Raw genomic sequence first — 55,088 nt, 5'->3', positions numbered from 1 at the left:
GTTTAACTGTGTCTGGAGTAACCCGCTAGATCATTCATAGTGGTGATAGCCAAGAAGTGGAAAAGTCAATTGCCTCTACTGGACAAGGTTGGCTCATGCTCTTGGCAGAAAAGCCCAAATGGGGGCTGCAGCCCATGCTCTCAAACCGGAGGAAGCGATATATGGCTTGACTTGAAGAAAACTGCCTGGCATTCTATGTGGTGCAGGAAAGTGAAGTTACTTCAGATGCCTGTTTTGGGACACTGCCATCTGAGCAGCTCAGAGCTGTTCAGTGACTCACTGTAAATCAGCTCTTTCCATCGTTCTGACAAGCAGAGCTCAGACACCCTAAAGTCTTGGAAACCTGAGGATTAATGAAGGGTTGCCAGTGCTGGTGCCAGCCTGGCGTAACATATTCCACACATTCATGAGATGTGGGGTGCCTGGGGATGGGGATGTTCATGCACTTTTTTGTCCGGGCTAAAGACTCGACATGGACAGAGCAGGAGGCAATCATTGCTGCATCTGTGACTCATCCCTGGGTGCCTTCTTGTCTGCACACTGCCGCTCACCCCCTCCTTATAACACTGACCCACCGTCACATCAGCTGGAATGGCTACAAAATGCTTTGTTACTTGGAAGTTGCTTTTGAGCAAGTTAGGTGCATTGCCAAAGTTCAGACCCTGGGTGGGAGAATACCTCAACTGCATCACACCTGCATCCCATAAAAATCAGAGCTAGCCATGTGAATTCCTGGGGGCTCAGCATAAAAGAACTTTGCATAGTTCTTTGCAATACATAAAAAATTAGATCTTCTATTTTAATGTCATTTTTAAAAATACAGACCTTCATAGATAGCTAGATAATATATCAAAAATACAACATTTTTCTATAATGTATGTATTTTCTCATATTTTTTCTGCTTGCACAGATCATTCAATCCTGTTTCCATTAATGGGCAGAAGCACATTTTCTCAGTAAAGAGATTAGTCTCATCTTTTAGGGTGGGAGGCCAGAACAGAGCTACAGGTACTGTGTGAAAAGGATGACAAAAGCCTCAGGAAACACTGACAGTGCTTGATCCGCTCCGCCAGAATACCGAAGGCTGCATGAAGTGCAGAAACTTTTAACTATTCTTGCAGTTTCCAAAATTATGTTGAGTTCAGTAACTCTTGTCCCTGGGAGTGTTACCTAGACAATCACCCATCACACATCTCTATTAATGTTGTCGCCATTTCTAAAAAAACACAGGTCACGACCAAAGACACTCAAAAGATTGCATGAGAAATCATTAGTGTCTACTTTCAAATAACACATTTTTGCTTTTTTTTTAACTTGTCTCCTACCTTCTGAACCTGACTGTTCATCCAGGTCATGTACATGAGCTTTGCTCTACAACTTTGAAAGCAAGAAACTTTCACCAAGGAACAAAATTGAACAGAGATTTTCATTCAATAATAAGACTCCATTTCCTGAGGAAAACAGTAAACATTATAAATTAATGGTATGGTCAGGAGAAAAGGCAGCACTGAAGATGAAATGGAAGTAGCTTATAGGAGGAGGGAGTGCCTCCCACAAAAAGGGAATTATTTTTATTTCTGGTAAATATTTTTCACTACCCTTTCTCCATCTTCCACTGGATTTTGCCCTGCACAGTCCGTTTTCACCATGGTGCTGGGTCTCAGCCCATACTTCCCCTCCCTCCCCTCCTGCATCCTCCCTTTCTTAGAAGTGGCCCCAGGCAAACCTGAGACCAGTAACATTGGGTTTGAGATGTGAACATTCAAGTCCAAGATATTGTACGAGGCAAAGAAAACAAGCTCAAGCCTCCCTTCCTAGATCCTGCACAGGGAAAGACACACCACCACCATGTTGGTGCTAGCTCTACAGCATGTATTTAGGCCTCAAAATTGAGGAGAGCAGCTCAGGGACCATCAGCAGGGACAACCCTCGCAGCCATCCCCGAGGGCTCTTGGCATGACAGCTTTTAGTGGGAAGCTTCTTCCAGAGGGTCTTTCCTCTCCTGCCACACTCCAACACAGCTGAAGCCATGTCTCCTTCTTGGTTTTTCATCCTCCTCTTTCACCTTTCTTCCTTCTTTGAATAGATTTTACTGGATTCATGTGGATTTTTTCTTTTTTAAAAAATCCTTATCCTCCCCCCTTCAGCTGCTTCCACACAACCTGGCCACTTAGTGTGAAGGTTTTCTCCTCCTTGGATCTCTCTCTCTCCCCAGGTGTTTGATGAAAATGCACTGATGAGTCTTAGCCACTGTCTAACAATTTCCTGTAGGCAGCAAACAAATTTTTGGACAGGAAACTGAGAAGATCAAGAACATATAAAGTAAACACACAGAAATAAAATAAAAACCCAGCAGCTCTCCATTAAAAAGGGCACAGTGTTGTGCCCAGCTCTCCTCTCCAATCCCACACCTTTTCCCTGCACTTTTTTCTCTGTTGTTTCTTTTGTTGGTCTTCCATCATCATCTCCTCTGACCAGTGCTCTGCTCCCCACTACCTGCCCCAAGGTCTTCACCCACCACAGCTGGCCTATTTCATCTGAGGGGCTCAGTCTTCCCCATTTCCATCTGGCTCTCCTACCAGCAGTGCAACCAGATCCACGTCATCCCTCTGCCCAAGAAAACGGTGCCCACAAGTAAACTGAAAATCCACAGAGCCAGAATCACTTGCTGACAAAGCAAGATTCCTGCAGAGACACCAAGCCCTGATGGCTTTGGAGTCTGTGAGTGCTCAACCCTCACGCTTGCTAGGGAGAAGGCCAAAAGGCAACACATCACTTTGTTTCTTTTAATAAAATGGTGCTTTTGGTACATTTGTCTTCTACACATCCCTCTCCCCTCCTCCAACCCAATCACACCATGTTCCCTGAGTGAGTGATGAAGACCAGAGTTTTATTTGAAGAACCTAAACCTGTTGCTGAAGAGCTGCTGTTGAGAGGCGTGCCTGGTTCGTGTGCACGTCTGTGTGCACATACGTGTCTGTGTGAGTCTGAGTACAGCATGCATTATGAACATGCTCCCCCAACCACACACATAGCCCCGACACATGTGGTGGTTACCAAGAATTAAACATTGGTATCATTCTATAGCATCATATTGCAATATGCAGAACATCACCGGTACTAGTTGTTTCTGCACTGCTGAATATTATTTCTAGGAATTTCCATGGAGTCCTCTACAAGGATATTCAAACCTTCTACAAGATTAAGACATTCTACCACTACCTGAGAGCAGCTGCATGCTTTTCTCATGCCTTTGGAGTCTCATTTCTCCCCAGTACTGCTGCTCCCTGGGTGCATCTGCTCCATGTTTCTTTTGACACGATTGTTTGAGAGCCTGCCAGCTTCAACAACTGGCTCTGCTTCATATTCTAAAGGTGAGGAGGTTTAAGCTAAGCAGAATCCTCCCGAGACATGAAATCCATCACCACAGATCACTTTGTGAAAGCATCCTGCCCTTGGCCCAGCCTCTGCCAGCCAACACATCCCCCCAGTGAGCACTAGCTGCCACAGACAGCCCAGATACCTGTATGGGCAGAGCCTGGCAAAGGCTGCACGCTCCAAAACGATCCAGGATTTGATTCTGGGTGAATCAAACTGTAATTCACAAAGTAATTGCTTGGACAAACTTGCTTGAAAATAGACTCATGCCACAGAATACTAAACTTACTGGAAAGTCACATAGCACCCAAGTGCTCACTAGATCCATTTTTTGGCCTAAAAAATAAGACGAGCAAGACAGTTTATCACAGCGTGGTTTATTGTTGTTGTTCTTGGCTGAACCCATTTATGTGGGCAATTTCAACTGTGCTTGAAAAACAGACAGTAAAAACAACATAGAAGGCAGTTCCTAATGTTTACAGGGAGGCATAATGTGAACGTACGGGAGCTGCTAATCATCCATTTTGACTGCATTTATGGGTCTGGGAAGGCTGAGAAATAACATTTCTTTTCTGATGACACACAGAGAACTGACATTTAGATTCTCCTTCAATGGATGCATTATTTTATTAGAGGATTTCAAGCAGGCAAATACAGGAGCTTTGTTTTCCCTGTTACTGTATGACTTACATCATCTGTAACCTTTTTACCAAGAGGTCTAATTTGAGATGATGGTGAAAGTTGTTCTCAGAACTAAATATGTTAGTTCTACTTCAGATGCTCAGGGGATTCCATGCATTCACCATTTGAAGGTAATTTGCTGGAGAATGATTTCATCCTTCTCAAAAAATTACTTGCCAAAATCTGGGGTAAGTTTAGAGTCTCGTGATTTGCCTGACAACAAAGCATATGAGAATTTAGTCTGTCTAATGCAGCTCTAATACAGATATCAGTCCTAAAATGCACATTCTCAGGCTTCTCTGTCTGCACCCCAGATTTGTCAGTAAGTCCAGTCCTACCTTTCTGGACTGGTGACCCCTATGCTGAGAATTGCAGCGGTAAAAATCAGAGCAAGGAAAACCAGATTTCTCTCTATTTCCCTTCACTTTTAGCAACTGCACCATTTTGCAAGCAGAGACGCAGACCAGTTGTGGTAGTGGATTCCCCTCATTGCCAAGCAAGCAAACAAGCTTTCTTACTTCCAAACCCCTGACACAGCCAAGAGGAAAGTGAGGAGCTGGTGCCAAGCTGAACACGTGCACACTTGGGTGGGGTGATGGTCACCCCAGCATGGGTGACCCTGCATGCCATTTCAGACCCTTTGTCTACTTGGAAGAGAGAATATGCTTTGATGCATTTTTGTGACCTCTTCTGTTCTTCGCTAACATGCTTTCTTCCTTTCATGTAACCGGAAAGCTGCAGCCAGAGGAAAAGGGGGAGGAAGTTTTATAAAGACTTCTAACAGGGATGACTAAAACAATTCCCATTACACCTATTGGTATAAAACCAAACCTGTGGATTCTGCCACAGAACAATGCAACGTTCAGCTGTTTCTTGCCAGATGATCAGAGCGAATTAAGAATAGATTCAGAACCTGCTGTACTTATTAAGCTGAAGTCTCACATGGCCTGTGGTGAAATTGGGTGACTCAGACTCAAATATAATACTCTGTCCTCTGCAGCAGAAATAACATCACCTACTCCTTCCAAAAGTTTTGCCTGGACATCACTTGGTTATGATTGGCTGCCTATACCAATTACCCTTTGCATCATGAAAAAGAGAAGGTGAGAACCCAGAAGTTAATTATCATTTTGTCACTTTGCTTTTCAGCTAGACTACCTGTACTTATTGAGCAGTGAAATCCATCCCTTTCAGCTTGATCCTAATTTGTGCTGCAACTCATGTGTGTTTATGTATATGTAAACACACACACATATACAGTCACATCTGTATCCCTCAATTTAGCATATGAACTTAGGTCACTGCTTTGAGTTCTGGCCTCAATGCAAGAAGCTGCTGCTAGTTTCTGAATAACCTAAGAAATTCAGGCCACCTGTTAGGTACTAGATAAACTAAAAAGGACTTCAGTGACCAAGATGGCAAGGACTTAAATTCTGGATTCTCCAAAGGCTTGCTGCTGAGCCACACAAGTGAAAGGGGAATTGGTTCCTAGGCATAAAGGCTGGAAAGGATTACACCTTCACTGCAGTCTATGAGTACAACTGTAAAAGTACTCAAAGTTGGGAGAGGTTAAGCAACTCACCCCACTCTGTCACAGTTCATCTTGCCAAGGTTTTGCCTTCTGTGAATCTTTATGTGAAACAAATAAGAAAAAAAAAGAAAAACCCCTCAGTCGTAGACAGCAGGCCACAAAAAGCCGATTTTCTAACAAATACAAAATCTGCATTCTGTGATTTGGGAGAAACCTTACACTCAGGGCCAGGTTAATGCAAGAAAGTGACCTCTAGGGGTGAGGAAAAATGAGAAGCAAGTTTTAGTTCAAATTTTTCTGTTGTACTTTTAAAAACACACAATGTCATTAAAGCAGAAGAAAAGATTAGCATGATGGCAAATAAATGCAAATACCAGAGTAACTGAGGTTCTAAGATATTTATTTTTGAAGCACCACCTCTAACCCTGAGCCCAGATTCAAGTGCAGTAACCTGAAGATGATGGAAGTAATTCAAAGTGGGCTCCACATGGACAGGCCTGCACCTTGCCTAGAAAGAACACCCAGAATTTCAGTCCTACTCAGGTTTCCTATTAGCTGCTGATCCAACCTGCCATCACACAAGCAAAGGAGCACGCTGATGCCAAAAAGTGAAAAATCAACTGAACACTACTGGATGCAAGTCCCATGACAGCTCCACAGGGACCTGCAGAAACCCTTGGTTGCTGGAGCGCTGAGACAAGACATCATCCCAACCCTCACAGGCGTTTTTTTACAAGCACAGCAACCAACTGACTCTTGGAGAGAAAAAAATAAAAATTACAGCCATGAGCACAAAAATGCCAAACTTCAGATGAAACCATGGGCAGTGGAAAAAACAGAAGGTTGCTCAGGCCAAAGCTTCTAGGTACCTTACAAATTACACATGCCCAGGTACTATGTGGGAAGTGATCCAGCAGCTGACCAGCTCCACATCCAGCCGCAGCAGCCCTCTCGTCTCTTGGGGCTCCCAGGCTCTCCCGAGGCCGAGCCTGGTGCTCGACAGAGGCATAGGGGGAGAGCAGCCCCCTCATTCCCACCTGCAAACGCTGCTCAGCACACAGTACCTCCGGGGTGAGGTGGCTCTTCCCCTCCCTTTTTATTGAATCCCAACACCAGATTTTCACCTCTCTTCGTAGTTTTCCAGTCAACTCAGTCTTTTGCCTTCTTTGCATTTTTACCATTACCCCATCCCACATTCCCCTTTCTATAGCACCTCAATTACACCCTGCATTTCAATTACGTGTCATCACTTGGTGTCCTATTTCTTTTCAAAACGGAACCATCTTTCTGACTTCACATTTCTCTTTTTTAATCTGTAGCCAATTTTTCATGCACAAAGGCCCTTGCTCTTTTGTAGATGAAATCTCTTCAAGCTCTTGAATGCAGCCTTCTGCTGGTTTATGCTAACAGGTACTTTTTAAAGTCTCACTGGCATGCAGATATAACTTCTCCAGGGGAAAAAAAAAAAGAAAAAAGATTCATTTGTATTTATTTACATCTGGAGAGTTATTTAACAGCCACAAGCAAGGATATTCTATGGATGTGTGTACATACCCTTACTGTACAGTACAGAATACATATATCAACTCTCAACCAGAAAGACAGTCCCTTACAATGTAAAGGTGCGGTATAAAACATTAATAAAGAGAGTTCTTAATTGTCTTCCATTTCTGAATGGCTGGAAAAGCCTGGAGTGAAGACTGTAATCAATCACCAGGAAGGAAATGTTTCTGCAATCCCACCTAAGTTTGACACGTTACCTGGTGCATCAGCCTTTTAACAGCATTCCAATGTTTAGACTTACATGGCAGTACAAAGGAAGTCAGTTTAGTGTCCTCCTCTGCCTGAAACAAATAACTGGACCAAAGGGAGTATTGTGAAAATGTGGCTAAGTATTTGTCAGCTGCTTTTATAAGAGAAGAAGGGAGACAAACCATAGCCCCAGTATCATCATGAGGTGAACAAGACATCCTTAAAATCCCCTAGGTTAAGTACATCATCAAAAGAGACTTTCAACACATTTTTGACAGCTAATCTTCTGATGCAGGAGATGAGAAGGTTCCCTGAAATATATCTAAAGAAAGTTTGGCTCTTGTATTCATAGCTTACAGAGCTGTGAAAGTTTCACTGCAGCAGAAGGGTAACTGGTATACTTCACCAAGAGAGAAATACAGGGAAAAAAAAAAAACAACCCAACAAAAAACAACAAAAAAACCCTCAAAGCATAAGCTGATGATGTTAATTAATTCTCTCCTCATTCCAAACTGGAACTAACCAAAAGAAGGGAACAACCAACATCTCATAGTAATTGAGTTTAATAAACTCTGAGGCAGCAAGACACGTAACACGACATTAAGGTCACTGGACATGAGGCTGAAGCGCACCAGCAGTTAAATCCTCTCCTCCATCCTCCTCAGCTTTAAGGATGACAGTCAGATTTTCAACTCAGCGTGGCAGAAAACTATAGTTCAAGGTTACCAAAGCCCCAGAGGATGCAGATGCAAACCTTCCAAGCCAACTCTCTACAGTCCGTCCGCAGGCATGGCAGGCTGCAAGAGGAGGGCAGGATGAAGAGCCTGTACCATTGTGTGGCTATTTTAGCAGAGAGCAAAACAAAACTAAAACAGACTTGCTGTAAAGGTTAGGACAAATCATGAAATAATGTAATCTAACCTCCTATATAATATGTAGGCCATAACATTTCATTCAGACCAGAGAACACCACTGTTATAGATTCTGGGCCTCATCATCTGATGGGATTGTAAACAGTCTTCCTCAAACAGTAGCCTCCAACAGCCCTAAACATCCTCTGATTCCATTTATACCATCTTACACCTACCTAATTTTGAATAGCACTTCTCATATAAACAACCTCACACATCAGTTACAGAAGAAACCTACCTGCAGCAGCCAAACATTCCCAAGTGTAATGAGGTCAGCCAAAATCTGAGGCAGTGTGGCACTGGCACAACCACACACGGTGGATTTGCACTGTTATTCTAAGGATATTATGCCAGAAACACATGCAATAACCATCCAAAATGGATGGTAGAATCCCTTCTGGAATTTCCTAACTGGCAAGACATACAGGAGTAGGTGCATCTTAGTGCATGGAGTAGGTTAGCAGTTCAACTTACAGGCAAAAGAAGTCTCAAAGCAACCTGTGAAAATGACACCACCTTCCCTGATACCCATTCATCTTTTTCCCACCCTATTAACCCTTCCTACACGCAATGGAGGTAAACCTCCACTGCAGTTTGTCTGGCAACAGCCAGGGCGCTCATGAGGTGCTGCTGGAGGCTCCGGCTCCAAACCAGGCACAACAGCAACTTGGATCTAAGCCTCCTGTCTTTTATAAGACACCCCAGCTATTATCTGCCTATTCCTGGGAGGCACTTTTTGATCAGAAATTCTGTCCAAGACCCTCAGACACTTTCTTCTACCAAGAAATTGTTTTCCTTTCCAAGCAGTTTTTCTCAGCACATCTGTTGTTTGGACACTGCATCTCTGGTAGAGGCACACAAACCCCAAACATCATAACAGAATCGAGACAATAAATGTTCGAGCTGATTAGGGCTAGAGAGAAAAGATGAAACTTTTCAATTTCAATTCCATATAAACTGAAGAGGAAGCAAAGCAGTCAACAAAAATGTCACCTTAAAACCATGCTGTAGGAGCTGGACTCAGCCCCTGACTCTGATGGGTGTCTTTGTTCCCTAGAAGACCAGAATAAGTAAGCAGAATATACCCACTTGATGCAGGTGATTGGAAATACTGATGTTGTACAACTTACTATCCCACAAAATGAAAAAACTTACATGCTCAATTTGAGAAGGGCACTTTTTTCAAAACAAAAGGTTCCGATTTGTTCTAATGAACCAATTTCATTGCCCTCACAAGAGATAGGAGTGCTGTCCCAGCAGGGACTTTTATCTTTCCAACAATAAATGGAGCATTTCTTCATGGAGATATAAAAGTTGAAATAATCCGCATTTCTAATTTTAAAGTAGAATCTATTTTTATTCAACACAGGACAGTAAATGGAAAAAATTCACAATAACCAGCATTAAAAACCAACACACAAACCCTGCAGTCATATTTAAATTTGGCTCTACCTACTGGTCACTTGCATTTGTACACACAAAATTTTGCATCAGTCTTGTTCATTTCCAGATTAACTGATATTGACACCGGATACTAACAAAACACAGTTTATTCACAACTTGGGGGCCCTTTAGGGCTGTTAAGAAACAAAAGCAAATCTTTTATCTTTTTGTCCTACAAATTTGTAGCTGGGAGGAACTGAAATGCTGTACATTAGCAAGGAAGGAGATGTTGGCACAATAAGAGTCTTAACTCCCCCCTACAACTGATGGAAGGATTCATCTCAATACCTCCAACACTGTCATCCCATATCCGAGTCACTGCAGTGCAAAAGCTATTCAAATAAATAAATAAATAACAGCAGCAGCCCCAACAAGTAAAACATGTAAAACCCAAAACACCATTACATATATCGTTACAATGTGTAACTGTTAAATACAATTGAAAGCATTTTAACCTAAGACTTCATCCCACAGGGAAAATCTGAGCGCAGTAGAGTTTAAATTGCTTCGATAAGCTAGTATGTAGATCTGCATACCTTTTTTGGGGGATTGGCATCTTCAGCTAAAGAAGTCCTCCATCCTTTCCTCCTCACACAGCCATTGAAGTTGTGCCAATACAGCTGGTTTGGGGTTGCAATGTTATTTTTCCCCCCTGAGAGGCTAGGATCTGGGTCTGGCTAGCAGTCCCTCAGAGTCGGCCTGGTCGAGTGAGGGGCAGCGTGCCATGCCATCAGCATGGAAGTCCTTTCAAGTAACATTGCTGCAGAGTTCTGTCACATTTAACTACAGCCTAAAGCCCATGCACAGCACAGATTTATGAATTCACATGTTGAGCATCGCCACTGGTCTCAACAGGTTTACTCAAAATCTGTGAAGTTAACCATTCAAGCTAGGTAACTGCAGGGTCAGGGCCTATGTAGAGCATTCACTTGCAAAGATGTGGTACCTTCCTTAAGTCTCTGTGGGACTGAAGTCTCCCCTGTATCTCTGTTAGGCAAAACAGTTAAAAACTAACACATTTTTATACTGTTCCAAGTCAAGCATAAAGCATGTGCTGAATCAAACTCGTGAAATAACTCATCAAAGACCAAACAGTTACAAAACAGCCGTGGAAATTAAGTGTTGTGTCAGTACATGGAACACAACACCAACAGCTGATGAGACATTTCTCAATGTTTTGCAGGACAATTTTTGAGCGTGTTTTTTTGTCAACCAAGCGTAAAGACTACTGCATTGTTTCACAAAACTTAGAGCATAGTTCAGAACAAGACATATGCCTAGAGCTTTAATAAATACAGTTAAGAATAATACAGTTTAAGTTATCTAGCCTTTGTAATCTAAGTATAAACACCTCATACAAAAAATTTCCTTTTCACTTTGTACATCTTTAAAAAAAAAAATCACAGAAACATCTGTTTAACAAAGGAGAGAGCTGTACAAAGAAATTATATGTTCTGAAGACATGAAACCATCTATTTGCTGGGTAACACTAGTTACAGAAATGTCTCTTACAACCTACCACCTAGGCCATTTTTCTTTACTGATATATTGGTTCCAAATCTAAAATTCAGAGCCACTTGAAATTAGCCACTTCATTTCTGGTTATTAAGGTCTCGATCAGACAGTGACTTCCACTTGTACACACCAGCACCAAAATCAGGGAGTACCCAGAGATCACTGTGGCAGCAGGCACTAAAGCAGCTCATCTGTTCAATCCTGTAGTGCTCAAGTATGAAAACTCACAGTTCTCTGCCACCGCAAAGGAACAACCTCTCATTTCAACCCAGTTTAGTGGAGCAGCACAATTACGTGACATTTGTACAACCAGCTTATAATGCCCTGAAAATCATCAGAGCCCCCCACTGGAAATCCTGACTCAACCTACTTTTTGTTGCTTAGGGACTCCTTTTTGCACTATCCTAACTGAGGACTAACATCCATCCAGAGAGTCTGTGAAAACTACTAACTGCAGTACACTGCAGCAGTGAATTTCATTTCATTTCATTACCTACCAAAAGGCTGGACGTTGTTGTTGGGATTAGAACTAGTACTGTAGTTAAAACCTAGTAATGTGGTGAGGTTATTATTGTCTGAGCAGCTTCAAAATACTAGTAGCAGTGCATCTTAATAACCAGCTGGTATTATCCTCTATGAGGTGATGCCCTCCATGTGTGCAAGATGATGTAAGGGATACATACTTTGCTCACCGACACTGGGACATTTCACTACTAGACTGTTATGATTTCAACCTTCTTCTACTCTAGCTTTGACTTGTTTTTGAAAAATACACAGTTTGGCATTTTAATTAAAAACATCCTATCAAAAGAAATAAAAAGGCACTTGGCATTTCTCTTTGGCTCAGTTGAGGCGCACTGCTAAAACCTTCCCACAATTCCTGTCTCTTTATGTGATGAATAGTTGCCATCCTGAGGTACTTATTTATGTGCAAAGATAAGAGCTTCAGGGATTTACCAGTTGCATTTCTCACACTGCTTCCAGTAAACGTGCAAAGTTCTTCATCAATCGGAATCTGTTACATATAGAATAATGCATTCCATGCAGTTTGTTTTCCAGGGAAGAGCTTTGATTGCTGATGCAGTCCTTATTCCAAATCTGGTCTCATAGCTCAGTGTTCCTTAAACCTGAGAAAAAACAGCAACCAGGCAGGAAAAGTTGAGGTCTGAGCCTTAACAGTCACTAACTTCAAAATGCAGGATCCATCCCTTGCCATGCATTTTTCTATTCTCTATCCATTTCATTTGTCCAAAATTACAACAAAGCGGCTTAATTTAGATTTTGCATATGCAAGTGTAACCCCACTGATTCAGTGGATTTTTTTTTTTCTCAATTCAAAACACTATAATTCAGAGCCACCTTTTCCTTTAAGACGACCTTCAGGAAAAAGTTACATTTGAAACTATTAATAAACACAGAGCAAGCAACCAAGTAGCTTCTTATTCCCCACCTGCATGCTCCATGATGAAACCCAGGAAGATTACAGGTTTCAGGGAAAAATAAAATAAAATAAAAATCAAACTGTAGCTAAGAGACTGTGACAGAGATGTGTTTTCAGCTACTTTTCAAAATAAGACATGGACATACAGAAACCATGGACAGAAATGGACATACAGAAACCTTAACACGTTCAGTCCACATCTAGGTATTACAGGGCAAAGTCTCAATAACATGTTTTTAAACGGTTATTAAAGAGCAACAGCTATGCGTAACACTTACAGGGTATGATCTGCATTACACCGAAGTTCCTTCTGAATAAGACGGAGTAAGAACTGTAAAAACAGTCACAGTAGCTGTGTTAGTATCTATACAGATACACAAATAAAGTAAGTGTCAGGATAAGATGTTCACTGCTATTCAAGGAGTTCCTCATTTGAAACATTACTCTGTTGAATTCAGTTGAACTCAGTTTAAAAAAGTAAAAATTGACAGATTTACAGATGCCCAGTCAATGTTTGGAAGAGGAGTTTTCATAATAAATAGATAAGAGGAGGAAAATAATTTCCTTTTTGCAACCAAGACATTCATTTCTTTGTACAAACCAGAATGGCTTTCTGGTTACTTTACCAGCAGAGGGAACCCAAGACTTCAAGAAAATATGGCAGATAGAAATTTTGGAGCATAAACGTATTTTAGCTGCTATTCTGAAAAACAGCTGTGTGTGTGAAAAAGCTTTAATCAAACAATTAGTCAAGATGAGTAAAGTCAGTCACGTTTACTTGGCTGTGCAGGATCAGGACTTTCAAGCGCACTTTAAAAAGGTGTACTAAGATAGTGTCCATGAAGATGATTTTACAAATAAAATTTGATGATTCCCATGTATATTAAAGACAATTAGAACTGCCAGAGTTCCCACTGTTACATGTTTCTTTATCACGAGAGTGTCACTGTTATAAATGGAAGTTGCTTCATTATTATAAGTACTGGTGTTTTAAGAAGTTAAACATAACATTTTAGAGGTATGAGACTGGCATAAGAATGACAGAACTGAATATCATGTAAGAGGCTAAAGGCCCTCCAGATATCTTTGAAGAAGTAACATTTGAACACGGGCATCTATACGCCATACTTCAAAGAACAGGAAAAGAAGAAAAAAATGTTACAAAAACTAGGGTTTATTACAACAGCACAAAGTTAATCCTCCCAAAACCAGAACTTTACGCAGGCATTTTAACTGATGCTGCAAAGAAATGTTGGGTTTTTTCATTTGGTTTTAATAAATAACTGTAAAAGATAAAAAGCAGAGCTTTAAGTCTACTTGGGAAAACTATGACAATCTCCCAAACCTCACTCTGCAGCATGGAATACCTTAATACTGAAAACATCACAGATCAGGATTTAAAGAGCTGCTGACTACCAGTGTGTAACATACTTCAACTATTAACTTACCCAATCAATTTACTTAATTTCCAGAGATTTCACATCTTAAATGTGGAAAAACTGACTTTAAAATTTTAGGTTTAACTTGAATTTAGGAAAAAAGCCTCAACAGTAACTCAAAGCAAGACTTTTTGCTCTTCCACCAGAGAAGAGTGGTCTGACACAGTCAGCATTAGCTCCTCTGCAGGAGCACGGAGGTCAGTGCAATACAGTGCAGGCACAGGACTCTGGGCACAGCTAGTACAGAGGAAGGAGAAGTGTTTCACAGTCACCCTGCCCTTTCATGAGCACTTCCACCAAGGCTTCAAAAGGAAACGATAAGCAGGTGACACTTCAGGACAACTCTGAAGTAGTCATAGTAGCATTCTGCTCTGCTGGAGAGCAAAGCTGGTACAGACGCCTGCCAGGAATATCTGTAGCAAATGCAAAACCATAACCTACAGGCTAACCTACAGGTGGGTGCAGCAAGACTGAGTTCAAAGGTGCAGCAAGACTTGCCTTGCCTCATCTTTAGCAAGGCCTTTGACACAGTTTCCTACAGCATTCTCCTAGCAAAACTGACTGCTCGTGGCTTGGATGGGCACACACTTTGCTTGGTAAAAACTGTCTGGATGGCCGGGCCCAAAGAGTTGTGGTGAACAGAGTTAAATCCAGTTGGCAGCTGGTCACGAATGGTGTCCCCTAGGGCTCAGTGTTGGGGCCATTTCTGTTTAACATCTTTATTGATGATCTAGACGAGGGGATCGAGTGCACCCTCAGTCAGTTTGCAGATGACACCAAGTTGGGCGGGAGTGTTGATCTGCTCGAGGGTAGGGAGGCTCTGCAGAGAGACCTGGACAGGCTGGAGCCATGGGCTGAGGCCAACTGGAGGAGTTTCCATAAGGCCAAATGCCGGGGGCTGCCCTTGGGCCACAACAACCCCCAGCAGCGCTACAGGCTTGGGGAGGAGTGGCTGGAGAGCTGCCAGTCAGAGAGGGACCTGGGGGTGCTGATTGACGGCCGGCTGAACAGGAGCCAGCAGTGTGCCCAGGTGGCCAAGAAGGCCAATGGCATCCTGGTTTGTGTCAGCAATAGCGTGGCCAGCAGGGACAGGGAAGGGATCTCACCCCTGTACTCGGCACTGGTGAGGCCGCACCTCGATTCCTGTGTTCAGTTTTGGGCCCCTCACTACAAAAAGGACATTGAATGACTCGAGCGTGTCCAGAGAAGGGCAACGAAGCTGGTGCAGGGTCTGGAGCACAGGTCGTACAGGGAACGGCTGAGGGAACTGGGGGTGTTTAGTCTGGAGAAGAGGAGGCTGAGGGGAGACCTCATCGCCCTCTACAGCTACCTGAAAGGAGGTTGCAGAGAGCTGGGGATGAGCCTCTTTAACCAAGTAATAAGCGATAGGACAAGAGGGAATGGCCTCAAGTTGCGCCAGGCAAGGTTTAGACTAAATGTCAGGAAGCATTTCTTTCCAGAAGGGGTTGTTAGGTGTTGGAATGGGCTGCCCAGGGAGGTGGTGGAGTCCCCATCCCTGGAGGTGTTTAAGAGTTGGGTCGACATAGTGCTGAGGGATCTGGTGTAGTTGGGAACTGTCGGTGTGAGGTTAATGGTTGGACTGGATGATCTTCAAGGTATTTTCCAACCTAGATGATTCTGTGATCTTGTGTCTTCTCTGGTCTTTAAAAGCAGAGCAGAGCAAGTCAGAAGTAAAAAAAACCCACCACCTTTTCAGATCTTCCTACCAATCGTACAGGGTCTCAGGCAGGAGAAAAAAGGAGAATGAGATGTGCTTTGTACCAAGCTACCACATGTGTGTTGCACTCCTGTTCCCTAAACATCTGCTCCTGGTTGCTGTCAAAAGGTAGGATGCCAGTTTTTCCAGCTAACCTAGTACAACAGTTTTAGTCCGTCTGGAGAATGTGATGTATTAACTTTCAACAGCTTCATTATCACGGCAGTTTTGGTGATACAGCAATGTAGCAGAACATTTGTTACTGCTTCACTAAATTGGTTTTAAAGAAAACAGAAGTAATTTTTCAGTGAGTGGAATCTGAGGCATCTTCTAGGTCTACATATGAAGGTTTACTTACAATTATGCCTGCTGCAATCTGCTCAGCCAGTAATTAACAGATGTGTATTTACTCAGGAATTGAAGTTCATCAGAACTAATCTGCACTTCTGATTAAAATTGAATGAGAATTTCAAAATGAGCAAATATGCTGTTTAATTGCAAATTTCCTACACAACTGGATGGAGTATTGAAATTGCAAAAGGAAAATTTGCATTTTAAGATAGTTTAGCACAAAAGAAATACACAGAAACCAAATAGTATTTTTAGACTTACTAGCAAGGCACATGCATCTGCCACCATGAGCATGTAAAACACATTGTTCCAACCAGATGGGGAAATAAGACCAGCTAAGAGAGGCCCCAAAGCCGCACCTAAAATGTAATATTGGTATTGTCAGAATGATGCAATGTAAGATTTATTATGCCAAAGGAGTTATTCTGAGTTAGAATATCAACTTCTCCACCTAGTTAAATCAGTATTACCTTATGTATTAAAAGGTCCCAGAAAGTGCAAAACCATACTGGTACAGTGCAAGCCAATGGGAAACCTAACACAGGGGAAGCTGGAAGACTAGACATTTCAGAAATGCCTGCCTCTGGCTCAACAAAACGCCCATCCATTAAGCTGAATCCTACTCAGTTTTCCCTTATGCATACCAGCGTGGATGGCATGAACAAAATATCCCTGATCTCAGAAGCAGCCCAATGTCATCTGCTTTTGCAGATGCTTGTGCCCAGTATCAGTCTACTACACTCTTTCTTCCTCCCTCAGGTGTGAGACCCGCTAGAGAGATTTAAAGCTAATTTTGCTCTACTTCCCATTCTCAAAGCTGTACTGAGTCCTGGCAAAATGCGAACTGGACGGAGCCTAGTTTCTCAAAGATCCTTTGTTTTAACCTACCACAGCTAAGGCACGCTACCTTACATCTCTGGCTTACCTACAGATCCTGTTCCATCGATGATTGCTGTCACTGTGGACAAGGCTCTTGCATTCCCTTTCAGGCTTTTATGGGTACCCTGAAGTGACAAAGACTGCTTAGAACCATCCTGAGATGAACTCTGAGAAAGTCCTTACAACATCATCTATCTCACATCCATCCACATTCGACATACATTGTGAAGATGCCTTAAATATCCTAGCTCAGACCCTTTTATCACTACTTAAAGAAGCCTTCTACCCCATCAACCTATTGTCTACAGTGTTCTCCTTTATTCAATCATTGTATTTAAACCAAAAAGCTTTCTGTTCTGTACATTATGGATTCAAGCAACAAGGACTGTACAGCTTTGAATTATGCTGCAAAGCTGTTTCCACGGCCATCTTTTCCCCTGCTAGTACAGCAAAGCTCTGTGGAACAAAAGAAAAAAAAAAAAAAAGATCACTGCTGTGACAGCAATACTAAAGTACCAGAATAATTATGGATATATACTGAAATGCTAATTCAGAGAATTCTTGAGTCAAAAGAAGCTGCTCAGTCCAATTCTAGAAGCCAGGTCTTCAAAACAAAACACTGATAAAGGGAGTGAGTTAGTAGAAAGAGAGAAACTGAATAGTTCAGAGAACTGTTTTTAAGATACAGACAGACAGTCCTTTATCTCCAGTACACTGAGAAGGATCCAGTTAGGTAATCAGCAGTTTAAATTTGCTTGTGTCAGATGTTTGATTGTTGACATCTGAGGAACTGGTTGGCAGTTTCAACCCTCTTCCCAAGGGCCAGGTGGGAATCTTGTGATGTCAGGCCCCACTTCCTAACTAGCAGCCCCTTTAACAAGGCTAAGGATAAAATGGGCAATGCATGGTGGTCACCTTTGTCTTGCCAAGACCTCCAGGCCAAGAATAGGGCTCCAGAGGATGTTTGGAGACTTCCATCCTGAACTTTTTCCTATATTTAGAACATTTGTTGTTAGGGGACTTTTGCTTCTTGCTCGGTAACCTAAGGAACCACTTTGAAATCAACCTTCTTTGAAAGCAACCTTCCAAAGCCTACCTAAAAGGTCAATGTTTTCACATGGCATTTATGACTTGTCTGACCTGATCCAGCTGGAAGCGCTGGCAACCAGAGTAACTGTAGAAAAAAGGACACAGGGTAGCATGGACAAAAGTAAAAGGTATGTGCCAGGTATAACTTTCCACACTGATGGGAATTAAGTCTCCAGCTCATCTCACCCAGATACAGCTCCTCCCTTCATTTAAAGACGCAAAGTATAAAAAGAAGAGAAAGCACCTGTACACTTTGCATTCAACCTTCACATTCACTTTGGGTTGTCATCTACATGATTTGGTCTGTTTTATTAGCAGGCAAGAGTAATTTAGAAGCTTCGCACAAGCACGACACTCATTCATACAAATACACGATCTCTAAAACAATCTCAATGGCTGAGTTCAGCACTGCCTATCCAGCTCCTTATCCTTTTGCTTTGGGACAATGCAGCCCCTTCACTGACAACCCTACACAAATCAAAGGGCTACGTTGGAAGCAGAGGGGAAGCCAAACTCACCAAGTCGGCAGAGACAGCAGTGGTGATCAGTGCATAAGGGCCATTCACCAGGGCACCACTGATAAGCAGCATCACTGTTGCAAGTTGACAAAAATGGACAATGTGAGTTGCCTGAAAGACTGTTAACTGTAACAACAGGAGACACCATAGCCTATGCTTCTCAAATGGTTTAATCCCAACTTGGGTCCCCTGACCCCATTACAAAGTTGAGAAAGGAGGAAAAGCAACATACATTCCTATCGCCCTTCAGTGGTTACTCCACAATGTGAACTCACAAATATAAGAGGAGATGGGACTGAGTCAAAAGGCACTTCCCGATCCTTTATTGATCCTGGTAGGTCAGAGAAAGGGGAAAATCTGACCAAACTGACCCTAAGAGCAGGAGATGCTCACAGGATCCACCCATAAGCCCTTTCTCTGCTGATACAGCAAAGGACCAGAGGGCCCTACAACTTAACAAGATCTTTAGGTAGGTGAGACACTACTGTCAGCACTTGTATTTCAACTTCTCTTTTGAGGTAACCAGTAGAAAGCCACAAATGAATTCAGCCTGTACAAGTAAAGTCAACGTTGCTGTCAAAAGTACTACAAGTATTCTTTAAACACCTCTGACATCTGGCACAGGGAATACAATAAAGCCTGTGCTGACACAAAAGCTTGAGAAAGAAGACTAATGGTATTAACTAAATCACTTTTTTTCATGCCACCCTTTACTGACTTCCTAGCCTCCCCTTCCTCACCCTGTAAAAAGCCTGCAAGACAAAGTCTAAGGAATTTGATTCCGTACTTAAAATACAAATTTTTAAAAATTTGAAAAAAGGAGAGAGAATCAAATGATCGTAAATGAAAATTTCACAGAAAGCCAGAGAGTAATTTAAAGATACTCACCTACAGTAGCCTCAAGGCCCATTTTACTGACTGCAGAGAACATGTACAACTGTAAAGACGAAAAAACCAAACATGCTGAATACCAACATATGGACTAATCCTAGGTTCCCCATTTTCCCCTTATTAACTACAAAGTATTTCAGTTAGTATTATGTGAAAGCTAGTTCTAGGTTTTACTAAACCGTTTTAGACCACAGCAGAATGATTTTCTGACTGGACACAGAAAGGAGATAAGGGGTATGCTCCTATTCCCCAGTATGTTCTTTCAGAAGAAAGGGCTGTGTTATGAGACCACTCAACTTTAAACTCTCAAACTGCCAGCTTCAACACAGGACAGAATACTGTTCACGAAAGAATCAAAGAAAAATGCATCTCATATGTTCAACTGACAGTTTTTCAACAGTTATAGCACAGAAATTTTAGCCTTTTAGCAGCTAAAATTCTGGCTAAGAACTGAACATCAAATTTTACAAGAGTGATTATCTCCCCGTATAATCCTATAACAAGCAATATATTAGAGTTATTTGCTTGTTTAGTAAAGGCAGCCCCATGCTCACATGCTCAACTTCTCACACCAGCTTTAACCTGGCCTGAACTCTTTATATCCAAGTTAGAAGATGCTGTCTGCAGAACTTCCCAAGGAATGCTGTCAAAGTCTCAGCCACAGCTGTAAGAGAAGGGCAAACTCTTACTGTGGGTGCTGCAAGCAATAACATCATTCCGCAGGTTGACGCCCTCTTCTCCAGCCTGTCTGAAATCAGGCCTGCCAAAATTCCACCTGAAAGAAGAGTGATGTGTAAGCAAAACACTGTGCATGTTTTACACAAAAGACATCAGTTATACTTAATGAAGCCCAACCCAGATTAAAATGATACAACTTTCAATGTAGTTATACACAGCAGCACAGAGCATGAGACTGACATCATCATTTACATTTAGCGATTTCCTTATTAACCCAGCTAGTGCTGACTGAGAAGATAACAGAAGCAGACAGTTGTTCTTCCTCATTGTTTGTTCCAACAAAATATCCAAAGTGACCGGGGTGGAGGTGCGATAGGGATGAAAGAAATATTTAGAAATCGTTACTCTATTGCTTTTGAATGTGAAGCCTTTTCACCAGGTGCCACATGGCCCCACTGCTGGCATTCTGGAATCCAGCTGTGCTCAGCTACTCACTGGTCTCAATTCCTCAGATGCAACAGTAAACTTGGCTCTTGAATGCTCTGTCCGTGTTGTACTGCAATCAGGAGAAACTGGCTGCTCTAGATCTTGGGGCAAATGAAATATTTGGTTTTCTCTCCAGGTAGTCACTCCAGACTCTTTAATTTTCCCTACTTCCTGTGTTTGCCAATGACTGTACACAGAAGTATTAATCCGAGTCTGTGGTGGAAGGGGTTGGAAGGCCCAAGGAAAGAAGCTGCCAAAATGATATAAAGTGAACTTGGTACAGGGGGAAGAACGGGAAGCTCTGTAGATTCTCCAGATTCCTAAGTATTGCTGGGCCTGCTACTCCCTTCCCAGCTACCCATCTTCAAAGTGCTCATATCCCACTTGAATTTAAACATAAATGCCAAAGGTCCAAGCAGCACCGGCACACTATTCCATAGTGGAGTAAGATATCGCTGAAAGCAGTCACCCATATCTCTAAGGTACTGCTGACTCTGGCTTCTAGATATCTGGGATGAAAATAAGCAGTAAGAAATAGCCGAAGCCACATCTAGCACAAGGATAGAACAATAACTGCAACACACCTTGACACCTGCACCTTGAACTACGAGGGTCTACATAGCTCTTGATCCAGTGAAACTTTTCCATCATGAGCATCATTGTCCAATAGACTGATAGAGGGCTTATTTCCATAAGGTAACTGGGGGAGGCGAAGAGGGGATGGGGTGTGTGTGTCAAATCAGCCGGGCATCAAGGCGATGATTGTTTTTTATTGTGAGCTATACTGTCTGCACTGGCTTAAGAATTTAATTATTCCACCGTCACCTCTCATCCTTATTGTTATTACAATTTTTCAATTTTGTCATATACAGTTATTCAAAAAGAAAATATCAAGAAAAAAATGCGACACACCTGTGGCCATTCGGCTCTGTGCCCACAAAAAATATACAACTATACAGGCTGAGATAGTTCTGTTATGCTAGAGCGACAAAAGGAAGACATTTTGCCAGGTGGCATGATCAAGACGCACAGGCTAGAGCTGATGGAGCTAAAAGATTCCATAATACTTGGCTCTTATAATCTGTGCTGGACAATATCGCTGGCTGTGAGTTGTTAAATTTTAAGATATTTTGCTAGGTTTTCAACAACCAACCCAGCTCTCAACTTAGTATCTTTACTGACACTCTCCTTCAGTGAACATAAGGCACAAGGATTAATAATATATATAAACTGTGCATACCGAAGCTTTTCCTAAACTGGTCCGATTAAGGATGAAATATTAATATATAAAACTTACCAAAGATTCCACCCACATCAAACAGTGTAGAAAGATCTCCAGCTCTTTTGGCATCAAGATGCTCTAGCCACAGAAGAAAAGCATTTGTCTCATTTTCAGACTACGAAACATAGAAATCTCAATAATCTTGTTATGCTAGGGTAAAGGCATCTTATGGCAGCATTGTTCACAGGAATAAGCTACCATAAGCTGTCATTGTATATGATAAAGAAGAATGTATCATAACTGGGTGTTCAGGGATACAGTCTTTTGAACGCAATTATATTCACGGCAGGACATTTTACCACTTTAACTATAGATGTAGTCCAAGCAACAGAACTGTTGACTGTTAAAAGTTTGGACTAATGATACTTCCTCTGTGAATAGCCACAGATTCATCAACAGTTAACAAATGCTTGTGAGGCTCTTTACTCTAAAAGCATGATTAGTGTACATTTGGATCACTCACAGAGCATCACCCTGGAGGCCTCCATCACATGACCATTAATATTCACCATTAAATTACATTGGCATAAAATGCACTGTGCAGTTCATGGGCACTATGGCGAGACAGTGATTTCCTTAACCCCACTGTTTGCACATACTTACATTTAGCTTAACATAGTGACTGAAATGCCACAGGGTCAGATCTCCAAAAGTACCTCAGGAAGTCAGGCAACCCAGTCCTATTGTGGTAAGTGTGAAGTTTCAAAAGCAGCAGAATTCCTAAACCCCTTTGGTATTTTTTTTAAAAAAAATCTCTGAAATACATCTGCAAGAGCAGTATGTGCTAAAACAGTGGGGTCAGTGGCATTACCATAACCTCACCAACATCTGCCACAGCACAGATGGCAGTACTGTCGTAAATATCATTAACCTTTCTATTAAAAGCCTGCTGGTTTCAAGTGACCCAGTCCCGCAGTAACACTCTTTTTTCGGAGTGCACACACAACAGCCTTTAGCTATAGGATTTGCAGCTCTACGTGTTTTCATAAGGTGTTCAGCCCATCTCTCTCTGCTGGTTGTCACTGCCATACTTGTCCAGCACAGCTTGTTAGCTGGGGGTTTAAAGATCACATCATGGCTCACAAGAACATGAATTTCTCTGGCTAGGGAGAACTCCTTTCTCTGCACTCTACAGCAGAAAACAAAAAAGTAGTACTGAAGAGATAAAAAAGCTCATTTAGATTTTTTTATATGTTTTAATAAGGCACTTCAATCATGTAAAAACATTATGAGAAATTAAACCTTTTTGATTGGTTTGCAAGAGACAAAGACACAGCACTGATGCTTGGAATTGCTGAAGAGAAGCCAGATTCTTTTTTTGTTTACTTGTTTTGAAAACACCCTCTCATAACACTAAATTCATAAAACTGGGAAATATGTTAATTGATGACTTACAACTCTCCTGCTACTGTAGCAAAGCTAGCTTATTTTAAAAGTTTATGTTTATTTTCTTATCTTCTTATTTATTTCAAGCTCTTATTTCCAGACACTCTGCAGTCGTAATTCTGTATCCCCCTTACTGTGATACTTACCTACATTTGTGATATAGAGGGGAAGCCAGAAGAGGAAAGTATAGCTCACCAGCTTTGCAAACAGAAGGCAGAGGGAGAACTCTATGACTCCCTGAGAGAATAAAGAAAATACGAAGTTAGTGTATTGATGGAGGCTGCTATTTGCTTTCAAAGACCATTATGAAAATGGTTTCTAAGAAGCATTTAAGCTGTTCTTTTTCTCTCAAGAATTCCCAAGAAGAATTCCCAATTCTTCCCCTGAAAGCACAAAGCTTGCAATCAGAGCAGACTGTGGTATTTTACTTACATGTTTTCTCTTCTCTTAATTGTACTGAATTGACAGAAGAGAGAACGCTAGAATGAACAGGAAGGATTTGATACTGTTTGGGACACCAGCATCATTTATTTTCCTCATGTAAAGAGGTTTTTAATAGCATTACAGCAGATTTGGAGTGTATTCCAGAGGGACTGGCATATTTTTGTGTTCTTCAAGATGGGCCTAAGATTTCTACCTTACTGTTTAACTCTTTACAAAAAGCTGGTTAACCAGTATGACACAGTTCAAGCCTGCAAGTTGAGGCCTGTAACAATTAGTGATAAGAGAAGCATTCCATTATACCTTATTTGGTCAAGTTGTGTATACCTGGAAGTCTCAAAGGAGGAAATATTAAGAAATTCTCTTACCAAACAATGTTTAACTTTGTATTTAACAAGGGTTGAGTGATTAAAATGTACAGAGAAGATATCCCGACCTTGATAATACATACATCCTGGCAGAAATGCTCAAACAAGGCAGGTAAGAAAGAAAAGCTAGGCTAGACAACAGAGTTGGGAAATATCCAAGGAGAAGAAATTGTCCTCAAAATACTCGTGACCATAAAAGGGAAAAAGAAGGAGGAGGCTAACTCCTCAAATGACCACTGATGACCAGCTGAGACCCCCATGCATGCGTAGTGTAGTTTTGCAACACCAGCATTATGTAAATGTAGTAGATAGGCAGAAAGGCAGAAACTTACTGGAAAAAGTATGAAGATTCATGTCTTTAAGGCACATAAAAGATTAACTTCTGTTTTAGTGCGTGCATGTTAGGTGGAATGATCCCCTGTGCATCCAGTGCTGCAGTAAAGAATGCCTGCTTTCTAAAACTCCAGAATGAGTCTTACAGTTCCTCTGCTGGCTTTTACGGTAACGAGAGGACAATCAAGGATGATAGTCCCTGATCTAAAGGAAACTTCCTTTCCCTTCACCAGCAGTCCAAATGTTTAGGCTGTCTGAAACTTCTCAATATAAACTACACAAGAGGTTTTAAAATTAAAGCTTTAAAAAAAAAACGTTGACAAGTCTAAAAGGAAGCCATGGAAGGAAGTTCTGATGCAGAGAAGTGCTTATAGACTCAGCCTGCTATTCCGTCTTTAATACACATGTGCCATTAACTAAGACCAGTAAACTTTTACATTATAGGCTACTCGAGTACTAGTTATAATGAGGTGAAAAAAAAAAAAAGCAGTTATATGAGCCTAGATGCTTGTAGTTTCTAAGATGCAACCAATGAGCTTATACCATCTGCTTACTGGGAAGAGTACTCTTGTATCGATTTTGACTTCTCTGAGAGGGGCACACATTATCTTCTGTACCTACATACACCAATGTTGCCCATCAAAACCTGTGATGCAAAGTTAGTCATCTACCACTCCATCTAGAACTTTATGTAACTGAATTCTGAGGCAAAACTTAATTTTTATAGGAACCGGAAAGAACAGTGCATGTACTCACAGGTATTCGCAAGGCCCCAAGGAAGCTGATAGCTGATGTCCCATGTCTACCTTCCCCAGTGACCACAACGCTGGAGTTCAGTGACACGCTGCAGTTTTCACTGTCAGTAAGCAAATGCTGCATCTCTGGATCCTGCAATTTTCCCCAGCAACACCATATGAAAAACAAAGGAAGAATGCATCAAAACACGTATGCAGGAATCAAATAATTCCAATTTTTTTTTTTTTTTTAAGTTATCTATTTTATCACAGAAAGTTACAGCTTTTAGTAATCTCTTGATTTGGATATACAGAGTATATGGAGTGAGTACAGAGTATATAATACAGAATATCAGGTGAAAGAAGCCTGGTTATTTATGTCTTAGTGCATACACTTTATTATGGAACCAAATTTCTGTTCCACTGTTACACAAATTCAAGTTACAAAAAAGGCATATATATATATACACACACACACACCCCCCATTTAATGGAATAAAATAATTCCCAGTCTTCCCTTACCCCACTATGCAAATGTGGTCTCATTAAAACTGACAATCTACTGAGTACAACACGTTTCTGTATAGAAACATGTATTATCTTCCTTCTGTACAAACATTAAACCCACTTTTCAGACTCTGTAACATCATCATACTCACTGATTTAAATACAAGCTAACATTCCATGAATTATGGATACTAAGTGCTTTATGTTAAGTAATCATTTTTTCATGTCTGTTTCATTTGAGCATTGCAATCCACAAATTATAAAAGCCTGGAATTTACCAGTATTACCCAAGTTGTGAATTCTGAGTTATTTTCTAGCACTAGGAAGGATTTTACTCTAATAATTCCACTGGCTGCTAAAAATACTTGCGAAGCAAATTATCACTCAACAAGAACAAGCCATCCCAGTCTAGCCATGAGGATATCTTGTTATTTTTATCTATCCACCACACTGAAGTGAACTCTCAGAATACAACTGGAAATTTACATCTTACAGCTGTACACAGAAAAACAAATTCCAGGCATAAATAACCCTTAGTACTTCTTTTCCAACTCAGAAAAAGGACGGGATGTAGCTATCCTCACCTTCACCTGCTCGCTGAGAAGCTTACCTAGCTGTGTACTTTTACTAACTATGGATGTATTCTACATACTGTCTTCTTCCTCCTAATTCTTGTGCATTTGAATAAAGCCTTAGCGAAGAATTAAGCCTCAAATGTATATTTGGCTGTAGGTTAGTAAGGATAACTACTGGAAATGAAATAGCCTGCTGTTTTATTACAAAGGTGAAAACTTTCTGATTAATATTTGGTAGCTGATGGAGGAAGACGGAACAAAAATAAAAATCACTCACTGATTCTAAATAAATTCTGGTTTTAAAGAACTTCATTTAGGAGAAGACACTAGGGAAACTTCTGGACATCTGAGGGCACAGCATAATTTTAGAAGCTACCATGCAGCATCCAAAAATGTTTGTACAGGACTGGGAGACAGGATGCAGGATTTACAGGAGACCCTGTACCCTGATGAAGCATTAACTAGAAGACAGGAAAAAAAAATCTAGGGACTTCTGACATGGTACTGTAAACCTATGTTATCATAACCATCAGAATCTATCTTCTGAATTAGTGGAGCAACTTCAAAATGAACTATTTTAACAGTAGCAATTCAAACTATCCACCATTAACACAGAAAAAGAGGAAGGGCAGGGAGGGAGAGAGAGAGAGAGAGAAGAGAGGTTTCCCACTGGATTCAATGGAAGACACTTCTGAGTGTATTGAGTACCTCTTGCACACTTTGCACAGCAAACTTAGCCAGGATTGTCTGAGATAAAGCTGGTCATTTCTAAGACAGGTAGCTCTAAGCCTATTTAAGAACAGTGGGTTAAATATTGAAGTGGAAGTTATCGGAGTCCAAACAACTTATTTTAGCATCTCACGCCGGAAACTTTTACTGACAATATGCGTTTTTTATGCTGCACGTAGCTAAATGATGAATAAAACCAGCAGTTTGTATGTGGCAGAGATAACATTGTTCAGCCTTGCCAGCTTGTCATAGAGTGTCATTGGGCATATGGCACACTCTTGATCTCTGGGAAGGATTCATTATCCCTCAATTTTGTGTAATTTTTAAGAGGCCAACCTGACATAAGCAGTAATGAACACACAGATGTATTCAGGCCATGCAGCCAAAAACACATTCCGCTTTCAATCACTGCATATCCCGAATATTTGCTTTCTTTTTACAGTAACTGAAGAGGTCAGTGAAAAAATCAGTAAAAGCTGCCATTCCAGTGTGCTTGGAGGAGACCAGCTCACAAATGCAAAACATCTGTTGTTTGTACAGGCACAAAAGCTGACTGCAATAATCAGCTCAGCACAACTGCAATAGAACCACTATAAAAAAAGAGAGATGTTCAACTTGGCTTTGACAGGAAAAAGATGATCTTCTGTCACTGGCAGAAAATCCCAAACAGTGACAAACAAGGATTTTTAATTTTTTATTATATATTTTTTAAAACCTTGTTAGAACTCCATATTATGAACATATAATCCAGCAAGGGGGGGGAGAAAAAAAAAAGATGGACAGGATTGCCAAGATTTGGCATCCATGTTGTCTCTATCCTGCTCACAAGGGAGCACCAGTCAATGTGAGTGGGTGTACATTTTCCTTCCTCACAGAATCAACTAGGTTGGAAAGGACCTTCAAGATCATTGAGACCAACCATTAACCTCACACTGACAGTTCCCAACTACACCATATCCCTCAGCACTATGTTGACTCTACTCTTAAACACCTCCAGGGATGGGGACTCCACCACCTCCCTGGGCAGAAAACTCACTTGCTATGCAGACTCTGCATAGTTTGACAGTAGAGGTACTAGCAGAGTTAGCAGACAAAGATTTCTAATTTGCTAACTATATTTTAGCTCTGTCTTCATAACTTGTCTGCAGACACCTGCTGATATTCTTACATCTTCTCATCTTACTTTCCATCTGGCTGTGAAATAATATTTCCAAATGGTTTCTGGGCTGGACACTGTTCTTGGGCAGCTCAAAATGAACATGATCAGAGGGGGTTTAAACTGGACTGATCAAAATGATGAGTGTTTCCTTAGCAAAAATTTCAAAACCTTTTCATCAATACTGATTACTATACCCGCTGAATACTGATTATTCTTCTATGGGCAAAGGATGAAAAGAACAGGAAGTTTCTATCTTCCTGTAAAAGTCTGAAAGGAGTTAAAAAAAGTTAACCTTCAGGATATGATGTGCCAAGTGTACCAAGTACAAATACGAAACTTCAAATGGAAATTTTCAGTTGATGTCCATCACAAGATAAAATGTCTTTCTGCTCACAAATGGGCAAATCCAGAATTCAGTTTCTAGCGAGAATTATCAGCACTTATGGTTACAAGTTTTAAGCAAGATTTCTGTGAACAACTGCTCACATTTAGAATTCTCTGTCTCCACATGTTATCTTGAAAGTACATACATCTATTACATTAAAAAGGGAGAGAAGTGAGACTGCAAGGATGGGACAAACATGATATAAGTAGTTTAAAGATTTCAAACGGGCTATCTTTAAAATATTTTGCAGTGCATTATTTCTGCTGGAATTGTATGAAGATCACAAGATAAGACCAACTGAGTAAGTATGCTATTGTATTCAGCTCAGTTTGCAGTATTTATGTTAGATAACACTTAGTTTCCTCATCTCAAGTTACATTTGTGTCTGAAAATGGAAGTAGATTTCAGCATCATAAAAGGAAGAACAATCTTTACCAACAGTAATCTACTGTGAATATTCCACGTGAGCCTTAGGAAGTCTTCTATACTATTTTACAACAACATGTTATATTTTACCTGAGGTTTGCTGGTTTCCTTAGCATTTAAGATTGGCATCTGGACTCTGAATCGAGATGCACCATTCAGGAAGGTTTTAGAAGTCTGAAAAAAATAAAACAAAACAAAAAAACCCCCCATACTTTTGTTGCTAGGTTTTTTAAGGATTACACTAGCGTTAATCATTTCTCTGCAACAAAGCCTTCGTGCTTTGTAACATAAACATAACCACAAAAGAAGCATCTTTAATTTAATAACAGTGCATTTTGTGTTTTTAAAGTTCTTATGCAGACCTATGGCAATGTACACAAAATGTAATAACAAATTTATATGAAGGCTGACTTCATACTGTTTTACTATAGAAGCAGCCTACTGAATTCTGAGCACAGTCATGCCATTCTTAACTCAAGATTTTTCCTCTACTGAACTTTCATTGACATTGCAAACATTTTTTTTCTCATAAGCAGATGATCATAGCAGCAACTATAGAAGTTGATTTGTTTCAGGAAAACCTTGATTCTTCACTTCCCTATCCCTTTAAGGTAAAAGTTTATCCCATCAGCTTATGCTTATTATATTCATCTAACCTGGAAATGGACTGTGCTGTTGTGGCCAGGAGGGTTAATGAAGAGTCTGAGCACCTCCAGCACACTCAGTACCAAAATCAAGGCAACAAACTATTTCAGGCCCCTGGATGGACGTTCTTTTTATACTTTTATTAACAAGTGCATTAGTGTACCAGTTCACACCAAAATTGCATTCATTGGAAAACACTGCTCTGAAACCCCTGGTCTAAGATTTACCAGGGACATTAAGGTCTGTCCACTGAATTAAATATATGGCTTCAAAAGCAGGCTTGCAGACAGGTATGGACAACCAATTGCTAAGACCACAAGAGGCACTGTGCATTCCTCAGGGATGAGATGTTTATTTCAGTGTCTAATCACACTCTAGATGCCACATTAAAAAAACAAAATAGAACAAAAATACCCAAACCCTGACACAATTATACCCCGCAACCAAAAAAAAAAGTCCATTCTCACTGAACATCTGAATTCAAAATGAATCACTAAACAAAAATACAAGGATATTATTGCAGTATTATTTAGACAAACTGCCATTCATCAACCTACTAAGAAGACAAAAAAACTTTTGATGATAACCTAAAGTATTTCTGCTGCTCAATGCAGAGCTGAAGCCAAGCAGTCTTGGGCATGCATTCCTCAAAATAAACAAATAACACTCAAACCCCCAGGGTTTGATAAAACAGATTTTTAAATTTTTTCTTACAGAAAATTAGGTTCTTATCAAAAAAGTGATTTACAATAATCTGTGGAGAAGAAAATCCATTATCTAGACAAGTCATCTACATCATTATTCAGCAGCTCAGCAGAGAAAAAGTGAAAGACTTTTTCATTTGACTGTCAAAAATAAGATTTACTGTGGTAAGGAGGAAATGTCTGGGGAAAAGGACTAGACTGAGAGGCTGCACATTTAATACTTAGACTTCTTTCTCCTCTTCGGAAGATAAAAATTGCAGCCTGCTATCTTTTAAATGCACAAGCACTCTGCCACAGGAGTTCAAGAGAGCTAAGTTTCCTGGAAATGCAAAGTCAGGTTAAAGAAAGTTCCTAGAACATAAAGACAGGTCTGTATGAACATGCTGCAACTAACATGTTTCTATAAAAAAAAAGCACAGGAAGAAAAGATGAGAAGCAGTAAATCAAATTCTAAATCATCACATTTCACAAATGCTAAATCTATGCTTTAACTTTCATTATGAAAGTGCACCAATGCTTAATAAAGCACACTGACTTTTTGTTTGCATTTGTTATAGCTATAAACTTTCAGGAAGTCATAGATTAAGCCTCCAACGCTAGCATTTAAAATCACTTTATTGTACGTAAATACTTGTTTTGAAACAAATTTCAGATTCATAAATCAGAGCCAAGGTGAATACAAACAAATGAAGCACAGCCCAAGAAATCGATGAAGAACTGTGCATTCAAGGCTCTGTGCCTGCCTCTCCATCTGTGCTTCTGGACAACTCAATGAAATCAGATTACTCACCACTACAAACTCTGTAGAAATATTGGGCTCACGATCATGCTGCAAATAAACAGTAGACCAAATTCATCCAAGATAGCAATAACACACAGAGATGAATCTGATCTAGAAATCTTAATATAAATCTACCTGAAGTCCTTCCCTCATGTTAGGCATTTATTTTAGTTGTGTTTAACTGGCCTCATTCTTCCACAATGAGATTCAGCTTTGGTGCCAGCTGGCAGAGCTGCCTGCACCTAACCAAGACATCTGTCCAAAGTGATCTACTACAGCCTTATGAACAAAGAAAGTGTGTATGTTTTTTTAATGTCTTATTAAAAACATTCCTAACTATGCAGAAGCACACAGGTTGTTCAGGTTGTCACTGAAATGACTGAGCAAAAAAGGCCAGCAAATCCTACCCCTTGTACAACACGACTGAAATTTTTTGTTCCCAGTAATAACAGTCTGGTTTACTACATGAACCTTCTTCAATTAGCGGTCTGTTTTCTTTACAGACAGCATTTGTCATTACATCTGTGTTTATAGAAGATCTTCTTGAACTTCTATTCTTACCTTATTAATTTCCTTAACTTAAAACCACCCTCCCCACAGCAAACAGAAGCTGTAAGCCCTACTCACTAAGGATTTAGAATCCATTGTACTTTGCAGACCATACAGGTCTGAAGAGAGGCATTTGAGCAATTTGAATGGCATACAGCTGCCCAAGACAATGGTGAATTTTAATCTGAAAAGGGTCCAAGACAGGTGGGGAAGCACTTTTATAAACCTCCTACAAAATTTGCAGATGTGAATATACAGAATAGGGAAGGAAGAAGTGATGCCTTTTGCTCTGGAGAGCAAGGTTTCCAGGGAAACAGAAAGTCAAATGCATCCCTACACAATAAGACTGCACCTGAAGCAGTGATCTTGCTGGTGCCCTAGAGAAGATTAGGTCAAATGCTAGTCCTTTTCTGGGTCTGGAGGAAAGGGTGGCAAACGGAAGGGGAAAAAGGCTCCTAATATACTAAGGTTTTGTTAAAAATATCACAGCAAGTAGATATTGAAGGCCAGATTTTTCCATAACAGCTCTTTGACACGTGTGAGCAACAAACTGTGCGGAAATCTTTAGCTATACTTTCCAGTACAAGTGTATTTGAAACAAATAAACATTTACTTCTATACAGCTTAACAGCAAATTCTATAAACATTATGCTCTAGTGTTACAAAAAAAGCTGGAATGTTCATGGGAGCATTTCTGAACTACATAAAAGCTAAGGAAAAAAATTACTCCTGTTAGAAGTCTCTAACAGCCCCGTAAATATTCTCATACTTGACAGAAGTTACTTTTAAGAAATAAAAGAGAATCAAATGAAAAATACAGAGCACATTTTGAGCACACCTTATCTCAAGTAACAAACTAAGAATAGGAGTTCCACAGACCCTTAAAAGTATTCAGAAGCTTTATCAGGAGTTCTTCATACGAGGAGAAAAAAACAATTAACTGGTAAAGAAGAGATAACAGACTAGAAAAGTTACCTTTAGTTACTATTCAAGAAGAGGAGAGTATTTAAAATGTAAAAAGCCGTCTATCTGAAACTATTGGGGCAGCGGTAAAAAAGCAGCAATCGTCCCTGTGAGACTTGCTACTAAAAGGTACAGTCCGCATATACCTGTCTGCACACGTAGGTAATCTCCATGTATAATCCCCTAGCACTGGAAAACATACGTGGGATTCCCCTGGGACCTTCCCTCTGACACTTTCCCCAACAGCCCCAATTTGCCCTCACACATGGGAAACCTTAAGACCAGTCTCCCCCTACCCTTCTTTCAAAGAACCACTTGAAAATGTGGCAGACCTGATTGCCCACAGGTCCCTGGGAGCCAAAGAAGAAAGAGCCTGGAGCAACACTCTGCTCTAGGTTTTGGTTACAGTAGAGACACTTACCAGAGTCTTATGGAACATGAAACAGAGATGAACCTGCAAACACACTACAGATGACATTCTGTAGGAGAAGTTACACACAGCTGGTCTTCCTAATGCTCTTTTTTTGTTTCCTTTTCTTGCTTTTTATTTTTCTCTTGTTCTATTTGGATTGCCCCCCTTCTCTTGGGTCACAACCACATGAGGCAAGAAAGGAATCATCTTCTCATGTACCTTTTTAAGGCACATCTTTTCACCACTGACATGGCTTTCTACATTACTTAATTTTGAGTACATAAAATGTCTTACAAACATTTGTTTCAAAAGCACTGGGGAAACATCTCAGTACCAGAGCTTAATCACTTCCAACCTACTTTTAAAATAATGTTTGAACAACCTTACACTAATACTTAAAGAGAAAGCTTTCCTTTTAGAAAATTTTTTTTTAAAGTTATGAGTTTTGTGGCTACAATGACAGAAGGAAGTATACATGCAATGTTCAGCAACCCAAAGAAAGCTTAGACATTTGCACACACACATACTTCAATCCTGGTTCAACAATGCCCTAAGTGGTCAATCTCTGATGCTGGATTTTCAAACTCTTGTGTCAAGAGAGTCACATCTTTGCTTGTGATCCAGGCAGTATGTGTTCCACAGTTTGTGTGTGTGATAGTATATTTACAGCTTAGTGAAGTTCATTACCTTGCCAAAATTTAAGCCCTTGAAGTATAAGCTGTCATACAATATCAAGAGCCAGTGCCTTGCTGCCAATAATACATGTGATCAATGCATTCTAAAAATTCCCTGTATATTTTAAAAAAATATAAATCACCTATGTATAAACAGCATCTCCATCCTTGAAGATTTCAAAATTTGACAGGCAAGCCCAAAGCAATTTGATCCTATGTCAAATTTAGATCTATTATGAGCAGAGGGTAGGACTACTCAATGTCCAGAGGTCCTGTCCCTTCCAACCTAAATTATTCTGTGATGCCACAAAAAATAACGCATTGATTTGTCACGTGACTGATGCCACGAAGCAGATTATTTCTCCTTTTCACAGCCCTTCATTAACATTAGTTTTGGTTAAATAAAGGCCATATTATATCATGACTAAAGTCACTGTCACAGACTGACTGTCTGCTCCAATCTCTTTATCTCAGCTTCATATCCATCCCTTGCTTTCTCTTTTCCTTGGCCATGTGCTCCTATGGCCCTTCCCTCTACCCAAAGGAACATCCTGCCTTCCATCTCCAAGCCCACAGATGGGTGGTTCACTGATGTTATGTCAGGAAAAGGGCTGTTTGCTCTTCCTGCAATGCCTAATACAGGGTTCTCAAACAGTGAGAGCCTTCACAGAATATGGTTGGCAGCTATCTCATTATGTCATACCTAAGCAAGGAAGGCAACAGGAGATAGCTCAAAATGCCCTGAAGATGTCCAGGAAGACTGGAAGAAAGTACAAAATCTCAAAAAAAACCCCAAACCCCAACACAGTTTTTACTTGGTTTACTGTAGTATGATCATCTATTCCAAAATTTCAGTTAAAACAATCTCATTCACCTCTTGATTCACATTGCTTTGACAGAAAGTAAGCTACTGGTTTATCAGTGAAGCACAGAAGACCAATAATTCCCTCAAGTACAGGGTCAGTTATAAGAGCCTCACACAAAAAGGCCACATAGGTTATCTGATTTCCAGAACTATCATAATAAACATGTGTATTAGGAAGCAAAAATCAAAATAGAAAAGGCATTCACTTACACTGGATGGTGTGCAGGAGCAACTAACATCTTTAGGATCTGAAATACAATACCACATAGTTAATAGTGAAAACAAGCATAATGAATATCTCTTCACACTTACCAGTAGTGTAATTTACTGACAATAAACCAACAACACAGATAACACAGAAGTAGTCCTGGTAAAAATGTGTAGCTGTAGCTTTAGAGAAAAATGAAAAGGGTATTCCATAGTATCCTTCCCATCCTACGACAACATTAAGTGCTATTTTGGCAGTCCAGCTCATTATAATGTTCTAGTTACACCTGCAGAACTTTTTACCTCCTGACACAGAACAGTTACAGCAAAATAAACATTCATATTACTACTAATATAGCTGAGTCTGTGTAGGGACAAAAGTGGTCGTGCCTTTTTAATTTTTAATTTAAAATGACAAAAACTTGCTTTATCATCTGATTTCTGTATTTCATAGCAAGAATATGGATAGCATGGGTTGAATGGTAGCATAGAATATACATGGCAGCCAGGCGGGACATTCTGCTAAGATAGACTTGAACAATTTATAAAGACAGGGAACTAACAACGGGGCAGTGGACTGAATTCTGAAGTGTTACTCTCTCAGGTATGCCAGAGTCTGAGTGTATAAACTCCTTAGGCATACACAGGGTCTTCTCCATCTACTGTTCTAGGAAGAAGTTCTTTAAGTATTGGCATAGCTTGAGGAATATACTTTGCACTGGGTCATTTAGCTTAAACAGCTGGTGTTCTTCACCCATAATGAGCCCCTCCATGGTTCAATCCCATTAAAGCACTTACGTTCAATAAGAAACAGGAAACAAACAATCCCCATCACAGCAATGATAACACCAGGCATCACGAAGGAGAGACCCCAGCACGTAGACACCCAGTAAGCAGCAATTAAGGATCCCAAGATATTTCCTACTGAAGTGTGTGAATTCCAGATTCCCATGATCAAACCTCTCCTGCATTTAAAAAAAAAAAACCACAAACCACAAATATTTCTTATTATTCACACAATAAGCTTTACTATCTTGAGAAAAGTGTATCAAAAGTGACCATTTTTCTGTGGTGTTAGTGAAATATTTGCTATCTTACTGTTCTTTAACTGATCGCTTCTTTATGCTACAGTCTTTCATCTGGCAATTTCAAGACACCTGAATATTAATAGAAGTGTTCTAAATACTTCTCTGTGCATGACAGAACTCATTCTGGTTTTAATGGCATTTAAAGGCACCACTAGGGCTTTCATATTCCTGAATAGAGTTTTTTGGATAAAAACAATTGTGCAGATGTTACATAGAGTGTACACTAAGTCCGATGCTTCTGGGAATGAAAGTCCTCCTGCAAACACCTTGCACCAGTGATCTGATGCTTTCAGGATACGTTAGACTTATCATGCAGAAGAAAACAATCTGTGCAGGATACATAGAGCAAATTTGGTATTTTCTGATCACATTCTGGACTTGCTAGGCACTAGTAGAAGGTAACACCTGCGCAAGCTTGGCTAACAGACACAAACTGCTGTCTGCCTGGAACTCACAGATTAAAACTGCTGTAGAATAGCTCCAGATGAGCTAATGTAAACCACAAAAATCTTACCGAAGTCATGAGAGGTAGTTAATTTTTCTTCCTTGTAAGTCATGAGAAAACTGCCTTGCCCTCAGCAGGAGTTTACCTGGAGCAACCTAATTTGAAGTAAACCAAATCTTTTCCTTTGGCTGATGACAAGATTAAAAAGGTCTGCTCATGTTTCACAGAATTTGTAGCAAAATGAAAACAAGAACCAGATCACTGACAAACAAACCAGAGCCCTATCCACCAGTCCACTATGTGACCTCCCTAAAAGTAAAGGCTGTTGCTTTTGCAGAAAGCAAAATCTGAATAAACGTATTTGTTTTGCACAAACTCACCAACTTTGTTCAGTTTTGTATGGTAGTTATCATTCTCTGCATTTTGTAATTCACCAAGAAGGCTGAAGGGACTATGGAAAACTAGTTTGGGCCTACATCTTCTCAACTATCCTGTGATTTTTATATAGAAAGAATTTTCATATGTCCTTCTCTTGAACCGATGGACAATAGTGTTCATTCAACGGTATGTATCTACAATGGAAGGCACTACAGTAGTATTACCATATGCTACATGCATCAACCGTTATCAGAGGCAATGTATTTAGCATGCAGCTCTTGCAAAATTTATGGTAAAGTCCTGTATGGAGTGATGAAAATCAACATTATGAGTGATCTCTACGCAGGATAAAAAAAAAAAAAAAACAACAAAGATGATTTAAAGTGACAAAAAGAAAGGTTAAATCAGTTGTCATATGTTGTTTTTTAATTAAATTTTCAAGTTTCTGTAAGTGTGTTAGAAAAAAAGACATTAGACAAAAAGATACTTTTAGAGTTACACCCTGACAACTGCTTTGAAATGCAAATGAAAACATGGGATAATAAATGGCATAACAATTTTTATTGAAAGTGGGTTTAAACTGTTAATACTTGCAAGAACTACTCTTAATTCTGAAATATTTCATTTGAAAAATTAAATGTCGAACTAAAGAGCTACCACAGAACACTGTCTTGACATGAGAGAGGATATATAAACTAATCAGCGTAACAAAGGAAACTCCTCTCAAGTTCTACCTAACTGCTTGTTTCATCCCCAAAAAACCCCACTGAAGGAAAAGAAAGATATTTGAATTGACTACAACATTACAGGTCAGAATGCATTGATTTGTACTTCCAAAACTGTGGATTACATATTATTTACCTTCCTTTTCCAAACCAGTTGCCAATACATGTAACGACACTTGGCCAGCCAGTAGTTTGCACCAACCCATTAGCTATCTGAAAGTATATAAAAATAATAATAAACAAACATACCCTATAATAATTCAGGTTTCTACATAATTCCTGCCGAATGCTGCATTAGGAAAAGGAAGGCTACACAAATGCTTTTAATTTAGAAAGTTAGTGGGGGGTTTTGAAAGCATTCTTTTCCAAGAATAAACAAGTTACAATGTTTTGCAGAGATTCTTCCCTCTACCTACATCTCTGCAATTATTTTATGATTTAAAACACAGAAGACTGTAATCCAATCACATGCTTACCAAAAATCACATTGCACTGAACTGAACAGAGAAATCAATTCTCCACACTGAAACAGCAACGTAATACTTATTTCAATTTGAACATATGACAAAACATGTTTGCAAAGTGGGAAAAAAAAACAAAAAAAAACAACTTTAGGAGAGACTGGGTAACTGAACATTAACTTTAAAATGCTTAAGAAACACCTGTAAATAAATTTAGGGGAAAAACTTACTGTATTCAGGCTGAAGTAAGAACTAGTTCAGCCTCCATGTTGCACAGATCATAACCCTAACTCATCTCAACTCCTGAAAAGCTCCCTATCTCGTATTACACATTAACACAAAGATCACAGTACAATAATTCACACGTACAATGTGCATTTGGACAGGCAACCAAATAACCTCATTCTACCTAACAAAAAACAATTAGGCTGGTTGTGCAAGACCACCCTTGCTATTATAGGATTCACTACCACATCACACAGCGCTGCACTGGTAGAGAGAGTTAGCTTAACCCTAAAGGAGCCGGCTCCTGTCTTGGAAGCCACATAAGTCAAGATCACTGAGGCAGTAACATGGTTAAATGGATGGTTTGGTGAAAGGGTTATAAAAGCTTGCAGTACCCAAGTTAGTATCGCTGCATGCCATGTTGCACAATGCCATGCAAACGTGCCAGCGGTGAAAGTGCTGCTGCAGTAACACAAAGAAAACAGCAGTGCAAGCTGCAGACGTGTCCAAAATGACTCAGAAATGCTAACCATATCCTGGTCCTGACCTAAATGCCATTTTAGGTCAACGGTAAATATTCTTATTACACCTGATTGGATCTACAAGTGCTCCAAAAAATCCCACACAATGAATCTCGTTACACAAGCTGCCTGTTCTCAGCCACACCAGTGTGGGAGACTGTTCATCATTAGCAGTATAAATGTAATTTTCCTGCAGAGAAAGCCAGGATGTGTCACTCAGGTCTTCGCAAACTGACAAAAGTAAATACCTTTGTTTTAAAACTCTCCCACATTTAAGCTTGCAAAGATTTGATCACTGATTTGACACAGACTGAAACACTTCAATTTGTTTTCAAAGATTCTTTCCACTAAAAAAACCCTCCATTTTTCAAAAATAAAACCTGGGGCTATCCACTCCATCATTTCTGCCTGACATCAACAACAGTGTATGCCAGAATTTACATTCCCATCCAACCACTTATCACGGTTTGCAACTGAAAAAAACCCCAATACAACACTTAACAGCACCATGGAAACTCAAGATTATCTTAATACATCATGCCTACCTGAGCCATTATGTAAAACCACAGATTATGTATATTATAGAAATAACCCAATCCAAACATTGCAGTGAAGAGTCCACTAGCAAGCATCCCAACTGCCAGATAGTACCGGATAGGTAGCCGTTCTCCTATTATTCCACTTCGAATGTGTAAAGAAAGAAAAAGAAAGGCAATAATTAAAAATGAGATCATACCCCAGACCTTCACAAATAATGAATATTTTGCCTTGTTTAATTCTGTTTGAGGAGAAACTTTATTTGTAACAGCTCTTTTCCTTCACAGCAGCAACTGAGCAATTCTTAGCACTTGACAGAAAGAAACCAACAAACAGTTCAGGTTCACTAATTGCCAAGTGCTGACATCTGCACAACCATCTTTCAGGGAGATACTCACCTGGAGCGCATCAGAAGTCATTTACTGACAGAGTCATTTTCCAAATGACACCTGTAAGGTGGGACATGTCTCCAGCCATTTAAAGTGAGACTTGTTTCCCTTGCCAATAATTCTAGTTATGAAGGTTCTGGTTTTAGCCAACAAAGAGAAGCACCTCCAAACAGCAGCTAATATTGCACATTTTAAGATGGGTTCCGTATCATTTTCTTGGAGGTGTCTGCTTCTGTCCTTCGACTACAGAGAAAGCCAGGACAATCAGTTTAGTCTCTCTACATGTGCAAGTTGGAGACAGCTAAAATTTGAGGACATATATTCCTTCACATTCTGTATGAAAGTAAGTCAGGCTAGATTGCAAGTTGGAAAGCATTCCTGCACAAGGCAGCCAGGCTGGGTGCAGGTAAGAAATTTTATATATACCAACAAGTATGATACCACTTGGGGACTCAGGATGATGTGGTTTTTTTCCTCTGCAACGGAAGTTCTCACTCTCTTCAACAGAAACTTTACAGTAGGAAAGGACAACATCTCAGAAGTAGTACAGCCTCATAAGTTAACAGTAAGAGACAAAGCAGGTTTCCAAGAGAGTGAGGTTTACCTTAAATACATTCCAACTGCATATGCACACAGAAAGGAGTAATCCAATGCTCCCAGTAACTGTTTGTAGTTGTTCTTATCTAAGAACAATTTGCAAAACAAATTATCAGTTTAAGTGCACCAATAACTTCCTATCCATTTTTATGTATTTCTAGGAAAATGTCAGGGAACTTACACTGACATTTAAATTTTCAATAGGCACTTTTAGACATAAGCATGCATTTTGCAAAACATTTTGACCAAAAAACCCTCTACAACTGGCCCTTTTGCCTGTAATGTATGAGGAAAATATTGGTAGGTCCATTTTTAATTCATTCCTCCTTATTCAAAATAGCATTTTGGAAGAAAAAACCCCATCAGTTATTAACAAGGCATTCTTTTCTTATAGGTTCTTAGACAAAAGAAAACCCAAACTTTAACGGGCTACTAAAAGTAGAAAGATGGGTTGCAAATGTGTGAGGTCCCAACAGTCAAAATGGCTACAAAGATCCAACATCAGATAGGCTTTTAAGGAATCAGCTTAATATGTATATATTTTAAACTCTTAAAGCCTTTTGCATTTCCTTTTCCAACTACTCATAAGACACAGAGATAGAAGTCTTGTTTAAAAAAACCCCAGGGTTCTGCTCTGTACAGCATATGACCATAATCACAACTAAATGGGACTTGCAGGCAGGATGGAGGGAGCACGAGGGACTCCACCCAAATAGAAACATTAAGTCTAGTCTCAAGAGACCTGAACTCATACCAAGACAGACAGTTTGTGCATTTGCAAGGAGACACAATTTCCACTGACTTCGAGACTGAAGTCACAGTTACTAAAGCATTTCCCAGATTGGCAGCTATGTTGCCTGAAAAAAAACAGCTGAAAGAATAAATCTAGAGTGCCATCCCAAAGCAGCAGCTTTGCAATAACCTGTGTGTTCAAGGAAAAAGGAGGACACTGGAACTCAGAAGTCTTCATTAAGAAAGCTAACTAGTGTTTCAGACACGCAAACTCAGTCTCTCCTTTGTCCAAGGACAAGAAACAGCAACCAAGTTCAATTGCATCCACATACATTTCAAAACCTGTGGGACTAAATAACTTCAGTAAACTGATTACCTTGCAACAGGCAGTTAATACACAGAATTTTGTGCAGAGAAAACCCAGAACTCAGATCTGTAATTATTTTTAAACAGAGTAGGACTTTTTTTAAATTGCTAATTAAAGAATAATTAGAACGGATGGCTAGGCTGGAGTAGACTGGCACACTGACAGAATGGACTATTCTACTTCACTGATGTTGTTGGTAGTGATAAAAGTGTCAAGGAATGATTCAAAATCTCTATTAAATTCAAATCAATTAAATTCTATTTTAATTGTAAGGAGGCAAATATTTTTTCTATTTAAGTGAAAGGCCAGGTTCATAAGCTACTCAGTAAGTTGTCAGCTCTATTCTGCAATAAAGTCTCCCGTTTTTCTCCATTAAAATGTGGAAAAAAATATTCTTTCTGGCAGATAAGGACTCTGAAAAGTTCCAATTTAGATAAACACCAAGTAATTTCATTAAAATGATTGCTGGACCTTGAATCAAAACAGCAGAAAAATTATTTATTTTATTCTTCACCTTTTTTTTCTTTAATAGGCATTCTAAAGACAATTCCTTTTTTCTGACTGAAAACTGATCTACTGAAAGCATCTCATAGCTGTAACAGTTAAAATAACGTCAGTTGTTTAAATGACCTTATATCTTTCCTACTTAAAGTAAGTCACAACTTAATTTTCTTTGGAAAAATCAATGAGAACATGGAAAACAAAGCACCTCTCTCCCGTACACGTCCTGACTCCCTCCACACATGAAGAAGTAATATCAAGGGGCAAATAATCTAATTATGACTATCGGCCCATTATTAAGAAAGAAAAAAACAAAACCAAAAAACCGGCCCTTACCAAATGGCTCCCAACCGCACCGAGATACATTAGATAACTTTCTGACAGGCTGAATCTGGACAGCATATTCTTTGTAGGAGGTGAATTCAACTTCATGTGAAGCAGCACAATGCTTATGCAGCTCTCCCTGATACAGAGAGGAAATTTGAAAATGGAAAATTCACTTGACTGTTAATTCCCATACAGCAACAAATTTAACAATTCTAGCTCTGTATGAACCTGTGTCAAACCCACTGAAATCGGTAAAATTGTTATCCATTATTAATTGCTGGGTATTTTGTTGGGTGAAGCCACCATTACATGAAAGAGTAATTACGCAGTTAGAAACAACATGCTATAGTGAACTTGTGTTTCTAATACCGCAGAATTTCAAAATTCTTCACTAACATCAAGCTACTTTGTCCATTGTTACTCATCACATTGTTATATACAATACAGCTCTGGGGGTTTTGATTTGTGTTTGGTGAGTTATACAGGCCAAAGATTAAACTAACAAACCTAGAATTAGATAATAGTTTGACACCAGCTTCACTGGGAACAGACTCCCAACTGTACAGACAGCTATGACTGTGATACTCAACAGTACTTGGAACAGTCTTGTAAGTGTCAGTAGAATTTTATCACCTATCAGTTATGAGCAACTTCTCTCAAACACATGAATGTGAACCTGTAAACTCTTAAGAATCTCTAATTAAATTAATTCATATGAATTGTGAATTAAGCATAGGCATAGCTGTTTCAAGTCTTAAATGCAAAGATTAGAGATATACGCAATATTCAAGGTGTGGTCTCACTAAAGTTTATCAACTAAATGTTACTGTGTACTAGCTTTATCAGTTTTCCATCTTCTAAACCATTCCAAGTTAAACTTTAACATCACCTTTCACAAAAGGAGATACTGAAAAAGACGACTACTTCCGTGTTTGACAAGAGTAGAAGGATGTTTAAACAGGGACATGGTCCTGCTTACCTTAACTATACTAATAGGTTTCCTTGATAAATGGAAGCTGGCATACAACAAGAAAGTGAGAGAGAAAATGAAGGCTCTATACCTACAATAGAGAAAAAAAAAAAGGAGTATTTGAAAATTATTTTCTTCAGATTTAGCACTAAGTTACATAAAAACAAATGAATCATTGGTAACCTTGGAATACTGGAAGACAACTTTTTTCACATTCTCTAACAGTCTGAAGAACCACCCTAGCAGTTATGCTGCTTTACAACATCTGCTCTGATCTGGCTTTGGAAGGGAGCTTGGCAGTACACAGGTACAGGCAGGACAACAAGGCAGTGCTCTCAAGTCCACAGAGCTGATCTGCCTTGTTTACAGGCTTCCTTTGGGGATAACAAAAGGCAGTTCAACATTAAACATACTGATAATCAGATTTTGCATTTCACTGTCTCATCCCGTTTTCTGGTATGATTAGGACATAAATGATGGCTCTGTGGATGTCAGTTTGGGTACTGCAGGTTATTACTTCTTTCTTTCCTTACTGCGTTTTGCTTTGTCTTCCTCTGTAACAAGAGAAATCAGCCATTTCTAGAGATGGATGGGGAACTGACACTGACTGTGTGCACTGCCAGCTGAAGCACATGAACCTAATTAACCAGCTCTGGGATTGGGAAGAAATTTTCCTTGTACCTCACTGGCAACCTTGGGTCTTTTTCTGCAGCTCATCTGAATGAAAAGGGCTCCTCAAACTCCCTGTCACTGCAAGTGTTAAACAAAGGTAACAATCTGATCTATTCTCTACCTGCAGCACATTCCAGCTGTTTAAGAGGGAGAGCATTTTGTGGATTTGTGCTTTTAAGAATACAGAGATCAAAGTGTATCTACTGGCTCCTTCTAGCCTTGATCTTAAAATTAACATCTGTAAATAAAAGTACATCTATCCGTACAAAGACCTGATATCACACAGCCTACTATGGTCCCTGATTTTTAATTAACCTTTTTCAATCATTGTGTGGCTTATAAACTTTTAGATAACAAGGGTCTTGTTTTATAGTTCTAGCATATTCACAGAGACATTAAAAAAAAAAAAAGTTATCCTGGAGTTATTCACCCCTGTAACTGAAAACATCTTCACAAGTGATAAAACTGAAATGACTTTGTCCTTGCCCCTCTACTAGAGAAAGCATGTGATAAAATTGCTCAGATGGGAAGTGCTCTTTCCTTTGTTATCTTTTTGTTATTCACACACAATTGACTCAGTATTCTATCTCAGAAAGCATAAGAACTGATGCCATCCAACTTCCAGGATATTTTCCTAAAGCAAAGAGGTTTTGGTTCAGTTTTTTTTGTCCATTTTGGTTTGTTTGGGATTTTTTAATATTACAGTAGCAGGAACTAAAACTATAATTCTACAAGTCTGTATTGCACATCAAACTATGGGGGAGAAAACACATTTCTGGTTAAGAAAAGAAAGCTAACCTTGAGCACCCCTCCCACCCAAGAGTTTGAAAATAAATTCTAAAGTTTATCCCTTCAAACACATACCTTGCAAAGCAAAGGACAAAAGGCTTTATTCTCTAGCACACTTAACTAGTAAGGATCTGTCTGGGTTCCTCCAACAAAGTATCTCGCTTTTTAAGTATCAGTAATATTTGTTATACAACTGACTATATTTCCTTGCTGTATATATTAAGCAATGAAAAAGCAAAAATAGAGCGAGGCAACAGTATCATCTTCCCCAGATACAAATTCACATTGTCCAAAACAAAGATCTTCACCATACTTTAAGACTTACCACTGATCTCGTGAAAATGAAGTGATGAAGTGAATCCCAGGAGGAAGGCGAGCCATCTACTCTACAGCTGGTATCAAATTTTAGGCAACACAATTATGTACTTGTGACGTTATCTGTTCCTCAGAATGTAACAAAGATCCTCCCAAAGCTGTGCGATAGCGGGCTGTTAACAAATGTGGAAGATACACTGCTGAGTTGATCTCTCTGTAGGTTTCCTTTCTTATACCTTCAGTCATGACGTGGCAAATTCTTCACTTTGCCTTTGTTAATTGCTGATCTTAAAAGAGAAGCTGCTAAGTAAATGTTCTTATCAAGTTATTGTAATATTTTCCAATCATAACACTTGAATCAGCAGTTACCTATTTCAGAGACAAGTAAATACTGTAATGAACCTTCTAGACATCAAAAATGTAATGGAGAATTTTAAGCCAATAAAAATTGCAGCCTTTTCTGAATTTTATCAGGTACAATCTATTTTGAGAAGTCAGCATAATATAAAGCAGTGGGGACACGAGGGAAAGATGCAGTTAAAACATGATCCAAAGCCATCTGACATCAAAACACTCTCTCTTGTCCCATAAAGACTGCAAATAGGCAATTCCCCACCTTTAACACATCAGAAACATTCATGAGCTTGAAACTTGTTCAAAACTGACTGTAGTGTTTTCAGCCCAGAACAGAGACTCCTCCAGTTTGAAAGTGATGCTGCTGAACAATGCTGCTAGCAAGACTTGACCAGCACTCCCTCTTCCAGCCCAATTTCCCTGCCCCAGTAACAGTGCTGCACAGAGCACCACATCATCAGAAAACTTGGAAAAGAAAAAAAAAAAAAAAAAGTTTTTTTCACCACTTGAGCTCCCTACTTTGGTTCATTCAGCACAAGGGAGAAGACAGGCTCACATGCACACGTGACACGCTGGGAAGAGTGAGACTGCCGCAGCATTAATTCAGTTTGGTTTAAAATCTTGTAGAGTTCCTTCTGTTCAAATTTGGACTGAAGACCCTCAACAGAAAAAGACACACAATACTCTTTAGTAGAGGTACTGCAACAGGAATTAGCTGCACTGTTACTTCACAGCAAGTCAGAGCCAACTGTTGAGAAACGTGACAAAAGGCACTGTAGGCAAAAGGTGTGACTGCAACTCATGCACGAAAGCCAAGCCTCCCTGTGAGCTAACAGCAGAGACACCCCAGCAGGATGCCAAATAACACACCAGGGTCTGCAACATAACCCCTACCCTCACAGTAGCCCAGCCAGGGGCTTAACATCAGCACCAGTCACTGCCATGCTCCTGCTGGGAAGCTGGTAGGATGCAAGACTAGCTCTCCTGGTATACCACTGGAGGTGAGCTAAAGCAAAATCTCCTTTGGAGAAAACACACCTGCCTGGTTTTCTCTTAACCTGCGAATTTTAGAGGCTGCCACAGGGCAGGCAAAGGTGTGAGCCTCTCTCCTCTCCTCACTGCATCATCTTACTATAGAAATTAAAACTACTCCTCCTCAGCCAGCTGAATGACAACAGCAAACACTATCTACCGTGTCAAAGCTGGCAACCCGAAAGCTATGCTATTGACACAGGCTTTTTCCCCAGGAATGGTGGAAAATTACTACCTCTTCACATAACAGAGTATCCCACCAAAAGATCAAGGGTCTGCTCCTTTATGTTAACACATTTTTGTCATACCTTTATTTTTTCCACAGTGTCCTGGTTCAGCTTGACACCTCCCGCCCCTAAAAGTGAATTGACTTGCTAATCTCGTTTGGCATGTTCCACCTCCCCTTCCTCCTCCTCCTCCTCCCCCCCCCCCCCCCCCCCCCCCCCGAATCAAATAACTGGTTGTGCAATTCATCAGCAAAACCCATAATCATTCCCACCCAGCATGAATTTCCTACCTCCTCTCTGAGGTTACAGAGGTTTGGGAAAGTGCAACCCTAGTCCTCCTGCCTTCTCCCCACCCCTCAGCTGCAGGTCCCTGCCTCCCTCTTCCTCAGACCTTGCAGTGGTACAGTGATGGTTCAGGTGACTGATCCATCAGAAAACCTGCCCTAAAAGTGTGCCAATCCAGTAGAGAGTATTAACTCACTCTGTGGCTACAAAACTGCTACATAGGATGAATCCGAACCAGCAGAAGCATAAAGGCAGGGTCTAAAGCTGGGACTGCCCCTTACAGCCAGTTAGCTAGTTAGGTCAGCTGAACTCTAATTTCAAACCAACAACTGCTTGTCAGTAATTTTGTGTTTGGTTGAAATGAGCTGTGGATAGCTTCAGTGTAAGAAGAAAAATAAGAAGAAAGAGGTAGGCACAAGCAGCCCATAGTACAAGTCAATTTTTTCTTCCAGCAGTAACAGATTTATTTCAGGGTGATCCCAAACCCCATTTCCCCTCTCTCACAGTTATCCCAAACAATATTTAACTGACCACACTAAGTGAGGTGACAGAAGTATCTACTGGGAAAATACTGATAGACCAGCAAAGAACAAAAATCTGAGGTCATAAAGCTCTTGAGGAAACAGTTCCCTTAAAACATAATGGGACAAGGCAACTGTCATCATAGAAAAGTAATTGTTTAAAAGGTTACTATTTAACAGCTTTAGCGTAAGCAGAGAAAGACTTTGCGCACCTTACAAAAGGTTTCATAGTTAAGTAGTCACACAAGGTTGCACATCTGTGCACCTGCTGCACAGATCATACTCACACCATCTCCTAACAGTGTATCTTTGCCATAAATCCGGAGTCACAAGATCCTAGCAAAGATGACTGGACTATCAGCAGTGTTTACAGAACTGCATCCTAACTCTATTTCACAGAGACTGATTTCATTTTATTTACTGCAGGCAGAGAGACCCAAGTTCTCATTTACTCATCAACAACTTACCTCTGTCCCCATATATCCATAAGCTCCTCTGACGTTCATGTGCTTTTAATAAACAAATAAAACTTCCTCCACAAAAGCAATGAAACTTGTGGCAATAAAACTTCTGGTAACAGCTTATAAAGATCACGTCCTGCTGTAGATTAAACTAAATTTTAAAACCAAGCTATTCTTCGGAAATGACATTAACAGGCTACAACACATAATTAGTAGTTTACCAATATATCCTTTATATTTCTGTTTTACTAATGAAGCCCAAGGACAAACTCGAAACCGGTTTTATGTTCTTCAATTTCAGCAGCCATTTTACCTGATGGTGAATTGAAACACTTTCGCTTTCTCCTTGTACTGCAACATATAAAGCAGTATTCTGGTACTTACTTGGAATCCATATTTACCTTCCAAACCTTGTATTGCTTCTTTAGGCTCCCCGCTGCACTGGCTCAAACATAGCTCCCTCCCTGTTTCAGGAAAATACAGCCATTCATGACTGGCCTCTACCACCGCAAATACCGCAGACCTTGGCTCAGCTGTGCTGCGCTCTGGGGAGACAGAGCGAAGCTCCTGCCCAGTTCCCCTGGAGGGCAGGCATTAATTCTGTGTACGCAGAGACCGCGGGCGATGCAAGTCCTCATCAGGGTGTCCTTAAGGACTCAAAAAGCCTTTAGACACATGCGGATCAAATTCATGCTGTGCTTAATACCCAGCAGCTCTGCACCTGAGACATAAACTGGCAAATCTATCAGCTTGGGACCCTAAACGACCATATTCCTTCCATTTAGTACAGAAAGCAGAAAATAGTTAATCCTGGCTCAACAACAGGGGACCAGAGTCCTTGTGAATCCACGCCTGGCTCTCGGGACCCTCGCGGCACCGGGGGCTACCGCAAGACGAGGGGACCCAAGGGAAGCCCGGGCAGCCACCCCGCCCGCCCCGGTGTCGGGCCCAGGCCCAGGCCAGCACACGCGCACCCTGCGGGGCCGGGCCAGCAGTGGGCGAGGGGAAGGTGCCGAGCACACGCCTCTCCCCGGGCGGGCCTTCCCCAGCGGTGCGAGGTGCCGTGGCCCTGGAGGAGCCCCCGCTCCCCCGCCACGGGCAAGTTTGCTGCCCGCCGCGGGCAGGTCTCCGCCTCTGGGTTGCAACCCCTCAGCCGGCCCCCGCCCGCAGCCCCGCACCCTCCGGGGCACAAGCCTACGGCTACTCCCGCCGCTACCAACGAAACCCAGGGGCGCCCCCAAAACAACCCTCCCCGGGCCGGGGGCCCGACCCCGCCGGCTGGGCGGGGGATGGGGCCTGAGAGCAACCCGAGGCCGTGAAGAAACAAGGGGCAAAGCGAGACAAAAGGTGAAGGAAACCCAGAGCCGGAGGCGGCGATGGCCGAGAAGGGGAGCGCCTGAGCCCCGGCAGCGCCGCAGCCGCCTTCCCAACGCCCGCCGGCAGAGAACCGGAGCCACCGCACCCGCGGCACCCCCGGCCCGGCTCGGAGCGGCCCCGCGGGGGAAGGGGCCGCCGCACAGGCGGGAAGCGACGGCGACGCCCCCGCTCCGCCCCCGCCGCCGGCACAGCAGGTGCACGGCCGCCCCCCGCCCGCCGCCGCCGCCGCCGCCGCGCCTACCCGCCGCCGGTAGCTTCCTTCTTCCTGCCTGGCCTGCGCCGAGCCGAGCGGCCGGGCGCGCCTGCGGATGGCCGCCCGGCCGCGGGAGCTGCGCGGCGGGACCGGTCTGCCTGGGCCCCTCCCCGCCGCGCCGTGGAGGAGGTGGAGGAGGGGGAGGGTGCTCCGCGGCGGCGGGGCGGGCCGTGCCGCGGCTGGGCTCGGCGGGCAGCCGGGCACCCCCGCCGGGGCGGGTCGGGGTGGCGCCGTGGGTTGGCGTGTGCCGGCTGCGCGCCCCGCGGAGGCTCCGGGCCGCCTCTGTAACGGTCGGTGAAGCCTGTGAGGGGAACCGCTGCCCCGGCCCGGCCCGGCCGCCCGCGGCTTCCCGGGCCTCGCCGCTGAGGGGGCGGCGGCTCCTCGGCGGGGCCTCACCTGACCCCCAGCCCGCCGGCGAGAGGAAAAGCCGCTCCTTGAGCCGGTGCTGCCCGCCGTCCCCGCCGACCCACCTGTCACCCCGGCAGCCTCTCCCGCTCCAGGCGCTCCGGAGGGGCGGCCCGACGCTCTCTGCCCGGCCCCGGCCCCGGCCCCGGTGGGTGCGCCGAGGCGCTTCACTGCAGCGCTGTGAGTTGCCTACCTGAAATGCGCGAAGGTATTTCTCGTGGCAAACCGCAAACGTTAAGAAACCACGCAGCAGGTCATCTGAAAACTGATGAGAAAATTCGGTGGTGCTTCTTTTAAAAAACAAATATTATTTGCCTCCTGGATTCCTGATCCTGCAGTGCGTTTTCATTTTCTGAAACTATACCTGTTTCAAAGCTTGCTTATTTATATAAATGTGTATTTCCATCTGCAGGTGTATTTCTTTATCACGACCACCTCACCAGTGCTGATAACCCTACGCTGCTTACTTCATCCAAAACTGAATAGCTGCTAACAGTTACCTTGTGCGGGTTTTAATTTATCTGTATAACTGTTTGTCCTTTGTAGGGTATCACCTGCCTGGCACAAGCAACCCACTCTCTAAAATGTTGAGTTTTGTCTCTTCCCTCTCATCTTGCACTGCCTGTGCTGGCAATATCAATAAAAGAAACAGACTCCCAGTGTGATATTACTTAAACCCCACATTTCAAGCACTTAGACGTGGGCTCAGCCCTGGCCCACAATCCCAGTGGCATCTTTCCTTCACTTTCTCCCAGCTACTAAAGAAGCCCTTCACGCTTACGATGACATCTGCAGAACCAGGGTCTCAGAGTTGCACCCAGACAGTTGCAAATACAGATGCATGTTGCACAGTCTTCTGTATTTAAGCCTGTCACTGGCAGATGTTTTTTCCAGCTCAGACTCACATCCTTGTAGCTGAGACTGAGAATTTTAAAAAATAGTCTTCACATCATCTCCCCACATGCCACAAAATTCCTACTTGAAAAGCTAATGCACTGCTCTTATCATCAATTTTGTGTTCCAATGAGATAATTTTGTTTTGCAGATAAAAGCAAAAGCCGCTACTCAGCATCAGAAGGTCTCACATTAGCACAGCTTTCACAGAACCATCCTGTAGTATGAGACAAACCACAGTTTCATCCCATGTCTTGGGGAAAGGACAGTGCATAGCTGCTTTTTGACAATACAGTCCCATGGCCCTTGTGAATCCAAAAGAAAAATGATCTGTCCCAAACCCTCACCAGCTCAGCTGAAAGGGCTGGTGCCCTGGGCAGTAGGACTAAGTTTATCTGACTCATAACACTTGTAGGTGGCGCATAAACAGGCATGTTCCGGAGCTGCTTTAGCTTTCCACATTAACTGTCCCCTGTACGATCGTGCATGAATTGAAGAAGGAAATACTTCAAGCCTCTTTATTCTTCTGAGCAGATGTATCATGGGTATTCCGTTGTTTTAGGAAGAGGGCATTTGTTCTCTGGGGTGAAAAAGCACACTCTAACATCAGATATAGATGAGGTAGTTACAGACAGAGCAGAGCATCTATGTATGTTGATGTGTGTCATTTCTGCTGTAACAACCATTTAGCAGAGACAAAACTAGTCGTGAATGCTCCTCCAAGAAGAGTAATTTGCATGAACCATGTGGCTGCACTCTTGCACCAGCACAGGAAGGCACCCAGGCACCATCTATTCTGACTGGCACACACACACACACACACACACACACAAATGAAGATTTGTCTCTTTACAGTGGAAAAGGTCAGACCCATCACATGGCATTTGTTTGTATGCATGATTAGTCATCCCAAATTGTCACATCGAACCCTCATATCTTTTAATTTGATGTTGGCTTGGCCCTTTTTAAGTTCCTTAAAGAGTTTAACTTTGCTTGAGTATCTTTCTACCTTCAGTAACAAGCAACCTGCAAAAAGCATGAGCCAAACAGCCAGAGAACCCCCTGATATTTTTCCTACTTAGAATAGAAACTTCCATCTCCTATTAAAATAAAGGTCATTTGTAATCCATTCCTCTAACATCACTGAAACCTGCTGGCCACCACACCTGGCACAGCTGCTCTCTCTGCTGTGCCAGTGCTGGTTACCAGCAGCTACAGTTTCCAGAAGCCATCAAATAAGTAAAATGGCAGAGAGAAGGAGCAGCGTGAGTTTATGCTGCTGGTTGCACAACAGCCTGCTGCTGTAGAGCATGGAAGGAGGGCCAAGAGGTCTGTGGGAGACCCAAGGAGGTCTACACCCAGATAGAGCTGGTTACAAATGGTCACAAAAAAGGTTACAAAACAGAACACAAAGAAACATTTTTTAAAACAGCTAGGTAATCTAGAGCCTCACCAAAAAAAAAAAAAAAAAGCCATTTTGCCAGCTCTTTTATAGAAGGAAGTACAAATGAAGGATATGGTCCAGGTGGTATTGGGTAGCGAGCATGGCAGCAGCTTGGCTTTCTAAGCTTCTGGCAAGGTTCGTACTAGAGGAAATAGAAAAGGGTTTGTTCTTGTCTGCAAAACCAAACAGAAGTAAAGATGTATGAGTTGACAAATGCTTACGTATGCTTCTGCTGGCACTTATCTCAGAAAAGATAATCTAATTTCCTGGTTGGCAGTTAAATTTAACTTCCACTGAACAAGAGTGGTGCTCTTAACTCCTCAAGTCCTGACGTAGCAAAACACTTTCAAGTTAGTGGATGTCAGCATAATTCTTTCCTTTGCTGAATAGGTGATGCTGGCTGAACAGAGGTCTGAATGCAGATTATTGCATCCTTCAGCTGATCAATGTATTTCATTTTCTTCCCAGTAAATTGCACAAGTATATTTAATGATTCATAACTGCACAGATGGAAAAGGCTAATCTGTTTAGCCACTGAGTGATCTCAGTCTTAGGGGATCAGAAAAGTTCATAACTTCTTTACATGATAATGGGTTGTTATATAGTGTTCTACTATAATATATAAAAATAGGTATTTACTTAGACTTTATTCCACTCAAGTAGCAGGATTTTCAGGACTGATACAATTACAGCTTGCCTTTTTTTAGTTTTAGATGCTTTGTTTTCCCAACAGAGCATCTGCAATATTGTATGAGCAATTCACATCAGCAATGGGTGCAATCCAAGTATAACCTGCCATGGAACTTTGCCAGACCAACAAAAAAAAAAAAAAATCCAAAAGAGCTACAAAATGAAAGAGGCTGTGAAGGCTATGCCTGTATGTATGGGAGCAGGTAGGTATAGCCCTGCTGCATCTATACTCAGAAAGGGCTGGAGGTAAGCCAGCTGTGGTCTGGAATCTATCTAGCTGAGTTAGCACAGCATGTCCTGCCTGTTGATGAGAAATTTTAGTGCCGGCACAGCGCCACACTAATATGACTACATAGTTTCCAGACTGGTACTTTCATCACATCTAGCTTGCCAGAAAGCTAGCGAGAATCACCAGTCAGTAGCTTTGGAGGAAGAGACCAGCAGACAAAACCACTGTGCCAGCACAGCCTTTTTCCCAGCCTGAGCAGAACAGTACCTGAGTACTAAAGGCTACTTGATGAAGAAGAAAACCTATAGCACATGGAACATGGAGAGGGAAGGACAATAAAACTGCCTCCTACATAAAGACAGATATTGTTATGACTGCGGGAGACATTTAGGAATAATGGCATTTATTTGAACCCTGTGAGATACCTGTCAGTCTCTGGTTCCATTCAGAAAAATTAGATGAGTGGTGCTGACAGTATGCTACTCTGACTCTCCCCATGGCTTTCCAGAGGGGTGGAGAGTGGGACTGTTAAATCACCTCATGACATCTAAGGAAAGATCTGTTAAAAAAAGTGGTTATAGCAACAGTGGTGTCAATTGGGGTAGGAACTACTGGAGGGAGGGAGTCCTGGGCAGAACTGCTGCATGTGACCCATTGCTACAGTGGCCCCTGTAGCTAGGATGGAGGTTGCCTGGTTAGAGACCCAGATCAGCATCATACCTTCAGCCACCTGCTCACAGAAAAATAAGCAAGAATGTGCTGAGAACGCAAAATTTAAAAACTCATCACCATGCTGTATTATTATAAATGGAATCTGTAAAACAATATACAGACCAACTTTCATTACCAAAAAAAAAAAAAAAAAAAAAATAGAACATCTATTTTGAAGAATTTATCTTGAATTTAATTCTGCTTCCTGCAGGAAATGGGAGAGTTTCTCTTGTAACTTTGTCCTTATTTCTACTCTTCTTAAATTTCCTGGAGAGCTGAAGTGGAAGTGCAAGAAATGACTACAGAAACAATTGCTGTGGAGTAAACAGATTGAAATAGGCAGGTAGACTAATAGATTTCATTTTTCCATGTTTGCAGACTTGATCACTGGAGAGTAGTTATATGAGAAGGGAGGACTCAGGCATATTTTAATAGAAGTCAAATACCAGAACAGTTACAAGTAATGGTAAAATAGAAAGCAGACCAGAACAGAGAGCTTACACTAAAGCAATTGCCTTGCAAGTTGTGCGTAAGAAGATGAAGTATGAAGGTATTCAAGCTGACAGGCATAACGAGGCAGCAAATCAGTCCCATCTACCTCAATCATTTCATTCTTCTCTACTGAATTAATTCGGAGTTACCAGGTTAGGACTTCAGACAGTATGGACAAAAGGACTGTGCTGCTTTAGCTTTATGTCATTACAAGCTATGCCTAAATAAAGAAGCTTACATTTGGGTTTTTGTTTATTTAATGAAACTCAATCCACTTCCAGAGAAAAGTAGAGAAAAATGTAATATTAACACTGCTTTATTCTTATACCAACCACAAGATATTTTTTTATCTCATGAATGCCAGCTGCTTTCTTGGTAACAATAGTAACAATGACTGTTGTAAAAGTCTTGAGAAAAGACATTAGCAGCAATTTCCTAAATGGAATAGAACTCACCTGCACATATCCCTATTACACTTTAGTGGAAAGGGACACCCCTTAGGTAAAAGAAAAACTTGTCAATTTTCCTGTATGTCTGAAGAATGGAATGCACTCTGTACTTCAAAATGAGCAGTATGGTCAGAGAAATGGGAGGCAGGGTATAAATACAGCAGAACACTTTCCCTTGGATACTTTGCAGGAGGGAATTGAAAGGTTATATTTAGCCAAGATGCTAAAAAGTATTACTGGCATTTCAAGAATGGCTTTCATACAAACTTTTTCTAATCATCCCGCCTCCGGGATATTTCAATGTTAATTGCACTTGGAGGAGGCAGTTGTAAACTGAGTGGCTAGAAAGGTCATTTACTTGTTTTTCTGGCTTGGTTACGAGCACAAAAAGAGGCCATCT

The 55,088-nt window shown here is 41.1% G+C and overlaps 1 protein-coding gene across 8 annotated transcripts; it reads right to left on the bottom strand.

Annotated features, from left to right (window-relative positions):
• Positions 1-9,079: 9,079 nt before the first annotated feature.
• Positions 9,080-49,475, bottom strand: SLC37A1 (solute carrier family 37 member 1). Of its 8 annotated transcripts, none has more exons than XM_074904143.1 (22): positions 49,363-49,475; positions 48,129-48,208; positions 44,875-45,151; positions 43,098-43,179; positions 42,128-42,254; positions 40,199-40,277; positions 39,214-39,349; positions 37,598-37,674; positions 35,624-35,790; positions 34,829-34,866; positions 31,165-31,203; positions 29,116-29,199; positions 25,267-25,398; positions 23,515-23,605; positions 21,998-22,060; positions 20,226-20,311; positions 19,534-19,582; positions 18,646-18,719; positions 17,085-17,163; positions 16,421-16,518; positions 12,931-12,983; positions 9,080-12,338 (listed from the first exon to the last, which is right to left on the bottom strand). In XM_074904143.1, the coding sequence occupies exons 3-22, from the start codon at positions 44,928-44,930 to the stop codon at positions 12,323-12,325; spliced, it is 1,626 nt and encodes a 541-aa protein (XP_074760244.1). In that variant the 5' UTR covers positions 44,931-45,151; positions 48,129-48,208; positions 49,363-49,475; the 3' UTR covers positions 9,080-12,322. The 8 variants fall into 8 exon arrangements, with proteins under 8 accessions (XP_074760244.1, XP_074760282.1, XP_074760254.1 ...); XM_074904181.1 differs by having other exon boundaries at positions 44,875-45,146; XM_074904153.1 differs by having other exon boundaries at positions 44,875-45,037.
• Between the last annotated feature and the right edge of the window lie 5,613 nt (positions 49,476-55,088).

The sequence above is a fragment of the Athene noctua genome, chromosome 1, assembly GCF_965140245.1.
Source record: "Athene noctua chromosome 1, bAthNoc1.hap1.1, whole genome shotgun sequence".
NCBI lineage: Eukaryota > Metazoa > Chordata > Aves > Strigiformes > Strigidae > Athene > Athene noctua.
The sequence above is the reverse complement of the archived record's forward strand: the minus strand, read 5'-3'. Positions and strand labels throughout refer to the sequence as shown.

Bases quoted from the DNA above. Each gene is read 5' to 3' on its own strand.
- SLC37A1 (XM_074904143.1), bottom strand. From the start codon at position 44,930: ATGGCTCGCCTTCCTCCTGGGATTCACTTCATCACTTCATTTTCACGA. The intron at 40,278-42,127 runs GTAAGGGCCGGT...AATTGTTCTTAG, and splicing joins GTGCGGTTGGGAGCCATTTG to ATAAGAACAACTACAAACAG. The intron at 39,350-40,198 runs GTAAACCTCACT...ACACATTCGAAG, and splicing joins GCAGTTGGAATGTATTTAAG to TGGAATAATAGGAGAACGGC.